This window comes from Haliotis rufescens, unplaced genomic scaffold (genome assembly GCF_023055435.1).
Source record: "Haliotis rufescens isolate VD_foot unplaced genomic scaffold, xgHalRufe1.0.p SCAF_31, whole genome shotgun sequence".
NCBI classification, from domain to species: Eukaryota; Metazoa; Mollusca; class Gastropoda; order Lepetellida; family Haliotidae; genus Haliotis; species Haliotis rufescens.
Window position 1 is genome coordinate 1829436 of NW_025964013.1, and position 50983 is coordinate 1880418.

The 50983-nt window shown below is 43.6% G+C and overlaps 2 protein-coding genes across 3 annotated transcripts; one reads left to right on the forward strand and one right to left on the reverse strand.

Moving 5' to 3' along the window:
* Positions 1-3610: 3610 nt before the first annotated feature.
* Positions 3611-4078, forward strand: LOC124136822 (keratin-associated protein 5-1-like). Its single transcript, XM_046502870.2, has one exon. The coding sequence runs from the start codon at positions 3611-3613 to the stop codon at positions 4076-4078; it is 468 nt and encodes a 155-aa protein (XP_046358826.2).
* Positions 4079-9383: 5305 nt separating this feature from the next.
* LOC124136777 (EGF-like domain-containing protein 2) lies at positions 9384-32705 on the reverse strand. Of its 2 annotated transcripts, none has more exons than XM_046502804.2 (11): positions 32583-32705; positions 32142-32220; positions 31267-31395; positions 26302-26433; positions 23188-23414; positions 20465-20631; positions 20128-20261; positions 17753-17834; positions 16995-17172; positions 12899-13034; positions 9384-11594 (listed from the first exon to the last, which is right to left on the reverse strand). In XM_046502804.2, exons 2-11 carry the CDS (start codon positions 32212-32214, stop codon positions 11356-11358), a joined length of 1497 nt encoding a protein of 498 aa, XP_046358760.1. In that variant the 5' UTR covers positions 32215-32220; positions 32583-32705; the 3' UTR covers positions 9384-11355. The 2 variants fall into 2 exon arrangements, with proteins under 2 accessions (XP_046358760.1, XP_046358761.1); XM_046502805.2 differs by having other exon boundaries at positions 32540-32705.
* Between the last annotated feature and the right edge of the window lie 18278 nt (positions 32706-50983).

Below are 50983 nucleotides of genomic sequence, written 5' to 3' on the forward strand. Positions count from 1 at the left end.
CGATTCACGCAACTGGGATACGATGACATGCATCAACCAAGTCAGCAAGACTGACCACCCGATCCCGTTACGACAAGCAAAGTCCTCTTCTCACTCTGATCTTCACCCTACCACGATATATATCGTGTGGTTTGAGATCTTTTGAGTAGTATATATGTTACTACCGCGATTCGTTGTGCAGAGTTGCGTCCCTTGGGAACGCTAGAAACATTAGATTTGTGTGGTGCCCCGATTATGTATCTAGGTTTGTCCGCACCATACCCGTGCTCATGGGTTTCACCGAAGTGGTAAACGTCTGAGACCTGCATCACTTCGGGCTTTCCACCCATATTAAGCAAGCCGTAATATAACTGGAATACTGTTAAAAGCGGATTAAACCCAACTCACTCACTCTCTCCTCGGTCCTCTGTTCGACAGGAATTTCTACCTGACCAAGGACAACCATTCAATGGCAATAAAATAATATCTGTCCATACACCATTGCTTTTCTTGAAGTTTTTTCGAAATAGCTATGAATTACGTATTCCCCAGCGAGAGGCACGACCATGGCTGGAACAACGACTGGAAGACAATGTAGACACATTTGGATTGGAAGAGTCCCTAGAATGGATTACTTCGTATTACCATTGGTAGTACACGGGTGAAAGGATGTTACCACGTGGACTATACGAGGTGAGGTGAGGTGAGGTGAGGTGAGGTGAAACTGGGTTTAACGTCGCGTCCAAGATTATTGTACTTATATAGCGACGTGCATGCACGTGTGTGTGTGTGGCTGCTTGTACTAGTCCGGACTGATGCCGATTTATAGCGCTAGCCCACTGAGATACCATGCCGCAGTTTAACATGAATACCCCACTCAGACACAGTATACTGACTCCAAGCCGACCAGTCCTTGTTTTAGCCCCTTTATGCCGAGCGCCAGACAGGGTAACAACAAGTACCATCTTTTAACGTCTTTTGGTATGACGCGGCCGGGGATCGAACCCCGGACCTTCCGCTCTCTGGGTGGACGCTCTACCTCTAGACCATGGAGGCGGTCCCTGGACTATACGAACACATGTTGCTAGTGAAGGGGTGGTACAATCTACTCTCCTGGCGTAACACACTCCATGCATGGCAAAAATGATGGAAGCAGTGAAAGTATTGACCAAAAACTGAGCTTTCTAACGTACTGTTTTGCTCCACGTGTTCATACATAGGGGCCTTCGATAGACCGGTCACAACATTGCTATCAAGACTTTCAAGAGCGTCATGCGACTCTTGCTCAGAGGTTGTTTGATCAAAGTTATATGCGATGTAATTCCCTATTTAGACTTGTACCGCATACTCCCATGTCTGTTTCTGGTGACCAATTAGTTGCCTTTGTTCGTGGGGCAGGAGACGCTCGCATTTTCGCGAACACCTGGTATGTCACTAAACAACGATTCACATACACATGCTTATGATATACATGGAATCTATTAATCGACCCTGTTTTGAGAATATGTTTTTAGAATATGGAAAGGGTTTTGTCGCTTTTATTATCATCAACATCATACCTGCGCTCGTGGTTTTAAAAAGTGTCGAAAGTCTACCACTTCACCATATCACCTCGGGGCTTCCCTCAAATACGGAGCTGCCGCGCAGAGGTATTAGTGTTTAAGACTGATAAAGCCTAACTTAGTGTATTGAGCTCACAACATCACCAAGTAGAAGGTTCAATTGTGGAATTCTTACCTTGTGCCTGACAACATCTTGTATTCACTCAGGGACGAGGATCCATACCTGTTCTCATAGACTGAACGGGACTGTCGTGAGAATGAGTTGGTGAAGATTTAACAGATAAGAAAAAGGGGTTTAAATATTTCATGCTAAAGAAATCGATAGGGCTTATAGAAACGTGTGTTTGTTGTTTAACGCCTCACTCATCAATATTCAAGCTATATGACGGCGTGTGTGAGTGATTGAGTGACTGAGTGTGTGTGTGTTGAGAGAGAGAGAGAGAGAGAGAGAGAGAGAGAGAGAGAGAGAGAGAGAGAGTGTCCCGCTGTGCCGGACCTACAAGATCTCAGGTCCCTGGCATACTAAAGCCCCGCTGTGACGGACCTACATGATCTCAGGTCCCTGGCAACCACTAAAGCCCCGCTGTGACGGACCTACATGATCTCAGGTCCCTGGCAACCACTAAAGCCCCGCTGTGCCGGACCTACATGATCTCAGGTCCCTGGCAACCACTAAAGCCCCGCTGTGACGGATCTACATGATCTCAGGTCCCTGGCAACCACTAAAGCCCCGCTGTGCCGGACCTACATGATCTCAGGTCCCTGGCAACCACTAAAGCCCCGCTGTGACGGAGCTACATGATCTCAGGTCCCTGGCAACCACTAAAGCCTCGCTGTGACGGATCTACATGATCTCAGATCCCTGGCAACCACTAAAGCCCCGCTGTGACGGATCTACATGATCTCAGGTCCCTGGCAACCACTAAAGCCCCGCTGTGACGGACCTACATGATCTCAGGTCCCTGGCAACCACTAAAGCCCCGCTGTGCCGGACCTACATGATCTCAGGTCCCTGGCAACCACTAAAGCCCCGCTGTGACGGATCTACATGATCTCAGGTCCCTGGCAACCACTAAAGCCCCGCTGTGACGGACCTACATGATCTCAGGTCCCTGGCAACCACTAAAGCCCCGCTGTGACGGACCTACATGATCTCAGGTCCCTGGCAACCACTAAAGCCCCGCTGTGACGGACCTACATGATCTCAGGTCCCTGGCAACCACTAAAGCCCCGCTGTGACGGAGCTACATGATCTCAGGTCCCTGGCAACCACTAAAGCCCCGCTGTGACGGATCTACATGATCTCAGATCCCTGGCAACCACTAAAGCCCCGCTGTGACGGATCTACATGATCTCAGGTCCCTGGCGACCACTAAAGCCCCGCTGTGCCGGACCTACATGATCTCAGGTCCCTGGCAACCACTAAAGCCACACAATCATCCTGATCTATTTAATATTGTCCCGATTCAAATGTCCCGAAACCGGAAGTTTTTACCACAGATACAAGATAATATGTGTATGTGTTTGAGGTTTAACATTCAGCAATATTCCAGTTATTTGACGTGGTGCAGACAATCCAGTGATCAATATTGTGAGCAATGATCCACGCAATCAACAGTCAGCGAACCTGACTACCTGACCCTGTAATCCTTCCCCTACGTGCTGACAGGACCCATGAAGATCCAGGTCTTTTACTGTGCTTGTCGTAAGAGGCGACTGACGGGAGCAGATGGTCAAGCTCGTTGACTTGGTTGATGCATGTAATCGTATCCCAATTGCACCAATCGATATTCATATCAATCACAGGATTTTCTGTTCCAGACTCGATTATTTACAGATTACCGTCATATAGCTGAAATAATGTTGAGTGCGGCGTTAGACAATAAACAAACAAACAAACAAAACAAAACAAAACAAAACGTGCTGACAGGCTGCTCAGAGAGGACTTTACCCTTTACCGTGAGATGACCTGCGGTCGGCGTGAGATGACCTGCGGTCGGCGTGAAATGACCTGCGGTCGGCGTGAAATGACCTGCGGTCGGAGTGAGATGACCTGCGGTCGGTGTGAGATGACCTGCTGTCGGCGTGCGATGACCTGCGGTCGGCGTGAGATGACCTGCGGTCGGTGTGAGATGACCTGCGGTCGGTGTGCGATGACCTGCGGTCGGTGTGAGATGACCTGCGGTCGGCGTGAGATGACCTGCGGTCGGCGTGAGATGACCTGCGGTCGGTTTGAGATGACCTGCGGTCGGCGTGAGATGACCTGCGGTCGGTGTGAGATGACCTGCGGTCGGTGTGCGATGACCTGCGGTCGGTGTGAGATGACCTGCGGTCGGCGTGAGATGACCTGCGGTCGGCGTGAGATGACCTGCGGTCGGTTTGAGATGACCTGCGGTCGGCGTGAGATGACCTGCGGTTGGTGTGAGATGACCTGCGGTCGGTGTGAGATGACCTGCGGTCGGCGTGTCAGGACCATCATGCAACTGACAGGGATCCAGCAGCAGCCACTGGACCTTGCATCCCAGCAGAAACTGTAGTAGAGAGTTATCTCCAAGTTAATGATCCCTGTCGCCCAAACGAAAACTGATATGGAGATAGGAAGATAAGACATATAATACAAAAGGCTTAACATTAATAATACATGCACATCTTTTATTCAAGTGGGAAATAAGTGAGACGTATCTACGATAAAACCTAATGGTGCCACTTTAGTAGCATATACATGTATATATTTTTTTTAATATTTAAAAAAAAAAAGTTATTTGTATATTTTCTGAAAATTTCGAGTTTTTTCTCGTTATTTTCAATTTTTTTTCGTAACTTCAATTATTTTCTTGTTTCTTCGTGTTGTTAATTTGACTTATTTTCTCGGTGCTTCGAGTTTTTTCTCTTGTTTCCTCGATTATTTTCCCGCAATTTCGATTCTCGTTATTTCAAGTTTATTTAAAATAATCGAAATTACGAGAAAATAGTCGAAGTAACGTCACAAATCGAAGCAACGATATAATTGAAATTACAAGAAATTTCGATTTTAGAAAAAAATAATGCTACCAAGGTGGAACCATTAGGCTTTCTTACGTTTCAAGCTGCCAATATGAATCATCAATCGAGTAAAGTTGAAATATGTTTTGTATCGAATGTAATTTAAGGTAATCATAATCAATATACAAACATTTAGTTTGTTTTATGTGATTCACTGATGTAAATACATGTACATGTTTAAAGAAAGGCAACATATTTTTGAAAACTCCCAAGGGTTTTGGTCTACTTTCAAAAGTTAGTACGGAAATTATGTTCAACGAAACAATATTAATACCAATGATTGGTCAGTTCGATTGTGAAAACCGAAAGTGACCTTCAAAATGATCCCAAACAAAATTATACAGATAATATTCCTGAATTTCTATTGTCTAGGGATATGATTCTACACAGTATACCATATCCTTGTCAATTGGTATTGTTGTTCTAATAGACAAGAAAAGCGACAAAACTATTTTCATATTCAATAGAATCTCCTAGAAATTCATAAGAAATATGCCCCAAACAGAGTCGATTGTACGATTTCGACTATATCATGAGCATGTATATATGAATAGCTATCAAATAGTGATGATGCTAGGCGTTCGCGAAAATGTAAGCGTATCCTGTCCCATCGGTGGCACCCTTGCTAAAGGGGTATAAAAAACCCACATCAACGGGCGTTCATACAGACCTTATAACGACAGTAGACGCGGTGACAGAATGCCAAGACTGAATACAGCTCAACGTTACAACGCCATTGGCAGATTACAAGCTGGAGCAACTGAGCAAGACGTGGCCAGGCACCTTGGCGTATCCCGACAGACAATCTCCGCATTATGGACCCGGTACCACAACACCAACACAGTTGACGACAGACCAAGGTCAGGGAGACCAAGGAAGACAACGCCAGCACAACATCTATACATTCGGCTGTGACACCTACGAGAACGCACTACCACAGCAACGTCTACAATCACACAGATCTCTGGGCTACGCAGAATTTCAGATCAAACAGTACTCAACAGATTGAGGGAGGCCGGACTTTTTGCACGCAGACCTGTTCGACGTCATGTATTGACCCCACGTCATCTGGCAGACCGTCTGCATTGATGTCAACATAGGGTGAGATGGGCACGTGCAAGGTGGAGAAATGTACTGTTCACTGATGAGTCCCGTTTTCTACCCACACGTGCTGATGGGCGCAAACGTGTCTACAGACGTCGGGGTGAACGTTATGTCCCCAACTGTGTGCAGCAGGTTGTCCCATTTGGCGGCGGGAGTGTCATAGTATTGGCCGGAATTCATCACGGTGGTACGACGCATCTCGTGCATGTGGCAGGTAAATTGACAGGCGTGCGTTACAGAGACTTGATCCTACAGCCTTACGTTCTGCCTCACTTCAACGTTCACGATGGGCAATTACAGCAAGACAACGCTCGACGGCGCGCCATCATCATCTGACTTCCGCCACCAAATCTGTCCGCTTTTGTATGCAGTTTTGGGCACGACATCTTCTATCCGAACGTGACTCGTAACTAAACCAAACTTGTCTCCATCGCAGTTGTGACCATGTTGTGACCTTGACACCATTGACGTTGCAGCAGCCGACGATGTAGTTCCGTCAAAATGACACCTCAAATTGGCCATCTAGCGAAAAATACCATCAGCGCGTGAACGGTTCCTCGCTGTCTGGCTGATATCCTACGCAATCCTCCTATTGCAGTAGTTGTAGAGGTGGTTGTAGAGGTGGTTGTAGAGGTGGTTGTAGTGGTGGTTGTAGAGGTGGTTGTAGAGGTGGTTGTAGTGGTAGTTGTAGAGGTGGTTGTAGTGGTGGTTGTAGTGGTAGTTGTAGAGGTGGTTGTAGAGGTGGTTGTAGTGGTGGTTGTAGAGGTGGTTGTAGAGGTGGTTGTAGTGGTAGTTGTAGAGGTGGTTGTAGAGGTGGTTGTAGTGGTGGTTGTAGAGGTGGTTGTAGTGGTGGTTGTTGTAGTGGTGGTTGTAGAGGTGGTTGTAGTGGTGGTTGTAGAGGTGGTTGTAGAGGTGGTTGTAGAGGTGGTTGTAGTGGTGGTTGTAGAGGTGGTTGTAGTGGTGGTTGTAGTGGTTCTTTCACGTAAGTGAGGTAGCCGTATCAATCTGTCCTGTGCTCTGGTAGTGATATGTGGTCGACCGGATCTGGGAAGGTCCCGTGTTGTCCCGTGTGTCTGATAACGACTTGTCTTGTAATGATGCTTGGTGCTTCGTGGGCAAAAAATGGCTACAGCTGATGGCTACAGGCTTCTCAACCTTGCTTGCTGCTGGTTCTTCAGAAATGACAGTAACCGACCTCGTTCTCTCCGCCACCTTGCTTGCTGTTGGTTCTTCAGAAATGACAGTAACCGACCTCGTTCTCTCCGCCCCCTTGATTACTGCTGGTTCTTCAGAAATGACAGTAGCTGACCTCGTTCTTTCCGCCACCTTGCTTGCTGCTGGTCCTTTAGAAATGACAGTAGCTGACCTCGTTCTCTCCGCCACCTTGCTTGCTGCTGGTCCTTCAGAAATGACAGTAACCGACCTCGTTCTCTCCGCCACCTTGCTTGCTGCTGGTCCTACAGAAATGACAGTAGCTGACCTCGTTCTCTCCGCCACCTTGCTTACTGCTGGTCCTTCAGAAATGACAGTAGCTGACCTCGTTCTCTCCGCCACCTTGCTTACTGCTGGTCCTTCAGAAATGACAGTAGCTGACCTCGTTCTCTCCGCCACCTTGCTTACTGCTGGTCCTTCAGAAATGACAGCAGCTGACCTCGTTCTCTCCGCCACCTTGCTTACTGCTGGTCCTTTAGAAATGACAGTAGCTGACCTCGTTCTCTCCGCCACCTTGTTTGCTGCTGGTTCTTCAGTAATGACAGTAGCTGACCTCGTTCTCTCCGCCACCTTGCTTGCTGCTGGTTCTTCAGCAAGGACAGTAGCTGACATCCATCTGATGCTACACCATGGATAATAACAAATGTTACTGTAGCAAAGTACAGATTCTAGTACACTTTGGGTTGAGTCCCATCCGAACCCACAATTCCAGAGTGAGGGCACCTAATCGCCAGCACACGAAGTCAGCGATCTAACCCACTCAGCCATCGAGGCTTCCACGAAATTGAAAGTCCGACAAGTGGTAGTCTAGATCACGTAATGTGTGTACCCCTCTGACAGTGCAGATCTGCACGGTCCCCATGACCTAACACTATGAACACGCAGTGCCATTTAGAAAGTGGAATCTGTACTTGACTAAGTAAGCGTTATCCCAAATACAACATTTGTTACATTTTACCACTTTAAAATCAGGGTAAAGCGCGACTCTGAGGCAATCGGGTATCGGGTATCGGGTATCGGTAATGCTTTGCTCCTCGGTCTTACATTGCTGCTACCCGATTGCCTCGGTCTTATTTATCCCACTTATAAACCGTCTAAATGCAAGAAATAACAGAAAACTTCGAGATGTCTTAGAGCGAAACAATACATTGTGTCGGTATAAAAGGGATTGCGATCAAAGCGTGCGACAGACGAAACAAAATAAAATCATGACATCTAAAATTGAACGTTCTTTCACCATCCATAATGAAAATGTTTCATTTCTTGACTTCGATTTTAGAACATGATACGTTTGACACACTAAGTCCAAATCCCATCTGCTACTCAAATCAACACGCCTCACTTGCAAAAAGTAAAACCTCATACCAGGTCTTACAAGGAAAAAATAATTCTTTAACCCAGGTCTTACTTGGGAAAAGTAAAACCTCCCAGGATTATTTACGAGGTGAAAAGTTATCAACAATACAAATGCAAAAAGTAGCAGTATGATTATATATAATTCTGATTCCGTCACTTGTGTTTCTGGTCCAGACTCGATCATTCACAGATCTCTGCGCCGCTGCGGCTGAGGTCGGCTTTAAATAGTCCCTTCTTTCTCCTACCCACTCAACAAATAACAAACAAAAAACATTTGTGGCAAGCGACGCATTTTACGCACGCTTCTTTTGTTTAAAATCAATGTTGATGCGTCTGTATGGTGCGAATATCTACTCAGGTGTTTATTTATTTGCGCTACGTACTAAAGGTGCATATTTCAGTGAGCCCAACCTGAATACAAGTTAGCATGAAATAAAGAACCATATCACATCGGTTTCGTTTTGGGGTCGTTCTTTTCGGCTAGAACAGTGTGTGAAATAGTCTCAACATATTGCTGGTCAGGTGGGCAAGCGCGCCTTCAACGGTACAACCAGTTTCAAATTACGCTAGCTATGGAAACTGCACTGACGTTGTTGATAGACATTTCTATTCTCGGCCTGTTTTTCGCCCCTGTTCTTTTTTCATCACTCATTTTTTGTAAACATTCACCATCCCTATAAGATTTAGGGTTATTTCAGAATCTTTAGCCCAACCGAAATGTTGCTGGACACGAGCTAACGGGCAGGCGGACATTGCTTGTACAACTATTTTAACGGACGTAAATATGATTTATTGTGTGTCTTACCTTGATTGCTTTACCCAACCTACTGCCTGTGTTTACAACAACTACCGCCCGTCAACGTGGGGCGGTGGGGGTAGCCTAGCGGTTAAAGCGTTCGCGTTCGTCAGGGTTCGATTTCCGACATGGGTACATTGTATGAAGCTCATTTCTGGTATACCCCGCCGTGATATTGCTGGAATATTGCTGAAAGCGGCGTAAAACCATACTCACTCTCTCAGTGTCTACACGTTGGCCCATTTCATGGTAAACAAAAGAAAATCACAATTATACAAGGGGAACTTCAAATGTTAGAATGATAACATTGATCAATGACAAACAGTATGGAATGCACCGAAATGGTCTTTATTACAGGAAACATCTCAGACAAGCATTTAACATCGGCTTTGCCTCGTTTTGTGTGTATGCAACACATATCTCTCTATAAGCACAGGACAGACACGTGACATTAGGTACCACGGAGCGAGGGTGGAGAACAAGCGGGACATCAGATCAAATGTATGTGGACGGACCATGCAGGCAGAATCAACAAGGGACAGATGAAACATGCACAAGGAAGCTTTAAAACTTCATATCACGATGCTAAAAAAGAATATTTCATACATACAAAAAGAAAACTACAAACAAATATATAAATTTGCAAAATATGAAAAAAATCACAGAATCCTAAATCGATTGCAACACAAAAAATGGAAAGTAGCTTGTACTACATCAGTACATACGGTACAGGCAGTTACAGACGCCATGTTCGACAGCTCTGCTACATTGTTATAGGGCGCAGACAATTGACGCCAGTAACGGATGTTGTATAACTTATCACTTTGAAGAGATAGCAACATAATTTGAAACTACTTGATGTACACACTTAACTGAATACGATACATGTAGTTTTGAGGCAAATAGCTACAACTACAACAGCCATAAAATACTCGCCTTTGTTACAGACGTATCAAAGTTCATCAAGGAGGATGTTAAACAAATAAAGCGAAAGTGTCATAATGACCGACGGATACACAATACAAAGAGTGAGTATAGTTTTACGCCGCTTTTAGCAATATTCCAGTGACACCACAACTGGGCTTCACACATTGTACCCATGTCGGGAATCGAACCCGGGCCTTCGGCGTGACGAGCAAACGCTTTAACCACTAGGCTACCCCACCGCCCCGATACACTATACAGAGATCATGGGCTGGTTAAGATAGATCTGCGTTGCTGTTTGTTCCTTCTGTAGGTACGTGTGTCACATATACAGTCTAGTCACGGTATGGCTGAAATATTGTCGTTGTGACTATAAACCATAACTCACTCATTCAGTCTCATATAGAGTCGAGTGTTGTTTAGATACGACATCATTCTTTTCTCTGATTTTCTATCATGATGTGATCGAAATCAGGCATAGATATATTGTGTATTGGTCACATGACACTTTAAGCCCAGAATGAAAGTTACTACTTATATTATGGTAAGCAACTACTTGTAGATATAAATAATTTGTAAATGTTATCCATCAGTAATATCTAATTGAAACAATAATTCGAGTATCCTTCATAATTACACCGAGAAGCCGTATATTGCGTCAACCCGCTCTCAGTACATGTCTGTAACAGACCAGGTGTACCTTGACAGCTTTCTGCTCTCTGCGTCAACCCGCTCTCAGTACATGTCTGTAACAGACCAGGTGTACCTTGACAGCTTTCTGCTCTCTGCGTCAACCCGCTCTCAGTACATGTCTGTAACAGACCAGGTGTACCTTGACAGCTTTCTGCTCTCAGTACATGTCTGTAACAGACCAGGTGTACCTTGACAGCTTTCTGCTCTCAGTACATGTCTGTAACAGACCAGGTGTACCTTGACAGCTTTCTGCTCTCTGCGCCAACCTCGATCATCCGTTCTTTGCATCTCTATTGAGTTATGATACAAAACCTGGACCAATAGCTTCGTTTCGGAAGTGACGTCACCAACTGCTTCCCTTTCATCACTAACTTTGAACAGAGTTTATTTTAATTTTACTTATGAAATTTAACTGGAGGACTATATTTAGCGTCATGTCACTGACTTGTTGTAAAGGCAACTACGGTGACGTCTGTGTCAAGGGATGTATTAGAACAGAATGGAGATATAATACACTGGACAATCGAGGGTGACCCCGCGGTTCTCAACATGGGAATATTTCAGCACTAACTCGTGAGTCTCATGTACGTGCGAGCGGCGAGCTGACAGAACGGGTAGCCATCATAAACATTAACATATTCTGCAATCAAACATATTCTTCTCAATGTGATTACTCGGTATTTCTAATCAGTATTTGCGACTAAATGCTCTAGGCTGTCCTAGATTAGAGAACGTGTCACTGCCCTCGTCCCTCGTCTTGCTCTTGGGAGACGCCTGTCTCGTGATGACCGCACGTGACACCAAGGTGATGGTGAAGATCAGTAGAATTATGGTGACGGTGCCAAGGGCTGCCATGATTGCTATCACCTCTTTGCTGGTGCTGCAAGTTTGCTGCTTCTCCGTCTTGGTCACATCGCCTGGATTCTCTGGAACACAAGGTCAGTGTATGCGGAAGGTTTACGAAATCCAAAGAACAAGGGTCATAATCGAAACCGACCTGGGATTCGAACCCACGACTAATGGATCCTTGAATACTTATTACGAGCAGTTGGAGTGCATGATGGTTAAATCGACCCGGGCCCGAGGGAGAGCAAAGGATGTGCCGTTGTGAAGGGCGCCCAAGTGCTGCTCACGGAATGGTATTTGGCGCTGGAGTGGTTACATTGAAAAGGGCGCCCCAGCTTTTACTGTTAAAGGGCAAGCAATCACAATCACTGTGAAGAGCACCCAAGTGTTTTACTGGTGAAGGACAGTTCTACTATGATAACGGGCGCCGAAGTACTATCTCGGTAACGGGCGCCCAAGTATTATCACGGTAACGGACGCCCAAGTAATATCACGGTAACGGGCGCCCAAGTATTATCACGGTAACGGGCGCCCAAGTAATATCACGGTAACGGGCGCTCAAGTACTATCACGGTAACGGGCGCCCAAGTAATATCACGGTAACGGGCGCCCAAGTACTATCATGGTAACGGGCGCCCAAGTACTATCTCGGTAACGGGCGCCCAAGTATTATCACGGTAACGGGCGCCCAAGTACTATCACGGTAACGGGCGCCCAAGTACTTTCACGGTAACAGGCGCTCAAGTACTATCACGGTAACGGGCTCCCAAGTACTATCACGGTAACGGGCGCTCAAGTACTATCACGGTAACGGGCGCCCAAGTACTATCATGATAACGGGCGCTCAAGTACGATCATGGTAAAGGGCCCCCAAGTACTATCATGATAACGGGCGCTCAAGGACTATCACGGTAAAGGGCGACCAAGTACTGTCACGGTAAAGGGCGCCCAAGTACTATCAAGGTATCGGACCCCCAAGTAACATTAAGGTATCGGACGCCCAAGTACGATCTTGGTAAAGGTAACCAAGCAATCTGTTTGTGCATAAAACGAAAGAACTGGCCACGCCAACTGACGTATTACTGTTTCCTAATTGGCTGATAACAATTGGAGGGGCTTGTGCTTTATTATTGCCTGAATGATGTCACTGATTTCATGCGGTTATCTGTAGTGTGTGTGTGTTAATGATAAGCCCGATTAGTTATATGTAGCCCGTGAAGCTATTATTGTTGACGCATAAGGATTGACTTCAGGGTGGTATTGCGTTCATTGGGGTATTTATACACGTACACACCACTGCTCACACTGTGCATACGTCCGCTGTATGTGTTCAAAATGTTGATAGCATTGAGAGCCGCCAAGCATAAGACGGGGAAGCACTTACCTTCCTCGGTGTCGTCAAGGACGAAGGGGCCTCCGACGTTGATGATACCGCCAACTTCGCGAGTCTGGAATCCCGGCGCGTCTCGCCGCTTCCGCCCATACCCCTTCTGGTTGGTCAGGGCGTTCTTGCAGTCTCGCTGCAATAACATCAGTGTCATTTCATAAATCTTTGATGAAACGGTTGATGTACAATGATGGTAAATGTCTAGTGTACAACGATGGTGAATGTCTAGTGTACAACGATGGTAAACGGTTGATGTACAACAATGGTGAATGTCTGATGTACAACGACAATGAACGGTTGATGTACAATGATGGTAAATGTTTAGTGTACAATAATAGTGAACGGTTGGTGTACAACGATGTTGAATGTCTAGTGTACAACGATAGTGAATTGTTGGTGTACAACGATAGTGAATGTCTAGTGTACAACGATAGTGAACGGTTGGTGTACAACGATGGTGAATGTCTAGTGAACAATGATGGTGAACGGTTGGTGTACAACGATGGTGAATGTCTGGTGAACAACGATAGTGAATGTCTGGTGTACAACGATAGTGAATTGTTGGGGTACAAAGATGGTGAATGTCTAGTGTACAACGATAGTGAATTGTTGGTGTACAACGATGGTGAATGTCTAGTTGACAACGATAGTGAATTGTTGGTGTACAACGATGGTGAATGTCTAGTGTACAACGATAGTGAACGGTAACCGTTGGTGTACAACAATGGTGAATGTCTAGTGTACAACGATAGTGAACGGTTGGTGTACAACGATGGTGAATGTCTAGGGTACAACGATAGTGAACGGTTGGTGTACAACGATGGTGAATGTCTAGTGTACAACGATAGTGGACTGTTGATGTACAACGATGGTGAATGTCTAGTGTACAATGATAGTTAACGGTTGATGTACAACGATGGTGAATGTCTAGTGTACAATTATAGTGAACGGTTGATGTACAACGATAGTGAATGTCTAGTGTACAACGATATATAACGGTTGATGTACAACGATGGTGAATGTCTAGTGTACAATTATAGTGAACGGATGATGTACAACGATGGTGAATGTCTAGTGTACAACGATAGTTAACGGTTGATGTACAACGATGGTGAATGTCTAGTGTAAAATCATAGTGAACGGTTGGTGTACAACGATGGTGAATGTCTAGTGTACAACGATAGTGGGCTGTTAGTGTACAACGATGGTGAATGTCTAGTGTACAACGATAGTGGACTGTTGATGTATAACGATGGTGAATGTCTAGTGTACAACGATAGTGGACTGTTGGTGTATAACGATGGTGAATGTCTAGTGTACAACGATAGTGGACTGTTGGTGTACAACGATGGTGAATGTCTAGTGTACAACGATAGTGGACTGTTGGTGTACAACGATGGTGAATGTCTAGTGTACAACGATAGTGGACTGTTGGTGTACAACGATGGTGAATGTCTAGTGTACAACGATAGTGAACGGTTGGTGTACAACGATGGTGAATGTCTAGTGTACAACGATAGTGAACGGTTGGTGTACAACGATGGTGAATGTCTAGTGTACAACGATAGTGAACGGTTGGTGTACAACGATGGTGAATGTCTGGTGTACAACGATAGTGAACGGTTGTTGTACAACGATGGTGAATGTCTAGTGAACAACGATAGTGGACTGTTGGTGTACAACGATGGTGAATGTCTAATGTACAACGATAGTGAACGGTTGATGTACAACGATGGTGAATGTCAGTGTACAACGATAGTGAACGGTTGGTGTACAGCGATTGTGACTGTCTAGTGTATAACGATAGTGAACGGTTGGTGTACAGCGATTGTGACTGTCTAGTGTACAGCGATTGTGACTGTCTAGTGTACAACGATAGTGAGCGGTTGGTGTACAACGATGGTGAATGTCTAGTGTACAACCATAGTGAACGGTTGGTGTACAACGATGGTGAATGTCTAGTGTACAACGATAGTGAATGGATAATGTGCAACAAGAAACTGGTTCATTGGCCCCTCTGCATTGCAAAGTAGGGCACGGGTGGCCCAGTGGTCTCGTGTCACTCCTCCTGCTTTACCCGCATCACATTCATACCCACAACCCCCAGCCTCGTAGATAGACCCAGCTCAATCACTCCCTTGATTCAACACCAAACTAACTCACTCCCTCTCTTGATTGACGACAAACTCACTCCCTCTCTTGATTGAAGACTAACTCACTCCCACCCTTGATTCAAGACCAACTCACTCACTCCACTGATTCAAGACAACTCACTCACTCCACTGATTCAAGACCAACTCACTCACTCCACTGATTCAAGACTAACTCACTTATTCCACTAATTCAAGACCAACTCACTCTCTCCACTGATTCAAGACTAACTCACTCCCACCTTTGATTCAAGACCAACTCACTCACTCCACTGATTCAAGACCAACTCACTCACTCCACTGATTCAATACCAACTCACTCACTCCACTGATTCAAGACTAACTCACTCACTCCACTGATTCAATACCAACTCACTTACTACACTGTTTCAAGACCCACTCACTCACTCCACTGATTCAAAACTAACTCACTCCAACCTTTGATTCAAAACTAACTCACTCCCACCTTTGAGTCAAGACCAACTCACTCACTCCACTAATTCAAGACCAACTCACTCACTCCACTGATTCACTTCCAACTCGCTCACTCCTTAGATTCAAGACCAACTCACGCACTCCACTGATTCAAGACCAACTCACTCACTCCACTGATTCACTTCCAACTCGCCCACTCCTTAGATTCAAGACCAACTCACTCAATCCACTGATTCAAGACCAACTCACTCACTCCACTGATTCAAGACCAACTCACTCACTCCACTGATTTAAGACCAACTCACTCACTCCACTGATTCAAGACCAACTCACTCACTCCACTGATTCAAGACCAACTCACTCACTCCACTGATTCAAGACCAACTCACTCACTCCACTGATTCAAGACCAACTCACTCACTCCACTGATTCAAGACCAACTCACTCACTCCACTGATTCAAGACCAACTCACTCACTCCACTGATTCAAGACCAACTCACTCACTCCACTGATTCAAGACCAACTCACTCACTCCACTGATTCAAGACCAACTCACTCACTCATTAGATTCAAGACCAACTCACTCACTCCACTGATTCAAGACCAACTCACTCACTCCACTGATTCAAGACCAACTCACTCACTCCACTGATTCAATACCAACTCACTCACTCCCGTGATTCCAGACCAACTCACTCACTCCACTGATTCAATACCAACTCACTCACTCCTTAGATTCAAGACCAACTCACTCACTCCACTGATTCAATACCAACTCGCTCACTCCACTGATTCAATACCAACTCACTCACTCCCGTGATTCCAGACCAACTCACTCACTCCACTGATTCAATACCAACTCACTCACTCCACTGATTCAAGACCAACTCACTCACTCCACTGATTCAATACCAACTCGCTCACTCCACTGATTCAATACCAACTCGCTCACTCGTTAGATTCAAGACCAACTCACTCACTCCACTGATTCAAGACCAACTCACTCACTCCACTGATTCAAGACCAACTCACTCACTCCACTGATTCAAGACCAACTCACTCACTCCACTGATTCAAGACCAACTCACTCACTCCACTGATTCAAGACCAACTCACTCAATCCACTGATTCAAGACCAACTCACTCACTCATTAGATTCAAGACCAACTCACTCACTCCACTGATTCAAGACCAACTCACTCACTCCACTGATTCAAGACCAACTCACTCACTCCACTGATTCAAGACCAACTCACTCACTCCTTAGATTCAAGACCAACTCACTCACTCCACTGATTCAATACCAACTCGCTCACTCGTTAGATTCAAGACCAACTCACTCACTCCACTGATTCAATACCAACTCACTCACTCCCGTGATTCAAGACCAACTCACTCACTCCACTGATTCAATACCAACTCACTCACTCCACTGATTCCAGACCAACCCAACTCATTCACATTTTATCAAAATGGTGTAAATAAAAATGATGAAGCTGGCACTAACAGGGTTGCATCCGTCTCCATATCCGGGTGGGCACGCCTTCACTTTACAGTCAATGCCCAGCTTGTCCGACGACACAAACTTGAAGACACGTATTACCATGGTGATGGTGATGGTCACGTTATCATCTTTCATCATTATTTGGTCGCTCAGAATCGGCACAGCATCCTCCTGCACACAGCTGGAACGAGGAAATAGATGTCGGCATGTATTCGTAAACAAAAGTATTTTATATTATCAATATTGTTAAACACTAGTTACTAAAAAGCGATACGAATCCTATGTGTAACGTTGTAATGTTATAACGCGCTCTAATGACGTCACAGCGATGTGATGCACACTATAGCGGCGTCACAGCGAGTAATTGACGTCATGTACAATGTAGTGGCGTCACAAGGAGTCATTGTTGACGTCATAGTGACCTTGTCAGCTTCTAGACAGAGGTTTCAGTATAAAACACTTTCTACACAACAGTTTCGCCATCAAGCGTGTGTTACATTCGTGTATGTCTCCTTTACTGAGTTAATGAAACTCTTGCTGAGAAAATACAGACATTCCGACACTACAACACACATATATATCAAATATAATGGAATACTTGCAGAAGCGTTACTTTCACATTGATATTTATGTAGGACTCTTCTCTCCCGCCTCTGGTTGTCTCAACTACCCTGTACATCACTCACTGACCAGCACGTCAGCCATCATCCCTCACTCTATGGTACCTGGTACCCATGTGATGGCTGTGTGTCTCGACTTACCTCTCCTCCACCACTGTGAGATTGTCACCGTTCTCCATTGTGTCATTGAAGACACACGATTCCAGCCGGGCGCCATCAAAGCCTACAGCATAATTATGAGGTGAGAATGTTTGCAATGACAGGAGGACTACAGGCGTAGGAAGAAGCATGTCATGTAGGGACATCAACACAATAATACTTACAACATTGGAACACGGGAGATACAGTCGTCACAGGCGTCGCAGTTTACTGGGAAGTTTTGAACCCCATGGCTTACCTGGCTCCTACGGCCGTGGGTGGGGATCCATGCTCGCCATTATTATGAGTGCTGATTTGTCATCAACATGCACTCACTCACTCCCTCGTTTACTCCCTCCCTCCCTCCCCACTCATTCAACCATCCACCCACCCACTCAGTCACTCACTCCAGATCTGTCACGCAAACATGATGTCCTTGGTCATCACAAGTTTTAAGCACTATAAATAGACAGGTGCACCCCTTCCACTAAGTGAACTAGTCCATATCAGAACTTTATGATAAAAAAGGGTACTCCGCTATTATGATATACTGAACAACAAAAGTTCCTGTGACATTGAATAAGATCTAATGCAATTGAATGTACTGAACCAAATTAAAAACTTCACAATCCTAAAATTTTAACTTTTGACCAGTTATCATTGTGGGCCCTTATTTTGTATTTAAACAGTAATGGCCACATATTGTCTTCAGATAACACCCGTTTTTGTGCAGGTGAATCGATCAAAATCATGTGCACAGCACTATAGTGGCAAAAGTGTTTTTTCACGTGCGACTTGTCACGTGGCCATAATACCGCACGTGTTTTCAGCCATACTTGTTAGCAGTCATTAACAAAAAAAGAAAAAAAGGAGAAAAGAAAAGTCTTTACGGCCATTTGTCATGCAACGCCTTTCAAATGTGCAACGTGAACGTGTCATCGGCATGTTGCAGACGGGAACGTCCGTAGCTGAAGTCGCAAGGACGATGGGTTGTAGTCGACGGACTGTTTATGATTTACAGACGCGTCTACAGCAAACGGGTACCACCGCTGATCGCCCTCGGCCAGGTCGACCACGTGTGACGTCACATGCAGAGGATCGTCAGATTGTCTTACGTCACCTCCGTAACCGATTCTTGACGGCTACATCAACCAGAAATGAACTGTTTAGGGGTAGACTGATTGCGCAGACTGTTCGAAACCGTCTGAGAACTGCTCACCTTCAAGCACGACGGCCATACTGCGGGCCGATTCTGACTCAATTACACAGACGTCAACGTCAATTGTGGGCACAGCGACACTTACGATGGACTCAGAGGAATTGGAATCAAGTCGTCTTCAGTGATGAATCCCGATTTAATCTTCAATTTGCTGATGGTAGGGCGAGGGTGTGGAGGCGCCGTCATGAACGTTACGCCCAGTTTTGTGTACAGGAAGTTGACAGATTTCGAGGCGGAAGTTTCATGGTGTGGGGTTCTTTCTGTGGCAATGCACGTTCCAGGCTTCTTGTCATCCGTGGCAACCTCAACGCTGCTGCTTACCGCGACCAGGTACTGGCACCAGACTTCTGCCTTTTATGGCAGCACATGGACCCGGTTAGATCTTCTAACACGACAATGCCAGACCCCACACAGCTATTTTGACAAGGAATTTCCTTCAGAATGCGGGAGTCAACGTCATGGACTGGCCGTCAAGGTCTCCCGACCTCAATCCCATCGAACACGTCTGGGATGCTCTTGGCAGAAGTCTGCGCACTCTCCAGAACCAATCACAGAATTAACAAGATCTTGGCACCATTTTGCAGCAACAATGACGTCGTCTTCCCAATCATGTGTTCACAAGCATCACAAGGTCTATGCGGAGGCGTTGTGTGGCAGTTGTCAACGCACATGGTGGCCATACACGCTATTGAACTTGTGTGCCATCAGATTCTCGTGCTTGGGACTTATGATTTAAACTGTTGATGTTATTACCGAATACCGTAGGTGCTTGAAACAAATTATGGTTACCACCGTTAATTAAAACCCTTCTTTGGACATTAATGATTAAAAATTACCTTCTCTGATACATTTGTCCGTTGTATATCAAATATGGGATTTCTTTTAAAAATGTTAAGGTTTTAATTTGATTCAGTATATTTGCTTTGAAAAGACACTAGGGTGTCACCCAACATCATTCTTCCAACTCTTTCGGTTTTGTTGCAATTAATGTTAAAGGTACTGTAAACAGCTTCAGTAGCAGAGCCATTATCGATGTCATTTGATTGTGACGTCACATTGGTCTGCAAAGCATTGTGATGCAATTTAGATAACGCTTGATCTCACCCAAGCAATATATCCCGTGGGAGCCAGTTTTGGATGATAAATGGATGTCACTTACTTGTAGAATCTATGGTGAATGTCAGTGTCAGCTTCTCACCAAGCCTGACGTTCTTGGCATCGTCATTGTCGCCCGTGATTTCAAATTTGACCGGAGACAGCTGTGCCTCCCTCGTGACCTGGTTCATATCCTTCCTAGAATTGATCAAATAACTATCCGAAACATATTCCGTTTGTACAACATGTTGGAAAGATTAAGAAATACATTAAGTGCAATAAAATAACACCAAAAACATAAAGGTTATCACGCGAGTGTGTTTGGGGATGGTAAATGTCCTGTATTAGGAATAAACATTGCCTTTAGCGAGCCTTGGCTTGGTTGGCGTGTTTCAACTTACACATCCAGTGAAACGCTGTCGGCTTTCTTGCCGATGACGACACTCTTGGTGTTGAAGATACACGTGAAGTTGAGCACCTCGTCCAGGGACGTCATGAACGTCTTCTCGTAGACGATGTAGATGATACGAGTGTAGGACGTCGTGGTGGAGTTGGAGATGTCGGTACTCTGTAGCAAGACAACACGGATGACAAACACACAATCTGTCAATGCCTTATAAGGCTATATAAGTGCAATAGTCTTTGACCCTACGTTAAACCCCATTTCACCTCACCTTGGTATTACACTACGCAATAGTCCAGTCATATCAGGGCAAACTGTGAGGAATCGATTCTGGGCCAAACAAATCAGGAAAATAGACCTTACATCGATAATACACACTCATCCACGCAATCGATAACACAAAACCATCCACGTCGTAGCGCGTAATCACGCTATCGATAACACACAACCATCCACGTCATAGCGCCTCATCACGCTATCGATAACACACAACCATCCCCGTCATAGCGCCTAATCACGCCATCGATAACACAAAACAATCAACGTCATAGAGACTAATCACGCTATCGATAACACACAACCATAAACGTCATAGCGCCTAATCACGCCATCAATAACAAACAACCGTCCCCGTCATAGCGACTAATCACGCTATCGATAACACACAACTATCCACGTCACAGAGCCTAACAACGTCATCGATAACACACAACTATCCACGTCACAGAGTCTAACAACGTCATCGATAACACACAACCATCCACGTCACAGAGCCTAAACACGTCATCGATAACACACAACCATCCCCGTCATAGCGCCTAATCACGCTATCGATAACACACAACCATCCACGTCATAGCGACTAATCACGCTATCGATAACACAACCATCCACGACTAGCGCCAAACCACGCCATCGATAACACACAACCATCCACGTCACAGAGCCTAACCACGTCATCGATAACACACAACCATCCACGTCACAGAGCCTAACCACGTCATCGATAACACACAACCATCCGCGTCACAGAGTCTAACAACGCCATCGATAACACACAACCATCCACGTCACAGAGCCTAACCACGACATCGATAACACAACCATCCACGTCATAGCGCCTAATCACGTCATCGATAACACACAACCATCCACGTCACAGAGCCTAACCACGTCATCGATAACACAACCATCCACGTCATAGCGCCTAATCACGCTATCGATAACATACAACCATCCACGTCACAGAGCCTAAACACGTCATCGATAACACAACCATCCACGTCATAGCGCCTAGTCACGCTATCGATAACACACAACCATCCACGTCACAGAGCCTAACCACGTCATCAATAACACAACCATCCACGTCATAGCGCCTAATCACGCTATCGATAACACACAACCATCCACGTCACAGAGCCTAACCACGTCATCGATAACACAACCATCCACGTCATAGCGCCTAATCACGCTATCGATAACACACAACCATCCACGTGACAGAGCCTAACCACGTCATCGATAACACACAACCATTCACGTCACAGAGTCTAACAACGCCTTCGATAACACACAACCATCCACGTCACTGAGCCTAACCACGTCATCGATAACACACAACTATCCACGTCACAGAGTCTAACAACGCCATCGATAACACAAAACCATCCACGTCACAGAGCCTAAACACGTCATCGATAACACACAACCATCCCCGTCATAGCGCCTAATCACGCTATCGATAACACACAACCATCCACGTCATAGCGACTAATCACGCTATCGATAACACAACCATCCACGACTAGCGCCAAACCACGCCATCGATAACACACAACCATCCACGTCACAGAGCCTAACCACGTCATCGATAACACACAACCATCCACGTCACAGAGTCTAACAACGCCATCGATAACACACAACTATCCACTTCACAGAGTCTAACCACGACATCGATAACACAACCATCCACGTCATAGCGCCTTATCACGCTATCGATAACACACAACCATCCACGTCACAGAGCCTAACCACGTCATCGATAACACTACCATCCACGTCATAGCGCCTAATCACGCTATCGATAACACACAACCATCCACGTCACAGAGCCTAACCACGTCATCGATAACACACAACTATCCACGTCACAGTGCCTAACCACGTCATCGATAACACACAACCATCCACGTCACAGAGCCTAACCACGTCATCGATAACACAACCATCCACGTCATAGCGCCTAATCACGCTATCGATAACACACAACCATCCACGTCACAGAGCCTAACCACGTCATCGATAACACAACCATCCACGTCATAGCGCCTAATCACGCTATCGATAACACACAACCATCCACGTCACAAAGCCTAACCACGACATCGATAACACACAACCATCCACGTGACAGAGCCTAACCACGCCATCGATAACACACAACTATCCACGTCACAGAGCCTAACCACGTCATCGATAACACACAACCATCAACGCCTAAAAGCCTAACCACGACATCGATAACACCCACTCACCCACAGAGCCATGCCTCATCAGGTGGGCCGTGGGTACATTATATCATCACACGCTGTATGTGTGTTCACTTGGGACGACAAGCAGCTTTTACATTAATAACAAAACAATTACACAGAAGTGTCCTGTCTCTTTCCACTGTCCGCTAAATAACTAAGTGGGGAGTCTCCATGCAGTACGTACGTTTGCTGGCGGTGGTTGATCAAACACGGCAGAGATGTTGCCGCACTTATCGTCGTTATTGTTAACGTCCCTAGCATAGCCCTCCCATCCTTTATTTCCGTTTCCTGATGTGGAAACAGGTTCGAACTGACACGTGTCTCGGTTATTCTCCTCGTAGATGTAGCCGCTGAAGTTGCCAAAAGGGTGGACACCGACCAGCAGACTCCCTGACTTGCAGTCCACTTGATCTGGAAGGAGAAAAATGTTCGATATACATGTAATTTTTAACGCCGCACTCAGCAATATTCCAGCGATATGCCGGCGCTCTGTAAATTATCGGGTGGGGACCAGACAATCTAGCGATTGACATCATGTGCCTTGATCTACGAAGACGCAACTGAGATACGATGACATGCACGCCACAGCCTGACCAATTCACTCCGCCGCCTCTTAAGACCAACACAGCTTGCTTGCGACCTACAGTAAACTACGTTTATAACGAACACGAACACGAAAACGCTTATAACGAACTGACGGATATAACGAACTTATTCTTGCGACCTACAGTAAACTACGTTTATAACGAACACGAACACGAACACGCTTATAACGAACTGACAGATATAACGAACTTATTTTTGTGTCCCGACCATTTACTGTACATATGATGTATATGCTTATAACGAACTACGGTTATAACGAGCTAAAATTCGTGGTCCCTTTGAGTTTGTTATAACCGTAGTTTATTGTATATGTTACCCAGAATCCCGACCTGGCCCGGATAGAGCAGGTGAAGGTTGTGGAGTGGTGACATTTCGGCAATAGTACCTTTAACATTAAATACTATAGCTATACTCTTTTATTACTAGGAACAGTACACGACATAATGCCATTACACCACATTTAGAGTTACCGTGGTGTTGCTATGGATTACCAGGGAGTTGCTACATGTATGGTGTTGCTATGGATTACCAAGGAGTTGCTACATGAATGGTGTTGCTATGGATTACCAGGGAGTTGCTACATGTATGGTGTTGCTATGGATTGCCAGTGAGTTGCTACATGTGTGGTGTTGCTATGGATTACCAGGGAGTTGCTACATGTATGGTGTTGCTATGGATTACCAGGGAGTTGCTACATGTATGGTGTTGCTATGGATTACCAGGGAGTTGCTACATGTATGGTGTTGCTATGGATTACCAGGGAGTTGCTACATGTATGGTGTTGCTATGGTTTACAAGTGAGTTGCTACATGTATGGTGTTGCTATGGATTACCAGGGAGTTGCTACATGTATGGTGTTGCTATGGATTACCAGGGAGTTGCTACATGTATGGTGTTGCTATGGATTACCAGGGAGTTGCTACATGTATGGTGTTGCTATGGTTTACAAGTGAGTTGCTACATGTATGGTGTTGCTATGGATTAACAGGGAGTTGCTACATGAATGATGTTGCTATGGATTACCAAGGAGTTGCTTCATGTATGGTGTTGCTATGGATTACCAGGGAGTTGCTACATGTATGGTGTTGCTATGGATTACCAAGGAGTTGCTACATGAATGGTGTTGCTATGGATTACCAGGGAGTTGCTACATGTATGGTGTTGCTATGGATTGCCAGTGAGTTGCTACATGTATGGTGTTGCTATGGATTACCAGGGAGTTGCTACATGTATGGTGTTGCTATGGATTACCAGGGAGTTGCTACATGTATGGTGTTGCTATGGATTACCAGGGAGTTGCTACATGTATGGTGTTGCTATGGTTTACAAGTGAGTTGCTACATGTATGGTGTTGCTATGGATTACCAGGGAGTTGCTACATGTATGGTGTTGCTATGGATTACCAGGGAGTTGCTACATGAATGGTGTTGCTATGGTTTACCAGGGAGTTGCTACATGTATGGTGTTGCTATGGATTACCAGGGAGTTGCTACATGTATGGTGTTGCTATGGATTACCAGGGAGTTGCTACATGTATGGTGTTGCTATGGATTACCAAGGAGTTGCTACATGAATGGTGTTGCTATGGATTACCAGGGAGTTGCTACATGTATGGTGTTGCTATGGATTACCAGGGAGTTGCTACATGAATGGTGTTGCTATGGTTTACCAGGGAGTTGCTACATGTATGGTGTTGCTATGGATTACCAGGGAGTTGCTACATGTATGGTGTTGCTATGGATTACCAGGGAGTTGCTACATGTATGGTGTTGCTATGGATTACCAGGGAGTTGCTACATGAATGGTGTTGCTATGGTTTACCAGGGAGTTGCTACATGTATGGTGTTGCTATGGATTACCAGGGAGTTGCTACATGTATGGTGTTGCTATGGATTACCAGGGAGTTGCTACATGAATGGTGTTGCTATGGTTTACCAGGGAGTTGCTACATGTATGGTGTTGCTATGGATTACCAGGGAGTTGCTACATGTATGGTGTTGCTATGGATTACCAGGGAGTTGCTACATGTATGGTGTTGCTATGGATTACCAGGGAGTTGCTACATGTATGGTGTTGCTATGGATTACCAGGGAGTTGCTACATGTATGGTGTTGCTATGGATTACCAGGGAGTTGCTACATGTATGGTGTCGCTATAGATTAACAGGGAGTTGCTACATGTATGGTGTTGCTATGGATTACCAGGGAGTTGCTACATGAATGGTGTTGCTATAGATTAACAGGGAGTTGCTACATGTATGGTGTTGCTATGGATTACCAGGGAGTTGCTACATGTATGGTGTTGCTATGGATTACCAGGGAGTTGCTACATGAATGGTGTTGCTATGGATTACCAGGGAGTTGCTACATGAATGGTGTTGCTATAGATTAACAGAGATCAGCTAGGGAGTTAGTAAGGAGTAAGTGGTTTGTCAGGGAGTTAGTTAGTGTTAATTCGTTGCTAATGAGTTAGTAGGGAGTTGCTAGAGAGCTGACAGAGAGTTGTGTGCTTGCATGTCATCGTGTCTCAGTTGCGTATATGTCGATTGATGCTCATGATGTCAGTCACTGGACTGTCTGGTTCACACTCGATTGTTTACAGACCGCCCTCATATTGCTTGAATATTGCGTCATGTAGGTATTAATGAGACGTTGAGCTGTATCTGTGAAGCAGACACTGTCTGGATACTCACATCTCTTCAATGAGCAGCTCTCGCCATAGTATTCAGGTGCACACACACACGAGGTATCGTTCACGCCGGTCGATATACACGTGCCTCCATTCTCACAGCTGGTCGTGTTACAGCTGTCCCCATCTATTTGGCCTGTAAAACATATATAACATTGAACATGGCTGCCGTTAGGATTACACTCTCACCCATCTCCTAGCACAACATGTAACATGGTTGCCTTGAAGATTGCAGTTACTCTCATCTCCCAGCAAAACATGTAACATGGTTGCCTTTAAGATTACAGTTACTCTCATCTCCTAACACAACATGTAACATGGTTGTCTTTAAGATTACAGTTACACACATCTCCTAGCACAACATGTAACATGGTTGCCTTTAAGATTACAGTTACTCTCATCTCCTAACACAACATGTAACATGGTTGTCTTTAAGATTACAGTTACACACATCTCCTAACACAATATGTAACATGGTTGTCTTTAAGATTACAGTTACACACATCTCCTAGCAAAACATGTAACATGGTTGCCTTTAAGATTACAGTTACACACATCTCCTAGCACAACATGTAACATGGTTGCCTTGAAGATTACAGTTACTCTCATCTCCCAGCACAACATGTAACATGGTTGCCTTGAAGATTACAGTTACTCTCATCTCCCAGCATAACATGTAACATGATTGCCTTGAAGATTACAGTTACTCTCATCTCCTAACACACCATGTAACATGGTTGCCTTTAGGATTACAATTACTCTCATCTCCTTGCACAAACTGTAACATGTTTGCCTTGAATATTACAGTTACTCTCATCTCCTAGCACAACATGTAACATGGCTGCCTTGAAGATTACAGTTACTCTCATCTCCTAGCACAACATGTAACATGGTTGCCTTTAAGACTACAGTTACTCTCATCTCCTAGCACAACGTGTAACACGGTTGCCTTAAGATTACGGTTACTCTCATCTCCTAGCACAACGTGTGACACGGTTGCTTTTAAGATTACAGTTACTCTCATCTCCTAGCACAACATGTAACATGGTTGCCTTGAAGATTACGGTTACTCTCATCTCCTAACACAAAATGTAACACGGCTGCCTTGAAGATTACGGTTACTCTCAACTCCTAGGACAACATGTAACATGGTTGCCTTTAAGATTACAGTTACTCTCATCTCCTAGCACAACATGTAACATGGCTGCCTTTAAGATTACAGTTACTCTCATCTCCTAGCACAACATGTGACATGGTTGCCTTTAAGATTACAGTTACTCTCATCTCCTAGCACAACATGTAACATGGTTGCCTTAAGATTACAGTTACTCCCATCTCCTAGCACAACGTGTAACACGGTTGCCTTAAGATTACGGTTACTCTCATCTCCTAGCACAACGTGTGACACGGTTGCTTTTAAGATTACAGTGCGTGACACCAGCAACTTAAGCTGGGTTGTTCCACACAACTGATATTTTACTGCCATTTATTGCTATTGGAGTATTGTTAAGATTGTGTTGATTGACCCACACAATAGTTATTGTTGGGTGAGATGCTGGGCGGCGACAACGTCAGCTAATGAAGGCTACGTTCTGTTTCCAGCTTTATGCCTAATCTCACGACCCCAGCCCCCTTCGTGTCAGTGTCAGAAAATGAGCATACAAGTGGCCTTATCGGAGTAGCTCCAACAAGGTTGGTGATAAACTTCAGGCACAATTCATAAGCCAGTAATCTCGATGGCCACGCCTTGCTTTCATGTATTAGTGGCTTTCAACATGCACGACTGCAGGAAATGTATAGCTAATACATTCATACTCCTTTTCTAGGTGTCAATAGGTGTCAATAGGGATATAGGTTCACACGAACATCAATATTATCTTGAATTTGATATGATTTAATGCAGGATTGTATGTGTTGTGCACTCAACTGGTTTCGCGCCTTAAATACCCTCTGAACACCGGTATCCACCACATTTAACTGTTTCAAAACACCGGGTGTCACTTACACGAAACATACTTGGTATCCCTCTGGCAACACGCTGCCTCACAAACACCCGACTGTCACTAACGTTAGATATGTATGTAAACACTCAAGTTAATGAAATAGTGCGTATGTTTGTTTGTCAAACATGAATGTTTTTCAGATGAGTGATAGAGTTAATTGCGTTGCATATGTTGCTATAAAATAAAGACCATTGATCAGCAGTGTTATAAATACTACGTCACATTCCTTATTATCACCTGAAGACTGCCTGATGACCAGACTCATTAAAATCAGCTCTTGGTTCTGACTACAGCGACACAAAGGCCTGAGGACATTCCTTTGAAGGTCACGTCAGAACGACCGATCAGAGCGAAATCTCAAAAGTGACACTTTTTTTACATATCATGCAACCTGGAAGGTTAACACGGGTCATTTCAACAACAGCTACGGACTGTACGGCTTCAATTGGATAAACATTTGAGTGAGTGAGTATTATACCGCTTTTAGCAATATTCCAGCAATATCACGGCGGGGGACACCAGAAATGGGCTTCACACATTGTACCCATGTCGGGAATCGAGCCCGGGTCTTTGGCGTGACGAGCGAACGCTTTAACCACAAGGCTATCCGACCGCCCCGATAAACATTTGACACGAAAGAGACTTCCCATTACCCGTGGGAAATGCTGTCTTATAATCTCGGCCTCCTTTAGACATTCCAGAATGTTCTTTTGTTCAGAATTTCACATTTTGAATCGAGAACATATTATTTTTCAAAACGTAGTCTGGAATGGAAGTCGTCATTTTGAAACTAGTGCCGTATAGCTCGAAAAAGCTGCTTTCTTCGTGGTAAATGTTCGCGAAAGGTCGTTGTGACGTGGCCTGCAATGGAATGATCTCGGATCTTGTGTAGTGGTAGCGAATTCTAAAAATTACTTTGGCTGTGATTGCTTTGACTACAAGACAAAGTCCAAATCGTAATTACCGTATTCGACGTAATATGCGCACAGGGCGCTCTCAAAATTAGAAATAGGGGGCTCTTATTAGAATGTTATTTTGGTGAAAAAAACAGAGTTGAAAGATAAATTTCGTGGTTAATGGTGACAGCCTGAAATGTTTATGTACGACAGATATAATTCCCAGAATTTAATTGCCTATAATTAAGGGTGCATATAACACACGAGTGTGTATTATACGCGAATAAAGAAGTCTTGTGTACATTATTGTGTGATATAGCAACTCTATTTTCTTCTGACGATTTTCGAAACACAATACATGTACCATAATTTTGCTTTTTGCTTGATGTATTCACTGTTTTCTACGTTCAAACTGACACAGAGATAATGTTGCACTGTTAACGTGTACATTGAATGCAGGGCCAAATAGGATACATCCTCTAAACAGCAACAGCAGCAACAACAGCAACAACATCGACTCTCCACGGATTAAAGATTCACAATATTTGTCTTAATGAATCATTGATGAGACTCTCAGAAGCAAAAATGTGAAATATTCATGAGTCAGAAAGCTTAGACAGGTCATGTAAACTTGAAAATAAGAGCTTTAGAAAACGTTGCGTTTCGTGAGATATTGATATTAAGTTATACGTGTGTGTAAATACTGTGTGATGGTTTAGGCTTGGTGGGTCTCTGGCTGGGTATTTACACGTTGTATATCCTAGACAGTAACAGATAGTCATTACACTTCAGTGACAAATCGGGGCGGTCGGGTAGCCTAGTGGTTAAAGCGTTCGCTCGTCACGCCGAAGACCCGGGTTCGCTTCCCGACATGGGTACAATGTGTGAAGCCCATTTCTGGTGTCCCCCGCCGTGATATTGCTGGAATATTGCTAAAAGCGGCGTAAAACCATACTCAGTCAGTCAGTCAGTGACAAATCGAAACTTTCGCAGTCCCCCTATTGAGATTGACAGACATAGGCGATACACAACTCTAACGCCACAGGTGTTTTAAGGAGTTTTCTAATGTAAATCTTACATTGAAGGCATGATACAGTGTACACTGGCCAGGTTTGGATGCAGTGATGCTCGAATTCACATCGGAAATAGATGATATAATACTCCGCCAACTAATTATAATGTAAACAGGAGTGAATATTGTGACACGACTCCAAGCTTTAGTTCATTGTGCCTTTGAGTTGAAATCGGGAACAGTTCAGAAAACTATTTGTCTTGACTTTTAAAAATAATTCCCATACCCACAATAGTACCTTGTATTATACCTAACCCAGACGCTTGGCCTGTTGCTAAAACGTGTAGAAACACGCTCAGAAAGGGAGAAAATTAGGAGTCAATATTGTATGTAGTTTTCCTATTTCGTTGATGATTTGTAATGTGTTCATGAACACACACGGTGTTAGTAATTGTCATACGTTGTAACTGTAATGTTACATGCGGAGTGACTCATACATTCAGAAAAATGTCTTCGTATTCGGTATGATGAATAAAGTTAAAACACGAATAGCGTAAAACAGTCAACAGTTGATCATAGACCAGGTAAAACAGTCAACAGTTGATCATAGACCAGGTAAAACAGTCAACAGTTGATCATAGACCAGGTAAAACAGTCAACAGTTGATCATAGACCAGGTAAAACAGTCAACAGTTGATCATAGACCAGGTAAAACAGTCAACAGTTGATCATAGACCAGGTAAAACAGTCAACAGTTGATCATAGACCAGGTAAAACAGTCAACAGTTGATCATAGACCAGGTAAAACAGTCAACAGTTGATCATAGACCAGGTAAAATGTCAAGGGATAAAACCAACACCTGGGGCCATAAATCTAATTAGTCCCCAAAAGTTGCTTGTGTCAGTGGCTACATGTATGGCTCGTTTTTCTGTTTCACCGATTAAAATGATGATATTGTTGTTGATGATGATGACGACGATGATGATGATGATGTTAAATAAATCACCATAAACAATATAGTTTTAGTTAATCGCCTACAGATATTAATAATACTTACTACTATTAATCGAACAGTCGTATCCGTCGAATCCAGGCGCGCACGTGCAGTTTGCCGCGTTTTTTGAACATGTACCCCCGTTCTCGCATCTCTGTCCTCGGCGTCGACAATCGAATGACGCATTAATAACTGAAACCACAGAATAGAAAGTATGTTATCATAGCAAACGGAGAAATACAGGACATTAATGCAGTAAACACTGGAAAGATAATTACACAGCGACACAACCCCTCAATGTATCCCATTACTCAAATTAACTAAGATAAAGTACAGATGAATAAAATACATAGAATGATAAATTTAACAGGAACTAAGGCATAAATATGGAGAGCAAGTAAAGACATGAAAATGATACATCAAATATTATACTCTATATCTAATTACTTACATTCGTAATCATATATTTGTTTATTTCTCATTTTCTTTTGTGTGTGTGTATATATTTTATATTTATATCAATTTTACACAAACACTCACACGCGCACGCACGCACGCACGCACGCAAGCACGCACGCACGCACGCACACACACACACACGCACGCACGTACCCAAGCACGCACGGACGTACGCACGCACGCACGCACAGACACACACACACACACGTACACACACACACACACACACACACACACACACACACACACACACACACACACACACACACACACACACACACACACACACACACACACACACACACACACACACACACACACACACGTGCCTCTTCGGGCTGTACACCGTGCTGACGTCATAACATCCCCGATCAATGACCTCACATGACAATAGCAAAGGAATGTTGGTATATTCTCGGTATACTTATATAGTAAATACATAATGTTTATATTTTCTTTGATAATTAACAGACACTTACAGCACACAAATCCAACAAACAACACTACACTGAGAACGCTTCGTGGTGGGGACATTCTGCCGTGAATTTCCATCAGAGACTGTAAGTGAAAACTTTCATATTATTTAACATCTATGTCATGCTTGTTTATGTAATAATCAATAAACAATCATGATAATAATAAGTCTATCAACATCATTCATACCCATTTGAATTATATGTGTCTTAAGGTTATTCTTTATAAAAAATCATCATCAGAATTACTCTCAATAAGGTCTATATGCCAGTAGTTTATGATGTAGTTACTCTCCCTCAATAGCTCAGGGGTATGCCATATCATTATGAAAAAGAAACCATCCTAAGATCCAATACAGATGTATTCTTAGAAATACATTACAAAAAATGCTGATGACACATACCTTTTATGTTGATGCCAATTGACAAACACAAATTTTCACATACCGACTGGTGTGTTATCTATGAACAGTCTCTTGTACGGACCCAATCCAGAATACTCGTCAACTCCACTGCAAGGGAAAGTTGATTTCTAGACTGAAACCTGCTTTACGAAACGACGCGAACTATAGCTTCTTTACGGACCTACTGAATGATATATGGACATCACGTGACACCGTCTCTGATTTCATTGGCCGTTCTCAATTGTTTCTATTTATAGTTTATGTTATAAGTGTTTGTTGAACACCCGAATATATGTAATGTGTGGAGATGTGTGCCGCATATACACCATAATGAGAGAAATATTTGTTGAAACTTATTGTCTACACATACTACACTTACAGCATCTTTCATCTTGTCATTGCAGAAGTTAATACCATTAGTCACCTATTTCACCATATAATAATTTCTTTAAATCATCGAACAAACCATATTTAAACATTGAAAGTCCTGATTGCAAGAGATGTACACTTGTGAGCATTATACAATTATACAATTCAGAAAGAGATGAAGACTGGTGACCACCATGCGATCCAGTTTGTGAGACGGATAGACGCTTGTGACAAGCATACAACCCAGGTTGTGTGATAGATGGACATCTGTGACCATCATACGACCCAGATTGTGTGATAGACGGACACTTGTGACCATCATACGGTCCAGATTGTGTGATAGACGGACACTTGTGACTATCATACGGTCCAGCTTGTGTGATAGACAGACATCTGTGACCAGCATACGGTCGATTGTGTGATAGATGGACATCTGTGACCATCATACGATCCAGATTTTGTGATAGACAGACATCTGTGACCATCATACGATCTAACCTGTTAGATAGATGGACATATGTGACCATCATACGATCTAACCTGTTAGAAAGATGGACATATGTGACCATCATACGATCTAACCTGTTAGATAGATGGACATCTGTGACCATCATACGATCCAGATTGTGTGATAGATGGACAATTGTGACCATCATACGATCCAGATTTTGTGATAGACAGACATTTGTGATCATCATACGGTCCAGCTTGTGTGATAGACGGACATCTGTGACCATCATACGGTCCAGATTGTGTGATAAAAGGACACTTGTGACCATCATACGGTCCAGATTGTGTGATAGAAGGACACTTTCGACCAGCATACGACGCAGATTGTGTGATAGATGGACATCTGTGACCATCATACGGTCCAGATTGTGTGATAAAAGGACACTTGTGACCATCATACGGTCCAGATTGTGTGATAGAAGGACACTTGTGACCAGCATACGACCCAGATTGTGTGATAGATGGACATCTGTGACCAGCATACGGTCCAGGTTGTGTGATAGACGGACATCTGTGACCATCATACGGTCCAGATTGTGTGATAAAAGGACACTTGTGACCATCATACGATCCAGATTGTGTGATAGAAGGACACTTGTGACCAGCATACGACCCAGATTGTGTGATAGATGGACATCTGTGACCATCATACGGTCCAGGTTGTGTGATAGACGGACATCTGTGACCATCATACGGTCCAGCTTGTGTGATAGACGGACACTTGTGACCATCATACGGTCCAGATTGTGTGATAGAAGGACACTTGTGACCACCATACGATCCAGATTGTGTGATAGAAGGACACTTGTGACCACCATACGATCCAGGTTTTGTGATAGACGGACATCTGTGACCATCATACGATCCAAATTGTATGAAGGACGGAAATCTGTGACCATCATACGATCCAGATTGTGTGATAGACGGACATCTGTGACCATCATACGATCCAAATTGTATGAAGGACGGAAATCTGTGACCATCATACGATCCAGATTGTGTGATAGACGGACATCCGTGACCATCATACGGTCCAGAATGTGTGATAAAAGGACACTTGTGACCACAATACGATCCAAATTGTGTGATAGACGGACACTTGTGACCACCATACGATCTAACCTGTTAGATTAGATGGACATCTGTGACCATCATATGATCCAGATTGTGTGATAGACGGACATCTGTGACCATCATACGGTCCAGAATGTGTGATAAAAGGACACTTGTGACCACAATACGATCCAAATTGTGTGATAGACGGACACTTGTGACCACCATACGATCTAACCTGTTAGATTAGATGGACATCTGTGACCATCATATGATCCAGATTGTGTGATAGACGGACATCTGTGACCATCATACGGGCCAGAATGTGTGATAAAAGGACATCTGTGACCATCATACGGTCGATTGTGTGATAGAAGGACATCTGTGACCATCATACGGTCCAGATTGTGTGATAGACGGACATCTGTGACCATCATACGGTCGATTGTGTGATAGACAGACATCTGTGACCAGCATACGATCCAGATTGTGTGATAGACGGACATCCGTGACCATCATTCGGTCCGGATTGTGTGATAAAAGGACACTTGTGACCATCATGCGATACAGATTGTGTGAGAGACGGACACTTGTGACCACCATACGATACAGATTGTGAGATAGATGGACACTTGTGACCACCATACGATACAGATTGTGTGAGAGACGGACACTTGTGACCACCATACGATACAGATTGTGTGAGAGACGGACACTTGTGACCACCATACGATACATATTGTGTGAGAGACGGACACTTGTGACCACCACACGATACAGATTGTGTGAGAGACGGACACTTGTGACCACCATACGATACAGATTGTGTGAGAGACGGACACTTGTGACCACCATACGATCTAACCTGTTAGATAGATGGACATCTGTGACCATCATACGATCCAAATTGTGTGATAGATGGACATCTGTGACCATCATACGATCCAAATTGGGTGATAGACGGACATCTGTGACCATCATACGATCCAAATTGTGTGATAGACGGACATCTGTGACCATCATACGATCCAAATTGTGTGATAGACGGACATCTGTGACCATCATACGATCCAAATTGTGTGATAGACGGACACTTGTGACCACCATACGATCCAAATTGTGTGATAGACGGACATCTGTGACCATCATACGATCCAAATTGTGTGATAGACGGACACTTGTGACCACCATACGATCTAACCTGTTAGATAGATGGACATCTGTGACCATCATACGATCCAAATTGTGTGATAGACGGACATCTGTGACCATCATACGATCCAAATTGTGTGATAGACGGACATCTGTGACCATCATACGATCCAAATTGTGTGATAGACGGACATCTGTGACCATCATACGACCCAAATTGTGTGATAGACGGACATCTGTGACCATCATACGATCCAAATTGTGTGATAGACGGACATCTGTGACCATCATACGATCCAGATTGTATGAAGGACGGAAATCTGTGACCATCATACGATCCAGATTGTGTGATAGACGGACATCCGTGACCATCATACGGTCCAGATTGTGTGAGAGACGGACACTTGTGACCATCATGCGATACAGATTGTGAGATAGATGTACACTTGGGACCATCATGCGGTCGATTGTGTGATAGATGGACAATTGTGACCATAATACGATCCAGATTATGAGATAGATGTACACTTGGGACCAGCATACGACCTAGGTTGTGAGGTGCTTGAACACTTTTGAGCACCTTAAGATTAAGATTGTGAGATAGATGGACACTTGGAAAAAATGCTGAGATACGATATTGATATTATCGATTTAAACTTTGGGGGTGAGATGTTTAGGTAAGAAGTAGGCATCCTATAGGCACCAACTGGGCCCTTCTTGCAGATCTGTTTCTCTCTGCATGTGCAACGGAATTTCTTTCCGGACTGGCAAAATCAAAACCAAGGACCTGCCATATTTATGATCTGATATCGTTCACTCATGTTCAAACAGCTTCCGCTAATTTACCCACGTGACCTGGACATAAAGGAAACTAGTGAAACCACCTCATCTCTTTCATAGTTATTTCTAGGCATAAAGATTGAGAGTTTCAAAAGACCAAAAAAGCCACCCACTGTCCACAAGGACGACCCCACCGTGAACACCTGGTGTCATCACTATTTGGTAGTTATTTATAAAAACATGCTCATGATATAGAATCGTACAATCGACTCTGCGTTTGGCAGAGCTCACTTAAAAATATGGAAAGGATTTTGTCGCTTTTAATCAACTTTCCAATAGTTGACTTTTCTTTTTATGTCGAGAAATGCTCCAGCCGATCCAGCGTTTGGTGTCAACATTTAACAAGGTTTAAGGTTCAATAACTGTTTGATCAAGGTTACGGGCTTCTGTAAACTTTCCATAACGTACACATGATAGACGTGGGGAGGACATTTCAAAATTTGAGGCATCAGTGACAAAAATGATGTCATATAAAATTCTCTACTGTGAACCATGTGTGTCCGTGTTTTTTCAGGTGAACGCTTAACTTGCCTTTGCATGTATTTGTGAGGGCTAGCATTATTAATTATGCTTACGACATGTAATACCATTGACAAACATGGTCTTCAGGAAGGTTCCGCCTGTTCAACACTAAAGCAGTGCACGATACCACGATCCGCTGGCTATGCCGCGCCCCTGATCATTGTCTTACTGGCAGTTTGTGAAGGTTAATGCCAACGATATACACATGATAGCGTGACGCTCAGCCATCAGTCCAGCAGCAGTTCGGAGGTCACTTGATGTGGCTTTAATGGGTTGAACAATGCCCTGACTTGCTCCTTTGTGCCAGAACATACCACGATGCGGAGATAGCGCTGATGACGGTTGAGCACGAGATCACGGGGACACACCCTGTCAGACCACAGGTAAACTGACATTCAACAACCTAATAGAAACTTCACTGCGTATAACCATGTCTTTGATGTGGATTTAGGAAAGTACTTTTCCCACACTTACTCATGCCATTTGTGTCCAAACATCAGTATATAAGTGAGCTTTTGCCCGTGTATTGACAATTACAACTATCTCACGGAGAGGGTTATGTTTTAGAACAGGCATTACGTATTTATACAATACAGAAGCAGTGCTAAATAATGTCAATATTGATATTGCGACGTCACAATTGAACAAGGCAATACATGTATGTGAGTAATAATTGTTACTGAAGAGACAAAGGCTAACACGTGGAAGAATACATTGTTTTAAAGACTGCGGCGTATGTAAAGTGTTTTTGTGGACAATATAAAAAAATACAATAAAATTTGGTAATTTCTTCACTGCATACAGCTGTATTGTTAAAAAAAGTCCTGTTTCTTTGAGTTGTGTCCAATATTCTTCCTGAATTCACGGTTGGCCGGGTTGTCTATGGCGCCGCAGTTCGAGTGCGTTCTGCGTGCTAAGATCCGATTATTTCCTCCTGCATCAAGCTGATGTGCCGAGAAGTAACTGAAACTCTGTTAATAAAACACTGCTTAAACCATGTCATTACGTTTTGGGAAAAACCCTCCGTAAAGTTCGCCTGTATTTAACCTTTTTGTTGACAGATGTACACCATCAGAAACAAACGGAAAACAACAGTCTGCCAATATGACAAGCAACCGTTTCATTTGTTGTGGCTTCAATAAGTCAAAGACTCCCCAAACACGACATCGTACTATACAGCACCGATATATTGTTAAAATTTGGAGTTAAACTTACTGTGTTTTGAAACTCTAGTTCGTTACACTGTAGGTTAGATGTTTCTTATTTTAATTTGGAGCACCCAATGGCTCAACATCAATTTAAAACATTCAGATGACTTCATTTCTTTCAACAGTAAAAGAAAAACGAGTATTTTCACTTTATTTATCCACAAAAGTTGAAAACGCTTTGTTTTGATCACGCGCACGTGATTACAATCCGGGTAAGGGTTGGCAGTCAGGTGACTGCGAGCGGCTATTTGTAGCAGCGTGCGAGACGCGAAACCAACACGAAATAAGAATAAATACGAATATCAGGATGTAGAATTTAAAGAACACTGTAAAATATGTTTAGATACTAAACAAAACATCAACACGTTTTGGGACTTAATGTACATACCCCCTTGAAATTTCCAATATTTAATAAATGGGTGATTCTATTGGGGGGGGGGGGGGGGGGGGGGCGGTGGCGGAGTGACAGCTATTGCAGCAGTATTCATTGTTTAATTTGGGGATGGTGGGTAGCGGTAACTAAAACAGTTAAGAGTCTGTTGTATTAATCAAATATACTGTTTATTGTCAGCTTCCTGTATGAGAGAAATCAAACAACACAGTTATGAACAAATAGAATTTTAAACCTCGGCGGGATTGGAACCTCCAACCTCTTCTTTGTAGTCCCTCACGCAACCACCTGTGCTGCGGAGATCATTGTCGTCACAAGTGTCTTTGTAGTCCCTCACGCAACCACCTGTGCTGCGGAGATCACTGTCGTCACAAGTGTCTTTGTAGTCCCTCACGCAACCACCTGTGCTGTGGAGATCATTGTCGTCACAAGTGTCTTTGTAGTCTCTCACGCAACCACCTGTGCTGCGGAGATCACTGTCGTCACAAGTGTCTTTGTAGTCCCTCACGCAACCACCTGTGCTGCGGGGATCATTGTCGTCACAAGTGTCTTTGTAGTCTCTCACGCAACCACCTGTGCTGCGGAGATCATTGTCGTCACAAGTGTCTTTGTAGTCCCTCACGCAACCACCTGTGCTGCGGGGATCATTGTCGTCACAAGTGTCTTTGTAGTCTCTCACGCAACCACCTGTGCTGCGGGGATCATTGTCGTCACAAGTGTCTTTGTAGTCTCTCACGCAACCACCTGTGCTGCGGAGATCACTGTCGTCACAAGTGTCTTTGTAGTCCCTCACGCAACCACCTGTGCTGCGGGGATCATTGTCGTCACAAGTGTCTTGGTAGTCCCTCACGCAACCACCTGTGCTGCGGAGATCATTGTCGTCACAAGTGTCAATTCTCCTGGTCGCCATTAACTGAGTTTGGTTAAGTTGTACATGTGTATCTTACTATTGTACCAAGTTCGTTGTAAGTCCTGCGGGTATATGTGTTATGCAAGTGCTCGGGAATCTAATTTGCAGGTTTCCATATTGTCTAATGATATGCACTTTATTCAAATAGGTTTACATTTTAAACTTTAAATAGGTTTAAAATCTAAACATGCTTTAAGGCGTTTAAATTATGAACATGTTTAGATTATGGGCTATATGGATGTTTAGATGGCGTTAAGGCTGCGAGACCTAAATGCGTTTAGATAGAAGAGTGTATTCCGTTTGGGATTTAAACACATTCCTAACATTAGACGTGTCTTGTCTGTGTTTACATTTAAACCACAATTTTACAGTGTATTATTGACCTTGTCCGGGATGCACGCGATTCTAATTATGACCGCTTGCAGTCCCTTGACCGCCGAGTCTTCCTACCAGGTCCCCTTGTGACCAAGTTGGAAAGTGCACTACTGATGACCGGGTACCATGAAGGCGTGGTTTTTACTACCGGGTACCCTTGTGACACAGTTGGGAAATCCACTACTAATGACCGTGTACCATGAAGGCGTGGTTTTAACTACCGGGTACCCTTGTGACCCAGTTGGAAAGTCCACTACTAATGACCGTGTACCATGAAGGCGTGGTTTTAACTACCGGGTTCACTGGTTAACTACCGGGCAAAAGCAACTTATCACCAGTAAATTAAAGTTTATCTGTATTAAAGACATTGGATAAGTTAGAACGTTATCAGAAAACATTCACCAAAACATACCCTGTGCGCACATGAAAGGATTTTGCAAGATTCAGTGACTTTCGTGCAATAATGAAAAATGGGAAAAACAGGATTTTTGGGAACTGTTAAAAACTTTCTTGCATAATTATTACATAAATACTGGTGTGGGACAAAGCAATGATGCAGCATAAAAAAGAACATCTGAGAAATGTCGAGACTTGAAGAACGTGACAGTCTGAGAGCTATTGGTATGACCGATATGGGTGCCTCTCAACGGCAGATTTGCAAAAACCTGCGTTATCAGCAAACAGGCCCGACACAAGACCGTCCAAGATTGGGAAGACCAACGGTCCCAACAACAGTTGATGACCTCTACATCCAGACAATCCACCTGCGTAACAGATACGTGACGGCAGCATGAACGGCGACGACGGCACTGGTACATCTGACTGTCGAAAGATACCTTTTTGCAGCAGGACAATGCACGACCTCATTCCACAAGACCTTTAAGCAATATCTGCACAACGTTAACATGGCAAGCATGTTCTGCAGACATGGATCCCACAGAGCATCTCTTGGATCATCGTGATCGACAGCTGAGACAACGCGTACCTCCCCCAGCAAACATACAGCAGCTTGAACAGGTTTTATTAGATTAGTGGAGCAGAATTCCTGCTGACGTCATCCGGCCCCTGATAACATCCACGAGAAGACGTATTTTGGCGTGCATTGATACAGGGGGTTGTCACGAACGCTACTGAGAACATATCTTGTCACAGGATTTGGTCACCTATTGAGTGGACTCTGTTTGACTCGTCTTAAAGTATTTTTTGATGTTAACCCCATGTCATATGGCAAGTGCACTATCGATTTTGGAATTTTGGAGAAACATAAATATAATTCCTTTCATTAAAATAATCATCATATACGCTGAAAATCAAAAGTTCCTGTGACATTGAATAAGTTTTAATGCAAAGTTATGTTTTTTACCAAATCTGAAACAATTTCGGTTTGCAACAGATAAAAGACTCCTGTATGTGTTCAAATGGTTTACTTTGCCATACTGACTTCAGAAAATGCTTGATTTCATAAAAAACCCATGAACATGCCAAAATGTCAATTGACATATCAATAGCGTGTGTGTCCACCTCTGGATGCGATGCAAGCAACACATCTTCGTCTCATGGAAAGGACCAGGCGTCGCACAAAGTCCTGTGGGATATCTGTCCATATCTGCTGGAGCATGTTTCGAAGCTCCTGGATTGTCTGTGGAACACGTGGTTGACGTCGAAGGCGCCGATCCATCTCATCCCACATGTGCTCGATTGATGAGAGATCAGGATAGCGAGCCGGCCAGGGGGTGACATTCACGTTGTTTTGTTTAAGAGAATCCTGAACAAGTCGAGCAATAGGTGGCCGGGCGTTGTCATTTCGAAAGGTAATGCCTGGGCCATGGCGACGCAAAAACGGTAGAACAACAGGGCCGATGATCTCGTCGCGGTAGCGCTGTCCATTTAGGTTTCCCTCTACCACTATCAAACGGGTTCACTGTCTTGCTGTAATCCCGCCCCATACCATAACGCTGCCGCCCCCTAACCGATCTTCTTCCATAACACAATGATTGACGTAACGTTCACCTCGACGTCGGTACACTCGAATCCGTCCATCGCTGTGGCTGAGGTGAAAACGAAATTCGTCAGTGAATAGAACTTGTCACCACTGCCTGGCCGTCCAGCGTAGACGCTGTCTACACCACTGTAGGCGTGCTTGACGGTGGTTTCCTGTTAAAATGGGACGTCTGGCGGGTCTTCTGGCGACAATCCTTGGACATCTGAGGCAACGACGTACGGTTTGTGAAGATATTCGTCGAAGGCCAGGGATGCTTCTTGCAGTCACTGTTGCTGGCTGGAATCGATTTCGTAGGTGTGTTGTTCGAATCCAGTTGTCTTGTCGATTATTGGTTACGCGTGGCCTGCCACTCCGAGGATGGTCTCTGACTGCATTCGTCTGTTGCCAACGTTGCAATAAACACCAAATGGACGTTAAATTGTCTTGCAACATTACGTTGACTCGACGGTGCTTCAAGCATACCAATGGCTCGCAGACGCGCATTTTCGGGCAGGCGTGGCATTTCGTAATGTTGGATAATTGCGTAATTTTGTTGTTTTTCTGAGTGGTTGTTGTCAGCACGATGCTAAACAATGCATATGGAATTCCATTAACGCACATATTTTTATACCCATTCTTGGGTAGTGAAATGCATGGGGTTTGCATAAAAGTCAACTTTTGCATAGAATGCATGCTTTTCTGTAGCAGTTGCGTTTTTGTGACTTGATTCCATACATGTACTACAATATTTAAAACAAAAAATTACTTGTTTGAAAAATACACTTAAATATTGGTGTCACAGGAACTTTTGTTGTTGAGTATAGTTAACACCTGTCTTTGTTTGTTTTTATGGAGCTACTGAACAAGATTATAAGTTGCTTTTGCCCGGAAGTTTATATCATCAATGTGGTTTTGCATGCTACAGATGTGATCGTACACCAGGCGGCTCGGAAGGCCCCAGCGTTAAGGAAGTCGGCGACATTTTGTGTCAGGGATACTAACAATACATGTGACCCGTGAAGACCCGGGTTAGAATAGGTCTTCAGCAACCAACGCTTTCCGTAGCAGGCGACTATGCTTGTCGTAAAAGGCGACTAACGGGATCGGGTGTTCAGGCTCGCTGACTTGGTTGATGCATGTCATCATATCCCATTTGCGTAGGTCGATGCTCATGATGTCAATCACTATATTGTCTGGTCCAGACTCGATTATTAACAAACCGCCATCATATAGCTGGAATAGTGTTGAGTGCGGCGTTTAACAACAAACAAACAAACAAACGAGCACAATACATACACGACTCCAGCTCAATGATGTCATTATTAACGCGATAAGATGTACCCAAACAGTCAGTAGTCAAAGAGCTGTGTGCTGAGCATGTTGATATTACAATAGCATTGTCCCCCTTAAAATATACATAAAACATTTCATTGACGTCCCAAGGTGTCAAGGATCACGAGACGGTATCCCAACTATCACTCGTAGATCGGGTTGTTACAAAATGAGAGCTGTTTGGTCATGTGAATATATATAGTATATGCTACTAAAATAATGTTAAAGCACCCCCGATCTTTTCATACGATTGTAGTTTGTCTGCCATATGGTCATGGCAGATTAACTTTTGCCATATGAAAACCTCGGATGGCCAGGGAAGAGAGCTATAGTGATGTGAAAAGAATCCGGTGTTGTAAGCTTTCAAAAGGTTGGAGGACATTTCCAAATTTGACACATCAGTGACCAAAATGAGGTCTGATACAATTCCCTATTTTGACTTGTACCATAAGTTCCCATATTGTTTCGGTGAACAATTGACTTGCCTTTCCGTGTGTTTGTGACAGGTACCACCGGTGGGGTAGTTTACGCTTACATTTTCGCGAACACCAGGTATCATTGCTATTTGATAGTGATATGTTAACATAAGCTCATGGTATAGTCGGAATTGTACAATCGACTCTGCTTTATGTGAGATTTCTATTGGATATGGAAAGGACTTTGTCACTTTGTTTAACTTCTTCTATTTGCTGATTTGAACTCATGCAATCGACCACTGTTTGTCTGGTCCAGGATGCCTCAACAGGTCGTGGTGATGTAGAAGTGGCAGTGACGAGACAGGCGTTGAGATGTATTTGATGTGAAATGGGGTTTAACGTCACTTTCATTATTGCATTCATATAGCGACGTGCATAATGTACATTTGTGCGCTGGTTATAACTTATTGTTCAATATTTCCATGGATCTTGAACATATTGTAGACATTTAGAAGAGTCGATTGTACAATTCACGGGTTTTGAATGGGTGACTATGAAACCTGCTTTAAAGTTTTACATTTCAGTTGTTATGCCTAGGTTTTACAACTGGACGTTTCTTCAATTAAGATGAACAACAATTCATGGGTGTATCATGTTTATGAGTAACTATCAAATAGTAATGATACCCCTCAAAAATGGTCTTTCAACCAATCAAAATCAGTATTGTTCATATTAAGAGAGCTGTTGAAGAATCGTCCAGTAAAACCTAGGCATAACAACTGAAATGTAAAACTTTAAAGCAGGTTTCATAGTCACCCATTCAAAACCGAGGTTTGGAAGGGAACTGATCAAAAATCTAGGTTTGGAAGATGGTTACTGATTACTAGGTTTCCCCGAGGTTGTCAGGAACCTAATGCAATATTGGGTAACACCGTGATGGATTTATAAAGTATAGCATCACCCGTCTTCATATACATACTGTAGATGGCAATGTAACACTTCACATAACCAGGGTATATAACGTCGAAGACCTTGTCTCGTCACATGGCACCTTGATAATTGTCCCCACGGTATACGATACATGGGAGATAACTCGTACAACTGTCTGAACGAGAATGCAAGGATCAGAGTTCGTGCTTGAGCAGATCAATAGTTTCAGCAGCAGGGTGTACTGACTGTATGCGTAGATCAGGAGTAACCTCCCTTACATTATAAACGTCTTTAAAGTGCGCGACCAGTTAAATGTAAACTCTGTGAGTTGGGATAAACTATCGACAACAATAATGTTAATATAGAAATGAATGAAAGCTAGTGAAGGTAAACTATAGACATGAATGAAAGTGAGTTAAGGTAAACTATAAACATGAATGAAAGTGAGTTAAGGTAAACTATAGTCGTGAATAAAAGTGAGTTAAGGTAAACTATAGACGTGAATGAAAGTGAGTTAAGGTAAACTATAGACGTGAATGAAAATGAGTTAAGGTAAACTATAGGCATAAATGAAAGAGTGTTAAGGTAAACTATAGAAATAAGGTAAAGTGAGTTAAGGTAAACAAGAGGTGTGAAAGACGTGAGTGATTGAGTGAGTGGTTTTTACGCCGTTTTAGTAATATTCCAGTAATATCACGGCAAGGGACACAAGAAATCGGCTTCACACATTGTACCCATGTCGGGAATCAAACCACTAGGCTACCCGACCGCCTCAGACGTGATTGAAGCTAGTTAGGTAAACTATAGAAATAAATCAAAGTGAGTTAAGGTAAACTCAAGCCGTGAATGAAAGTGAGTTAGAATGAAACAAAGCTACACGCGAGTGCCTATGGAAGTGATGACCATTCTCTGGATGTATTGTGAGTACAGAGACTTTGTACGTTCATACGTGACACTTAAAAGGGTAGGATCAATCGCTGCAAACATCACTGGACACTGAGACATGTACAAAGATACCTTTGTTCGTCCAAAATATCCATCTATTGATCAACCTGTTACCTAATCTGTTGTGTGTTGTGTGTATCGAGAGACCTTGGATAATTAAATTACCGCCAAGGGAGTATTAATTGCGTTGCGGGGATGTTTACTAAGTGACATTACTCTGTTGAGGCGTGACACAACTCTTACTTCCTCATCGTGTGTTCGTGGGAATCTTCATGAAAAGTGCGTGCGTGCGTGCGTGCGTGCGTGCGTGCGTGCGTGCGCGCGCGCGCGCGAGCGAGTGAGTGAGTGAGTGAGTGAGTGAGTGATTACGACGGGAAACACCAGATATGGGCTTCATTCATTATATTCATGTAGAGAATCGAACCCAGGTTTTCGCAGTGACGAGCGATCGCTTTAATCACATTACACCTAATACGGTTCTCGTGACGGTGGGTTTCAACAACGTGGTCAGCGTTTGCATCCTGGGCCATCCCTCCATCATAAACACGCCGCGATATAAGTGGATCAGGATTAACACAACTCAGGATTAACCACTAGGCTTCCCAACCCCATGATTACACGATGAACCTTAAAGACATTTGATAAGAAGTGATAGGAACGTGGCACATGGCAGTAAACAGAAACAGCTACAATCGCGTAGAATATAAATTTTATTGCATGTATTTAGTAGCTTTCAGTTCTAGTTAGTAAAGGTAAGACAGCTGAAGTAACTTTTCCCTGAAGCAATAATTGTAAATCACTCCCACCCCTTCCTTCATGCACACACCTCGATGACAAAAAGTGAACCAACGTAATACTGCTATGTTCATATATCAAAACTGTGAGAACATTCCACGTCGAATCTGAGTTGGAAATGGTTAATAGTATGACCAACAATTCCTGCATTATGACACATTTGGCCAGGTCACACAAACACCAGATCCAATCTACTCTCACGGTTGGTATGGAGTGCACACTAGCTAAGTTATATATGTTAGGGTTAGGGTTAGGGTTAGGGTTAGGGTTAGGGTCAGGGTCAGGGTCAGGGTCAGGGTTAGCGTTAGGGTCAGGGTCAGGGTCAGGGTTAGGGTTAGGGTTAGGGTTAGGGTTAGGTTATATATGTCTGAGGTTATCCTGTTTAAAATGTCAAAAAATATATATGATAAAGCATTTCGATATGATTCATGCTCAGAATATATTTTTAGATATATGTTGCGAACTGTGCGAAAACTGGCTCTGACCACACAACAACATTTTCTTATTACCCATTTATGAAATACAACAATAGACGATAATACCCTCATTTGCGAACAGCTTTCTACATGTACATATCGGCTTACACAAGTCTAACCATCGTTCGCTCATAGCCAGTCATGCGCTCACGTGAGCGTTTATATCATCCATATCTCCAGAACAGCTTCTTATTGATAAAACGTTGCAATTCGCGACCTCCTTTTTCGCGATTTTCAGTGGTCCATTCATATTAGTTTCACAGCTTTTTTGCCCTTTACGCCAAATGGAATCTGTTTCGGTTCAAACTTGATACATTAACGATAAATATTTACATCGGTCAAATGGTGATCCCTCATTTACCTATTTTAGAAATTGTTCACTGCATAGATTTCATTTTTCATTATTGATTTCCATATCAGATGCACATTGACGGAGGAGGAACTTTTGAATACAATGTCAGACATGCTGTGGCACCTTAAAACGTCGTCCGGGGTAGAATTGGTCTTCAGCAACCCATGCTTGCCGAAAAAGGCGACTATGCTTGTCGTAAGAGGCGACTAACGGGATCGGGTGGTCAGGCTCGCTGACTTGGTTGATGCATGTCATCGATCCCAATTGCGTGGATCGATGCTCATGATATTAATCACTGTATTGTCTGGTCCAGACTCGATTGTTTACAGACCGCCTTCATGTAGCTGGAATATTGCTGAGTGCGGCGTTAAACAACAAACCAACCAACCTTTGGGGAAATGGTATGGAGGAGGGGTTTAATCAGACAGAAAATGTTAGGGACTCAGGGAGAACTGCAGAACGTTGCATATCCAGTTCTTGTCATGAACGCACTGCCACTAAACATGAATATTCTAAAACGTTCAATGCCATCTCTGTATTAAAGATATTGCAGTATTTCTGTATCGTGGTAGGGGCCGGATGTTCCAGAACAGTTCATGTCCCAGTGTGTCAGCGGTGTCCTGTTGATGTTTACAGCGCCCGTTACCTGGTAGTGTTGCATGACAGAGGTACATTCACATGTGGTGCTATGGTTACTGGGGTACACATATCTTCTTGTATCGATCGATCGATTAACTAGGGGTTAAGTGAGGTTTCATCACTCTACTTGCTGCTCTCAGAGCTTAGCACGTCTACTCGGACCCTATACTTCCAATATGTCGGTCAGAAGCAGGAAAAGCACCTCCGCCTCATCACCGCAAAATGATTCATATTTCAGAGAGGTGTTAAATTAATTTTGCTATTGTGATAGAGGAATGTATATATATGATAGAATCATACTCACTAAAAAGTAGAATTGTGCACATCGCGATAGAGAATCGTGAATGTAATGGCATTTGGTCGTCCAAACATGTCGCCATTGCCTGAACGCAGCTGAGGAACACTGCAGATCACAATCGTGCAGATTGATCAAATCGCACCCACGTGTAAGTACAGTAAACTACGGTTATAACGAACTCAAAGGGACCACTAGTTTTTGTTCGTAATAACCGTAGTTCGTTATAAGCATTGACAGCATATGTACAGCAAATGGTCGGGACAAAAACAATAAGTTCGTTATATCCGTCAGTTCGTTATAAGCGTGTTCGTTATTAACGTAGTTTACTGTATATCTTGTCAATGCAAGGGAAAAGTCAGTCTAGATTCTCCGACAAAACTGAATAAAATTTGGCGTGAGGGGTAAAATAGTTGTAAAAAGTATATGAATGGATCACTGAAAATCAGTGATGACAACAGGTGTTCGCGAAAAGGGTAAGCATGCCCGGCATGCACCAACCAAACACACAAAACGATATGGTAAATTTGAAATAGTTCTGCTGTGTACAAGTGCAAAGATTCTGCTGCTGATAAGTAAAGAAGAGTGAATAAAAACGCTAAAACCCTTTCCATATTCATTAGAAATCTTTGTCAAAAACATAGTCGATTGTAGGATTCCGACTGTATCATGACTGTGTTTATGAATCACTATCAAATAGTGATGACACCAGGTGTTTGCGAAAAGGTGAGCGTATCCTGCCCCATTAAGGTCATAAACCTTAAGGCAAGTCAATCATTCACCTGTAAAAACACGGGAAACAAATATGGTAAAAATAAGGAATTTAGGACACCATAAGGACATCATTTTTGTCACTGATTCGTAAAATGTCCTCCAAATGTCTACTGTGGGGGCAGTTTGAGTGTCGGCTCAACATTGCTTCTGCTATTGAGCAGACACATCGACCCCGTATAAGAAAATATAAATTGTCAATGGAAGGGAATAACCAATGTAGTTTATCCGCCAAAACATATTAAAATTTGGCGTGTAACCACTTGAAACATAAACACAGAGCCTATGCAAGTGCTGTGTTTGCGATTACCTGTCCTCTTTGTTTGGGTGATTGTCCAACAACAAATACATCCCTACACTGAGTAGAACAGGAAGAAGCAACGTCATCGGTTGCTTGGAAACGGGCGGATTAAAATCGGACGAAGGCGTGGTGCATCCCCATCACAAGGAGACTCTGGAATCGTTACTAACATCAAGGGACAACACGTAACCAGATCCGGTAAAACACGTTTGACCACCACGGCCCAGGACTGCTGCATCCGGGTTGTTCACCTACGGCAAGTGACGTACACGCAACCTCTATAGCATCCGCCATACCAGGATTAAGTAGGATACCCACCCGGACGCCGTAGAACGTGAGGCGGGTACTCTAGCAAGACAGCCCCCGTATCTCGTTGGACCAACATCGTAAACGACGACGTCAGTGGTGCCATGTCCACTTCGACGTTGGAGGCACCTTTTTATCTTCGCCGTGCAGATGGAAGGTGTATGAACGTCGACGTGAACGGTTGCGCCAAACTGCATACAAGGAGTCCACAGTTGCAGCGGAGGTAGTGTGATGGTGTGTGCAACGCCGGAACCAAGAACATCACGACTCACAACGGTATACCTACACAACAACATCCAGGTCCCGCACTGGTCTTTCGAGCATTAATTGAAATTAACTGTCACCAGAATGCATTTGCAGTTTTTCCGTAGAGGGTTATTTAACAAAAGCAATACAATGACAATCACACTGTAGTCGTAAAGCCTAGCACCATGTGTTAACCCCTGACTATGTACCAACGTGCAGGCATATCATCTCGTTAGGATAACCACACCTGTCATGAACATCATGGATATCAACAAAATGATCATTTTGTCGTCGGTAAAAATAAAACGTCAACGCCAGAGAACAAATATTTTCGATTATTTGCCGAAGCAGATTCCTCTGGGCGTAAAAGGCAAAACAGATGTTAAAACAAGAAATGGATCAGGACATCTCCTCCTTCCCATGACGTCATGCACTTCATTAACTTCTCTTAAGAAGAAACGAGATTCATCACGAAACGAACCTCTGCATTAACGTTCGGGAAGACACTGATGATGGAATTGACTCCACTCCACAGACGTAGATACCTTGAAGTATTTAGCAACGTCAACTTTAACTATTGAGCGGAGAAAACGACATGTGTCATAAACCTGTTCAAGAAACCCGTGACTTATTCCATGACTTTCACCAGAAACCAGTGACTTATTCCATGACTTTCACCAGAAACCCGTGACTTATTCCATGACTTTCACCAGAAACCCGTGACTTATTCCATGACTTTCACCAGAAACCCGTGACTTATTCCATGACTTTCGCCAGAAACCCGGGACTTATTCCATGACTTTCACAAGAAAACCCGCGTTTCGGATTCCCAAGAAAACTAATCATTCACATGTCAACGGTCATTAATGTCATCTCCGTCAAAGCCTATAAACAGTTTTGTGACATTTTGTTAGGAAAAGAAAACCTGTAGATTTTATTACAAGGAGCAGTATACGATGGAATGCTTTCCATTCACGAAATTTATTTTGAAATATTGTTATGGTTTATCAGAGTATATAATGAATGGACCATCCACGTGCACTGTCCCGTAGCTTCCAACCCAGGAAAGAGGAATGAGAGAGTCACATCAACACAGTAGTAGTACAGAGAGAAGACCGCGTGTCCACAAAGGAAAAGAAAACCCCAATTAGTTTAAGGCACCTATTAGTGTGTTTAACTTACCCCTTTATAATGATACCTATGTATGACATTCGTAATTCTCGTTTACAGGGGGCGGTCGGGTACCCTAGTGGTTAAAGCGTTCGCTCGTCACGCCGAAGACACGGGATCGATTCCCGACATGGGTACATTGTGTGAAGCCCATTTCTG

Coding starts and splice junctions, on each gene's coding strand:
- LOC124136822 (XM_046502870.2), top strand. CDS start 3,611: ATGACCTGCTGTCGGCGTGCGATGACCTGCGGTCGGCGTGAGATGACC.
- LOC124136777 (XM_046502804.2), bottom strand. CDS start 32,214: ATGGAAATTCACGGCAGAATGTCCCCACCACGAAGCGTTCTCAGTGTA. Junction 17,835..20,127: donor ATTCACCATAGATTCTACAA/GTAAGTGACATC, acceptor ATTATGCTGTAG/GCTTTGATGGCGCCCGGCTG. Junction 11,595..12,898: donor CCTTGACGACACCGAGGAAG/GTAAGTGCTTCC, acceptor CTTGTGTTCCAG/AGAATCCAGGCGATGTGACC.